Below are 69,795 nucleotides of genomic sequence, written 5' to 3' on the forward strand. Positions count from 1 at the left end.
TACCAAGCACACACTGAGCCCCTCAAAATCTATAATTTCCCCTAAAAATACATGGGTTCCCCAAACACATTGTTGTTGTTGTTGTTGTTATGTGCCGTGGAGTCGGACCTGACTCATAGTGACCCCTCCTTGGGTTTCCGAGGCAATATCACTACGGAAGTAGATTGCCCCAACTTCCTTCCGAGGAGTAGCCAGTGCATTTGAACTTCCAGCCTTCTGGTTAACAGTCAAGTGCCTTTAGGCACTATGCTACTAGAGCTCCTCTCCAAACACATATGAACCCCTAAACACATATGAACCCCTAAAACATACATGATACCCAAAAAACACACAATTCCCCCCAAATACCACCTAAAACAAAAAGCCAAACCCATTGCCACCAAGTCAATTCCAACTCATAGCAACCCTCATTGGGTTTCTGAGGCAGTTAATCTTTATGGAAGTAGATTGTCCCATCTTCCTTCCACAGAGCAGCTGGTGGGTTTGAATTGCCAACCTTCTGGTTAGCAGTCAAATGCCTTAGGCACTGCACAACTAGAGCTCCTCAAAATACACAAAAATCTCCCAAATTCATGTGGACACATACAATCCCACAATACATGCAGTCCCCCAAACACAAAGATCCCCCAAAACACACTCAGATCCCCAGACACACACAAACTTGCAAACACACGCCAACTCCCCAGTTCCATGCAGACCCCATTCCATGCTGTCCCCTCAACATATGTGTCCCCCACTGTGGTATATCCCTCACCCTCTGGCTTCCTTCTTGAGGCAGGTAGCCAGCACCCCCAAGGAAAGGTGTGGGCCTGGGCACTGAGAGTGGGTTGTGCGGGGTGAGTATCGGGGAGGGTCATGTGTGTAGCTGCTGTGGTGGGGGGGGCACTGCTGCTGTGTCGTTGGGAGGAGTGGGGGTGGGGTCTGCAGGTGGGTATTCCTGGGACTTGTGTGGGTCTGCACAAGGAATAAGCCACCCAGATATAGCTCTGAATCCTAGAATCCAGAAAGTTTGACCAGAGAATGCCCCTTGGGGGTCCTTTAGCCTACAGGACACTCTGTACCCACAGGTAAACCAACCAAGTCAGGTCAGAGGATCTGTCTCCATTGACCCCTCCCCAGGCTGAGCTAGCTCGTGGGGTGAAAGGTTCCTGCTATGTAGAGGCAGATGTGACTGGCATGGGTGGCACAATGCCTATCAGGAAGCTATCATAGCCAAGTAGACCTGGGTTCAAATCTTGGCCCCATCTCACACCCCTTGTGTAGCCATGGACAAACGTTTTCCCTCTCCAAGTTTCAGTTTCCCTGTTTATACAGTGGGCCCCTTCAAGGTCTCTCTACCCTCCCCAAAAGCCCTCACCCACAGCTGCCCCTTCCCAGGCACCAGAGACACTCCATCTCCAAAAACCCACTGCCACTGAGTCAAATCTGACTCATAGCAACCCTATAGGACAGAGTAGAACTGTCCCATAAAGTTTCCAAGGCTATAATCTTTACAGAAGTAGATTACTTCATCTTTTTCCCGCAGAACGGATGGTGGGTTCAAACCACCAACCTTTTGGTCACAGTTGAATGCTTTAACCACTGTGCCACTGGAGCTCCTTAACAGACCTCCAACTCTCCCCTCACCAGGCCTCTGCCAGGCTGTGCCTCCCCTGGGACATCCTTCTCAGGCTGCCCTACAATCAGCTGCCTCGTTCTGAGGGGCTAGCTGAGCCCCTCTTTCAGGGGATGCCGACTTTCCCAAGCAAGGCCCCTGCTCTCTGCAGCACCCAGCCAAGATATTTTCGGTGCTTATTTTCTTTAATGATCATCTTGCCCTCATCTTACTTCATTAGAATGTCCATTCTATGCAGGCAGGGGCCCAGCCAGCCATGGCCAACACTGCACCCCCAGCCCCCAGTGTGGACTAGGGACCCAGCAGGTTCAATCACCTTTTCTTGAACGAACGAGTGATCAATAGCTTAACAAATGCTAGACACACTGGCAACCTGTTCTACTTTCTCTTAAACACCCTGTGGCCCGCAAAACAGGTTGACACCCCATCCTGGACCCAGGGCCATGAGTTTGAGACCACTGCTCTACCAACCTCCACAACATAGTATTCAGTAGGAGGGTGCCTGTGCTTCTCTAAAGCCGTGAGACTGACCCTGTGAAGGTCCTGCTACCCACAGCCTGGAAGGAAGCCACGTCCAGGGATCTGCAGGCCCAGCCAACCTCACGATCCTTCACAGGCCCTGCCCGATATGGCGCTCTGGTTATGTCTTGCCTGCTGCAAACAGAGGCCTGGCCACACCATCTCACCTCCCCAAGGGGCTTGGGACCCCGAGACTCTAGACTCTCTGAACGGGCTTCACTGTCCCACGGGGGCTGGGGCAGGGGCAGTGATGTTCCCCCAGGCCGCTGTAGCAGCCATGCTTTCCCGCTCTTTGTTCCAGAGAAAGCTCTCCCTGTGGGGCTCAGAAATTCCTCCCCAGAGGCCAGAGCCTCCCTGCTTGGGAAATTAGCACATCTGTCAGCTCCTGGGCGGAAGGGACTTGACCCACAGCCCCAAGACACAGCTAGCAGGTACCCCAATGCAGGGCTCTGGGGCATCCCCTGTCCCGTCCTCTTTCCCCTACAAGCACTGGGGAGCCTGCAAGGTCCTGGGGCTGCAGGGGGCCGTGGACAGACTCAGTCTGGCCTCCCTTACCTCCCCGTCTGAGGGGAAGGCAGATAAGAGACAAACTTAACAGGGGAGGTGAAGTCAGGGAAGGGATCTGCTTTGCACAGAGGGGCCAGAAGGGACTTCTGTTATGGATTGCATTTTGTCCCCAAAAAACATGTTGTAAATCCTAACCTCTATGACTGTAGAAAGGGTCTGGTGGTACCGTGGTTAAAGCATTCGGCTGCTAACCAAAAGACCAGGGGTTTGAACCCACCAGCTGCTCCACAGGAGAAAGATGAGGCGATCTGTTTTGATAAAGATTTATAGCCTTGGAAACCCTATTGGGCAGTTCTACTCTATTCTATAAGGTTGCTAGGAGTCAATCGACTCGATGGCAGTTTTTTTTTTTTTTTTTTAATACTTGTAATCTCATTTAGGAATAGGGTTTTCTTTGTTAGGTTAATGAGGCCGTGTCAGTGTGGAGTGTACCTTAAAAGTAATGACTTTTGAGATCTAAAAAGAACAGATTAGTGTCAGAGAGAAGTGACCAGGAGAGGGGAAGGCAGCTGCTACGTGGAGATCTCCAGGGAATGCTGGGAAGAGTGCTAGAGAGGCTAAGGCAAGGACCGTCCCCGGAACAGACAGAAAGCCAGCCTCCCCTAGAGCCGGCGCCCTGCATCCAGACAGCTAGCCTCTTGAGTAGCGAGAAAATAAATTTCTGTACATTAAAACCACCCACTTGTGGTATTTCAGTTATAGCAACACTAGAAGACTGAGACCGTCTTCTGAGGAGGGGAGGCCTCAAAGTCGAGAGAAACCCAGCCACCCAGCCACATAGGGCTGTTGGGGAGAGGCTGCCTGGGGGGAAGAAGGCTCACGTGAGCACCAGGTGGGGGAGTACTAGCTGGGCAGGCTCCAGGGGAGGTGGGTGGGCTGGAGCATGGTGAGTAAAGGTAGAGGGACAGGAAGACAGGGAGGCTGAAGTGGCCACAGGAGGAGTGGACTGTGGAGCAATAGGGAGCCATGGAGGGTGTGTGAGCGGGGGCATCTTAGTTCAAGATTTTCAGAAATTCCCATGTAGGCTGGGGAGGACTGTCAGGGAAGGAGACCAGGATAGTGTCCTGGGGACCCCTGGTGGGGTTCCAGCATCCTGACCCTACCACCCTGCTTGGGCCCACAGTGATAGCTTATTCTCCTTCCCAGGGCCCCATCTCAAACTCAGGTGGACCTGGGGGTAACAGGGACAGGGGACAGGGAAGCGCAATGGTCTGAGGCCTGCTGGGTCCCGGGCAGACAGTGGGACGGGAGGGGGCCTTGGAAGGGGCTCCCAGGCACCTCAGCTGGGTCACCTGCCGCTATTGAGTGCCTGCTATTTGCCTGCCCCACACTCCACCCCGGTAACACACTGGACCCCCACCTGCCCCAAAGGCAGCCCAACAAATCGGAGACAAGCCCATTTTTTTTAAAATCACCCCCATTTCATACAAGAGGAAATAGGCTTCTTCCCAGAGCCATAGGGCAAGACCCTCAAATCTACACTCAGGCTGGGCCTCCCTCAGCTCCCAAAACCCACGACCCTGCCTGGACCCCCATGCACCATAGGGTCCAAGACACTCATTCTTGAGCCAGTGGATGATGCAGCTGCACAAACCCTGCAGACATGGGCCCAAACCCAAACCACTGCCATCAAGTTGATTCTGACTCATAGTGACCCTATAGGACAGAGAAACCTATAGGGTTTCCAGAGCTGTATATCTTTACAGAAGCAGACTGCCTCATCTTTCTCTATGGAACGGCTGGTGGGTTCACACCAATGACCTTTTGATTAGCAGCCGAATGTTTTAACTGCTGTACCACCAGAGCTCCTGACACAGGCCCAGATGTCTCTTTTGGGGACTGGGAAACAGTACACAATCTCCATGCCCCGTCCATGGAGTATCAAGGGCCAGGGCTGGGGGAAGCTCCCTGACCCTGAGCATGAGCCTAGGCCTCTCAGAAAAACATTTGCCTTCTGGTGTATACGTGCCTTGTACTTTCTGCAAGGCTAGACCCCTCCAAAGCCTCCTTACCAGCTGCCTCAAGAATGCACCAACAAGGATCTGAACACCCTTTCTACTCTTAATTTGCATTTTCCAGATGTGATTTAGCCAAATAAATCTTAGTTGGAGAAGGAAGGTGAGATTGGCCTTGACTTGCTCAAGTCCCAAGGATCAGAGAGAGACAGGAAGGAGCCTACTCACCCAAGGCCACACAGAGAGTGGGGGAGCAAGCTGGTGATCCTCACCAAGGACCCCTACTTTTGTTCTCCTTGAGCCCTGTCCTTTCTCCAAGGGGCCTGGATGTCACCACCTGACCTCAGTCTTCTCTTCTGCTAAGTGGGGACTTCAGTCCACATATCAACTCCCAGATTTGGCAGGAAGACCCTACAGTCAAACCTCTGGATTCACTCCTCATCTCAGATAAGCAGGTGGACAGCAGGTGTGGGGACGGAAGGAGCAAGGCCACCTTTCCCTGGAAGCCCCTTTATGCCTCTGGCATCTAACCCTGCATGCAGACCGGTCTTTCCAGAACAAAATAATTTTTGAACCCAGTTTCCCTCACCCCAAGAGACTGAAGATTCTCATCCCGGATGCCAAGAGTCAAAGCTGTTAACTTTCCTATGTGAGGGTTCTCAGCCAGGCCCGCCAGAGTGGGTAGGACATAGAGCTAAGCTATTTCTGACTTCTTGTCTTGGGGAGGTCCAGGCCTTGAACTCCTGAGATAGGAAGGGAGATAGCCTTGACTGTGAAAGTAATGTCACCACCAGCTCATCGCATGTTGACATAGGGCTGTGACTCCTGACAGGGACACTGAGGCCCAGGGTGGTAGTAGGGGGGTTGTGTACCATCATGTGGGGGCTCACTGACTACTGGCCTGCCTTCAGCTGCAGGGCACCCCTCAGGGGCCCAGGGTAAAGCCCCAAGTTTGCTGCATGGGGCACAGACCCCACAGGGCAGGTGGAGGTCATGGTGGTCACCTGCACAACTGAGCAGTTACACCACACACAGGACTGGGATTGAGACAAGACACCAGTGGGCATACGCACAATGAAGAAGCTCAGGGTTGTGCAAAGAGGACTCACAGATGTGCAAGGGCCATCCACGGGAAGGTGGAGACATTCAATTCACAGACATCACTGGAGCTTGAGACACACAACTTTCCAACTCAGAACTCTCCATCCAGGACACAGCCTCGGGCTGATACCACACACTGTGGACACAAGCTCTGGAGATGCCACCTCCAGACGGTCAATTTCGGACTCACAACCCCTTGGAGTCACAACTTTGGAGATTTAGCTCCTCGAAAACACACTTCCTTGACACACACTCTCCGACACACATCCCCGCTGACTCATGCATTGGACATACACCCCCGTGGACTCACACATTCGGCTCACAGCCCCGCGGACCCACACATTCGACATACACCCCTGCGGACTCACACCTTCGGATTCACACACCCTCACTCACCTTTCGAACACACAACTGTGGACGCCGAGCAGGACACACGGACCTCCAAACTTACTTCAACACGGCTGCAGTTCTTAGGCCGCCCACACCTGCTCCGCCCGGCCCTGGTGCAGACGATCCGCGTGGACTCGACGGCGCGTCCTCTCTGCTCCTAGCGCGCGGCCGCAGGTGCGCTCAGAGCGGGCGGCGCTCGTTCACGCGGCCCCGCCTCCGGACATTGATTGAGCGAAGGCCCGTCTTTGCATAGAGGGCGTCCCCGCGGGCGGCGATGGGCGGGTGCTCGGGCGTGGCCCACCCAGCGCAGCATGGGGAGGCGGTACCGGCCAGAGACGGAGCTAATTAAGGACCCAGGACCGATGATGGAGGAGAAAAAGAGGGCGTAGAAGGACTGAAGGACGAGGGAGGGGAGAAGGCTGGATCAGACCCGGCCAGGCTTCCCTGGCCCATCATTGGAAGCTCTTCACCCTACCTGTGACCCTGACCATAACTCAGACCACTGGCTCCAATCTTGAGCTTACTCTGTCCTGAATGAAATAGAACTCCATCCACTCCCGGAGCCTTAGAGCTCTAAAGAGACGGAGCCTTTCTCGGCTAACAATCACCCTTGCTGTGGGCCCAACTCTGGGACTCTACACAAGGGACCCCAGGTTGCCTGTTGGTGCCTGCTGGGGCCTGCCCACAACCCCACCCTGACCACCTGCCCACATCTTCCTTCCCATCCATGGGCCCTGTCCTCCTCTGGGCTTTGCACAGCTGTCCCCTCTATTTCAAAAGTCAGCTCTGGAGGCCCTTCCAGACTGGGCCCTGATCACTAAATCCACCCTCTCCTCTGGGTCCCCAGCACCACCCAGGCCAGGGCCAGTACTAGAGGGGGGACCAGAGGGGTTGGTGAGTTAATCCATGTGAAAAGAATCACAGGATGAAGGTGAATGGGTCCTTGAACACTGCCTGCCACCTGCTTCCCCATCTCTCCTGGGCAAAGCTGGAATGGACCTGCCACAGACACCCCCAGTCCTGTGGGGCTAGGACTGGGTCAGAGGGAGGGATGAGTGGCTGAGGGAGCCCAGAACTGGGAACCAGGACTGTGCTGGAGTCATCAGGGAGGGCTTCCCAGAAGAGGGGGCATTTGTATTGGATCTTGAGGCATGCATAAGAGTTTGCCATTGGAAAAAGGGTTTTCCAATAGGAGGGAATTGCACCTGTAAAGGTGCAGAGGAAAGGTACAGCACGTTTTTTAGTGAGGAGAGGTGACACGAGTGGTAGGTGAGCACAATGGGGCTGGGAGCTGGAGAGAAGGGGGCCCATCTGGGGTAGACACAGTAGGGAGAGCAGGCAGGTTGTGATGGTTGTCCGATGTCTGTCTCCTTGGGACCCTTGGAAGAGCAAGTGGAAGTGTCAACATGGGGGGGGCACTGAGGCAGAGAACAAGGGGAGGCCCCTGAGAGGCTCATGATTGAGTCTCATTCTACCTGTCTATGACGTGGGCAGTGTAGACCCCTGGTTTAAAAGCAACCTTCTCTCTGCATGTAAAAATTGAGGCTGATACTATAGAATAAAAGGGTGGGAACTGGGGTCCTGCCTTCCCCACCCCCATCCCTCAGTGCTCTACACACAGGTTGAAACAAGGCTCAGGAGCATGGAGGTGGCTGGGGAGCCCTGGGCCCCCCAAGGGCCGCTCTGTTTACTCACAGCCGCCTGCCTGTCTCTGATGCAACAGGCAGACTCTGGTTACGTGAGGGTGGCCATGGAGCAGCCCTGGGAGCAGCTGAGGTGGCAGAAAGAGCCATGCAGCTGGAGCTACCCTCCTCACCCCCTCCAGGGTGCCCTCTCCCACCCCATAGGCCCCCTTCCTATTATTCCACAACTCAGGTCCCTTTCCTATAATGGGCCTCTCCATTTTACTTTTGTCACTGTTCCTGCCTATTGCCCTCTGTGCAAACCCCCTCCTCCCACCATATGACAGTCCAATTTTGGACTCTCAGTTTTCCTGGAGTAAGAGATTGAAAGATGGAGGAGAGGGGCCATCCTTCCATAAGGATGGATGGGTGGCCTGCCCCAGGGAGGAAGCCTTAAAGATAGGGGCAGCCTCTTCCCTCTAGACCTGGTCCCGGAACAGAATGTCTGCGGTTGTTGTTATTTACCATCGAGTCGGACCCGACTCACAGCGACCCCTCCTTGGGTTTCTGAGGCGGTATCACTACGGAAGTAGATTGCCCAACCTTCCTCCTGAGGAGTGACTGGTAGGTTTGAACCGCCAGCCTTCTGGTTAGCAGTCAAGTGCCTTAGGCACTACGCCACCAGAGCTCCCTCAGAATGTCTGCAGAGCAAGGCTTTAGACCCTCCATGGTGAGAACAGGGTTGCTCAGTGAGTGGGGTCCTGGGTTAGAAGACCCTGGGTCTGAGTCCTAGCCCCAACATCCACTCCCTGTGTGACCTCAGGCCAGTCACTTTACCCCTATAGGCCCCAGTTTACTCATGTTAAAAATACAGACATTACCAGCCCCCTCCTGCCAGGGGATGGGTGAGGGGACTCAGGGTTTGCTTATGCTGCACCTCCACCTGCAGCCCATTTCTCACCACCTCCTTAGGAAGCCCCTTCCTCCAGGAAGGCTTCTCGATTCCCCTCCTGTTTTGGGGCCCTCTGCCCCTCCTTTCCTCCAGCCCAGAGCTAACCCAGGGACCTGGTGGGGGTGTCTGCCTAGCTCTCTCCCCACCCCAGGAGCCCTTGGGGCCAGGTACCAAAGACGCATATTAATCAGTTTCTTGAAGAACTGAACATTTCGCCTACACAGGGGGCAAGATCGGAGCATGGAGGGACATAAGAACCAAGCTGGGGGTACACAGAGGCCTCGTGGGGCCTAGGGAAGGCTAGGAAGGGGTCGCAGGGCCCTGCATGTACAGGACCCTCTCAGCTCAAAACCAAACCAAACCAAAAAATCATTACCATTGAGTCTATTCCAATTCATGGCGACCCGATGTGTTAGAGTAGACCTGCCTCCATAGGGTTTTCTTGGCTGTCGAGTTCTTCTATGGCCCCACCAACCTTTAGTTTAGCAGTGGAGAAGAAGCCACTTGCTCCACCTGGGACCTTGGAGCGCACAAAGCAGGCCTGAAATTAAAGCAGGGATAGGACGAGGCCAGGCCAGGAGGGGTTGCTGCAGGACAGAGCCTGCTGGAGTTTGACGCGTCTTGGCAGATCCAGGCTGGGGGCAGATGGCTAGCCTATGGACCTCGGTTCACCCCATCCAGGGGTTTGAATGAGGCTGGAGGGGTCACCCCCACTTAAATGCCCCAGGGACAGGGAACTCACTGCCTCTCTTCTGGCTGTTCACTCATTTCTGGGGCTTTGCTGGGGCAAGTCTGACTGACCCACGTGGGGACACCCAAGCCCCTCAAATCCTTGAGGGAGGGGAGGATGAACAGGCACCAATCGCCTGGGGCAGACTCTGGCCCTGCTGGGTAACCTGGCTTCGCAGGATCTCACTTAGCTCTCTGAAAAACGGGAGCAGAGTCATATGGTGTGATGAAAGACAGTGGGTCACAAAATGACTGGGACAGCCTGGGAAGGCAGACTTTGAGCCTTCCAGGGTGAGCCCAGGGGCCAGACCTGGCCTCTTGCGCCCCCTCGCGGCCATCAGGGGCAGGGAGGGTGAGACAGACATGCAAATGATATTAACCAACTCCCCCCAAGAGGCCTGGCTGAAGTCACTTGCAGGGACCAGGGTGACAGGAAACCCAGGAAGGTCTGGGTGTCATCTGTTAGGTCTCGGTGCCCAAGCTGCTCCAAGGCAGCCTCTGGAGACACGTGCAATTATCTCACTGTTTTGTCCATCCCACGAGGCTGGGCAGGGCTCACAGTGGGAGGTGTTTGCTGAATAAATGACTGGACTAGGCTGATGGACAGACGCCACCCTCCAGTGACTGAAGAGAGCTGCATGCCATTTAGGGCCAAAAATGGGGCTGGGCTTGGGGCTCTTCTTCCTACCCCCAGTCTGGGACTGGGGAGGGGATAGACAGCAACACTGGCAGGGGGAGTGGTGACCCCCCCATGTCCTTAAGACTCACTGCACTCCCAAGCTAACAAGGACCCTCTCTGCCTCCCCCGGGATGCCCCTAACCCTTGCCACCCTCTTCCTCCAATCACCCAATACCAAGCTGGGGAATCCTCCCAGAGTAATGGGCCTGGGACCTACCCTGCCCACACACTAAATAATGCCATTCTTATCTTTTTGATCCATTTTGTATTAAAGGACTCTGGGGCTAAAATGGCATTGGCAGCTGGCCTTGACAACACATACATTGTGGACATGTGATACCCCAGATTTGAATTCACAGGGATCAGTGAGAGCTCTTCCACAGTCAGCCAAAGAAACCAACTCAAAGCAATTTCAGCAAAAATGGTCATTTATGAGCTCATGAAAGTGAAGAGTAGAGATTGGCCAGCATCAGGTACAGCTTGATCCAGGGCCCCATGCCATATTTTCAGGAAGCTCACCCCTTAATCCTCTGGCAAGCCATCCCCTTCATCTCTCAGCTCAACAACTCCAGTGAGAAAATGGTGCCTGTCCCATGCTTCCAGCAAAAGTCCCAGGGAAGGCCTCTTGTTGGATCCTATCACCGTCTTCAATTAATCACTGTGCCCTAGAAGACGGGAGCTGATTGGCTAGGCCAGGGTCTCATGTCCACCCTGGAGCTTGGGTGGTTCTCCAAATGACCTGAGCCTGGGTGGGTGCTTCTGCTCAAGGCAGAACGGAGGCCAAGCAGGCAGATGCCTGAATGTCCACCACAGCCCATAGAGGTGTTCCCAGTGAAGAAAGAGAGGACCAGAGTTCCAGGGCCAGGTCCAACATCATAGTGTCAACACAGGTTGCTCTTCTTACAGTTGTATGGCCTTAGACAGCTCATGCTGTTTTCCCATTTGTATTTAATCTGACAAGACTTAAGAGGATGAAAGGCCCCAGCACAGTGCTGAGCACACAGGCAGTGTGGACTGGTCACAGGAATTACTGTGGTGGAGCAGCTAAGAGTCCAGAAGCAGCAAAGTTGTCTTGGGAGAAAGTCACAGCTTCAGCTGGGCCTGGAGGCTCCGGGCAGGAGCAGAGAAAAACAGGAACATTTCTGTTCCCGGTCTTCATATCCCAGCCAATGCTGTCTGAGAGCCAGCGCTCTGGATCAGGTTGGGGAGTGAAGGAAGAGGGTCAGGATGAGGACTGGGAAGCCCTTGACCTCGGTGGGGCGGGCAGTTGGCCAGGAATTGCCCTGGGGACCTGGCAGACCAGAGGCTGACACCAGTCACCCACAAGGCTGCACTGGAAGCCAGTGTGAAGACAGCTCATGGGTCAAAGGGTCTGGGTGTAAATCTTGGCCCTTCCAGTCACCGGCAGGGACCCAAGGCCAGTTGCCTCACCTCTCTGAGCCCTGGTTTCCTCTTCTGTAAAACGGGAAGGTGATTAGGAGCCCTGGGAGTAGACAAGCAGGTGAGGGCCGAGGCCCAGGGAGACTGGGACTTAACTCCAGGATCCACCGGTCCCATGAAGGTTGCCGACGACGCTGAGGGGCTCAGCACTGAGTACAGGTTGGGGTGGAAAGCTCTGAGTTGGGGGAGCTAGGTGGCAATTCTGGGGAGCTGTGCCGGGGAGGAGAGGAACACAGTGGACAGGGCTGGCTGTGTGGTACAAGGTCAGGAAGACCCGTGAGCATTCTGTCTGGCAGCAGTGAGAGGGAGAGGGACAGCGGATGGCAAGGGCAGTGTCCTTGAAGCACAAGAGTGACTGGGGCTGGAGCACAGAGGATGTGACCAAGAAGTCGATGGGGTGTGGGCCTAGGGCTGGCAGGCGATGCGGCGCAGGGAAGGTGTGTGTGCGGTGGACCTTGTGATGCCCTCCTACTTCAGGCCCTCCTGGATGCCAGCAGATGATCCCACCGCCTGAAGGATCCCTCACCACCACCGTGCCCAGAGCAGGTGCTCATTAAGTGCTCAGACTGACTGAAGTGTTCAGTAAGCAATCGTGGGTGGAATAAGGTATCAAAAAATTGAGCACTGAGATTGCTAAGTGCTCACAGACCTGACCCATGAGGCTCTGGGGGGCTATGGCTCTGAGGGGCTATGGTGGGGCCTGCCTCAACCTATGCCTTCACCCAATCCTTTCAGAGGACCTCACTGGCACAGAACAGAGGACAATCACAGCACCTGGCAAATGAGCAGGGGCTCTGAGTGGCATAGGCAGGGGCTCAGTAACATTAGGGTACCTCCATTCTGCCTGGATCTTCCCTTCATGGGCACAGAATACAAACAGGTCCTTCTCAGTGATTCACCCGTATGAGATGGATCATACCTCCCAATACTCGGGCAACGGTGCTGAGCTCAGCTGCGTGACTGGCTCTGGCAATCAGTAAATGTGCCACAAACAGAGGCTGGTGAAGCGCTTGTGCACTGGCCCTTCCTCTTGGAAGCCAGCCACCAAGGATAGCACGGGCTAGCCTGTGAGAGAGGCCTTACAAGAGAACCGAACCCTCTACTGCTACCAACAGCCCGGTCAATGCCCAGTATGTGAGTGAGGCCACTGCTGACCCAGCCCCAGGCAGCTCCAACGAGTGCCATGAGTGACCCCAGGTGAGACCAGCAGAACCATCCAGCTGAGCCTGGCCTATATCACCGACTCACGAGCAGGTCAAAGTTATTGGTTCTGTAAGCCTCTAAAATCAGGCACATTTTTTCACCCAGCAATAGCAACAGACACAACCTATATCTGTGTACACCATACCCTCAGCCACCCAATGAGCTGTTCTGACAGTAGAAAAGACATCCAGAGAGGGAGAGGGGCTTCCTCAGGGTCACATAGCAGTGGCACAAGGGCTCCAAATACAGCCAGAACGCTCCTTAGAATCGAGGACAGTGAGACTTCATCTCATGTACTTTGGACATGTGATCAGGAGGGACCTAGAGAACATCATGCTTGACAAAGCAGAGGGCCAGTGAAAAAGAGGAAGACTCTCAAACAAGACGGATTGACAAAGTGGCTGTAACAGTGGGCGCAGGCATGGTAGAGATTGTGAGGACAATGCAGGATCAGGCAGTGTTCTGTTCTACTGTGTGTAGGGTTGCTATGAGAACCGGCTTGATGGCACTGAACACAAGATACCTGAGGATATACTGTTGTTTGGAGATAGGGTTTTCCTTGTCGTGTTAGTAAAGCCACACCAGTGTCGAGCATGCCCTAAACCTAATCACTTCTGAGTTAGGAGATTAGACACAGAAGAGAGCAGAGACAGACACCCTGTGAGCATTGTCTATGAACTAAGGAACCAAACAATGCTGGAGGCTACCAACAGGGAGGAACCAAAGCCGAGATCCTCATTTGGACTTTCAGAACTCAAGAACGGTGAGACAATACGTTTCCATCCTTTAAACCAATCCACTTGCAGTATTTGTTACAGCAGCACTAGGAGACCAAGATCATGAGTAAACGTCATGCTAGGCTCTGCCTGAGGATTCCATGTGCGTTTAGTGCCCCAGACTGCGGCAGGATGGGGGAATGTCCTCTCAGTCCTAGGGGAACCTAGGATCAGGACAGGCCTGTGAACAAGAGTGAGGCAGGGAGAGAGGTTGGAAGGTAGATCAAGAATGTCTCCAAGCACAGAGGGTACAGAGTAGGACGCTGGGTTGATGTCCCCACTGCCTCCCATGACGACAAGGCACCAAGCCCTTCAGAAATCCTAAATGGTTATACAAGTATAGATGCCTGTGGGCGGGTTAGTCCAGGGCAGGGCAGGCCTCTGCCCTGCCTCCCAGCACTGACCTGGTTGGTGAGACCAGGCACCTCCAGTCTCTTCTGGAATCAGGCTGAGGAGGGTGGAGGCAGCTCCTTGAGGCTGGAACAAAACATGGCAGCATCCATAAGGAAACCCAGACTGGGCGTGAGTCACTCTGGCCCCCAGGGCCATGGCCTGGGCATCCAGGTGTCCTTGGTATACATGGGACCAGTGCCCCCTTTGGGCCCACATGGGACTCCCTCATGACTGTATGCTCGATCCCATGGACATCCAGAGAGGGTGTGAGAGGCGCCCATGCTGCTCAGACAAACACACTGCGTGTTTGCAACAGCAAGCACAAGTAGGGCACTGAAGGAACACTGGGACCACGAGTGACAGGAATGCCAGGTTGAGGCCCTGCTGGGGCCTGGCTCGTGCCAGGTGATTTATGCAGTCACCAGCCCCTTCCTGACGAGCCACTTGAAGCCATGCCTCTGGTCCAAATGACCCAAATGGCAGAGGGAATAATGCTGACCCCGTTTACATACTCTGGAGGCTTTTGTGTTCAACAATTCTCCTGTCTCAGTCATCAGAATCAGCAATATACACACTTTTTCTCTAAATGCCTGGTAGGGGCAGGGAACTAGGAGGCCAGGACCCAGGGCTGCCGGGTAGGCACACCTCCAGGTGAGCTCAGGCCTGCAGTGCCTGCCCACAGGTGTGTTCAGATACGCATGTATTAGGATATCATGAAAATCACAAGAGCTACTTGTCTAGAACCTCTGTCCCCAGGGTAGGAGGCCTGCAGGCATCTTTCATTTCCAGATTGCCCAGGTCCAGTGCAGGGTCTCCCCCACCCCAATGTGAAGACAAAGTACCCTCAGTTGTTTTCTGTGGCCTCACTACCTCCTGACCCAGCCCCATCTCCCTAAACTGGCTGCCCCAGCCACACTCAGACCCTTGCTTCTCCAACACATCCAGCTTGTTCATCTCCAGGACCTCTGCCTGGAGCCCCACCCCCATCACCTTCTCATCCCTATTATCCAGGCCTCCGCTCACTCACGTTTTCTCAAGAGGCCCCGACCCCTAACCCATGTTCATCCTTCATGGCATCTGCAGTGCTCTCATGGGTCGTAAGTTTACCTGGTGTCACACGTTCCCCTTCCCCGAGCGTGCTGCCTTAGTCACCTGTACCCCAGTGCCCACCTAGAGCCCAGCACAGGGCAGACCTCAGTTCCAGGTGCCAAAAAACTGGACTTTCCCACGACAGACACCAAAGGATAAGAGGAGATGGGAAAGGGCAGCTCCTGGCCGATGGTCCTCACAGAGCAGCGGCAGTGGTGGTGGGCACCTGGGACTACCTGTGGCCCTGTGCAGCAGAGGCATTCATGTGGTCTCGGATGTTGATGGCTTGTCTGAGCAGTCCCTCGACGCTGCGGAAGTAGACACTGCTGTCCACAAGGTTCTTCACCGCACTGAAACAGGAATGGCTGCGTCGGGTGGAGTGGTGGCCAATGGGGGAGGGAGGGGGGGAGGGACGGAAGGAAGGAGAGAGGCTCCACAGGATGCAGCCATCTTGAGCCCTGTGCAGCAGCACCCCAGTGACTCGGCACCTCCCTGGAAATCACCCCATGTTCACAGACAGCATCTATGCAACAGACTGCGGGGAAAGACACAGCCCTCATGTCCCTGCAGCCAGACATTCACCTTCCGGAGATGTAAGCGCATAAAGAAGGCCACACAGGTATCTCATTTTCCTCCCATAGTATCATGCCTCCAAAGGGAAGCTGTCAACTGGACAGTTAGCAGCTGTGAATGTGAGTCTAGACTGAGCCGGCCACCAGAGTCACTCACCACCAGGTAGGGGTATGCTGCGGACAACACCACACTCGGTATAGGAGCCGCATATAAGCTCCTAAACGAACAATTTCTTTAATAAAGATCAGCACCAAGCTGGTTGCTATGAGGCAGAGGTTAAAGATGTGCCAAATGTCCAACTTTTCCAAACTGCTGTACCACTCCCTCACCTCTCACTTCTTCCCCTCCCCTCAGTACTTGCCCTCTCATTACTGGGTTCGGTAATTCGATGCACTGTCTTACAGAACTCACAAACTGTACTTACAGTTAAGCGGTTTTTTAGGGAAGTCACAGGCTACAACTCAGGGTTGAGATCAACTCAGGACAGCTGCCTCTTGCCCTCTGCCGCTGGGCTCAGGCAAGTGTTACACCTCTCAGCTCCGTGGTCTGCAAGTCCCAGAATACCTGTCTTGCCCTGGGCTCCCCTTCCTGCCATCTTGCTCCACTCTTGTTCTTGCTACCACTGTGCCACTGTCTCTCACGTTACAGCTCCCATCCCCCCCACCGCCATCTCCCTTTAAGTCTAGAGCAATAGCAAAACTGACCAATCCCCTCATTGTTGTTGTTGTTGTTGTTTGCCGTCAGTCGAGTCGGCCCCAACTCATAGCGACCCCTCCTTGGGTTTCCGAGGCAATATCACTACAGAAGTAGGATTGCCCAACCTTCCTTCCGAGGAGTGGCTGGTGGGTTTGAACCGCCAGCCTTCTGGTAAGCAGTCAAGTGCCTTAGGCACTATGCTACCAGAGTTCTATATACCATAATTGCATGGTCCCCACACAAGGGTGAAGCTTATTTGCATTATCAGCAAGCTATCCAATCTCCTTGGTAGGCTACAAGCACCCCATTTGCACAGGCTCATCCAGTCATTTGATGAGAATTACAAAACTATGGCTAGAAGGGCCTCCTTATTAAGTAATCCACAACCCCATGGAGAACATCCTTTCCATGGCACAACAGGGACATCAGCAAAGCTGCTCAGGGTCTGGTTATAACAAAACACCACCTGGTAGGTGACATCTGCAATAAATCTAAAACTATCATTTTAAAGTCTTTCTATTTAAAATAAAAAGCCCCTAGATGACACAAGTTGGCTGTTAAACCCATACAGCAGTTCCATGGAAGAAAGGCCAAGAAATCTGCTTCCATAAAGATGATAGCCAAGAAAACCCTATGGAGCAGCCCTATTCTGTAATATGTGGGGTCACCGTGAGTCAGAATCAGCCCAATGGGAAAGGGTTTGGTTGTGGTTTTTTGCACTCAGAGGTGCCTCAGGAAAAAGGCCTAGAAATCCATTCCTGAGAAAGCAGCCACTGAAAACTCTCCTGAACACAATTCTATTCTGTCACACATGGTGTCACATATGCTGGAGAGCATATGTTATTAAAAAGAAAACAAATACTTACTATTTACTGTGGACCAAGGGCCTGCTGGAAAATGGCCCTCAGACCACAGTGTGCCATGCTCACCGGCTCTTGACAAGTTAATTGGCTGGCCAGGAAAGCTGGAAGAACTGCTTGTTTCTACTGCCACTGGGAGGTGCCTCTAACTTGCTCACCTTAACACTATCAAATGAAATCAGCCTTCCCAGCGTTTGATTCCACACTTTGATTAAAAAAAAAGAAAAAAAAAAAAGCTTGCTAATGTACTAACCATTGATTGTTCAATGTCAGGCATGCAAAATGTTTTAAAAATTAACATAAATGCTCCCTAGTGTCATTGTTACTAGTTGCCATCAAGTCACTGTGACTCGTGGTGACCCCACGCACAATGGAATGAAATGTCCAATCCTGTGTCATCTCCGTGATCAGTTATGGATTAGACCACTGTGATCCATAGTTTTCACTGATTTTTTTTTCTCTTCCAATATTTTAATGTCTTTCATTTTTAGTCCAATATTTCAATGTCTTTCATTTTTAGTTGTTAACCACGCGTAAAGCATAAAGAAAGACAAAGAATCTTTCATGAAACTTTTAAGTCTTTCAGTATTAAGAGAAACATGTCTCACTAAAGAAAATGCTCACAGCCCTGAGAACACTGGCCTCCTGCGTAGTCCAGCACTGTCCGCTGGAACTGTCCACATCGTGGAAGTGCTCTTTATCTGTCCCGCCTACACACATGGCTGATGAGCTCTTGCAATCTTTTTTGATCTGATCTAGTTAAAACTGAAGCTTGGATAGCCACGGGTACATGGGGCTCCCTCACTGGCCTGCAAGGAGCTGGGGGAAGCGGAGGTACGATACTTTGATCCTCTCATGTCCAGCCCTGCTGACAAGCTCAAAGCTCCTGGAGCTATCTGCTGGGGGTTGTACAAGAGAAACGCCTATCTTCTGCCTAACTTTACCTGGAGGTAGAAAGGGTGGCTGCAAGTACTCAGCACTGTGGCTGCTCACTGTGGCTGCTATATCATTCTGGCAGATGCGCTCTGCCCAGCTGCCCCTTGGTCCCACCAGAGAGACCAGGGCTGCGGGTGGCAGAACACCCCATCCTGTACCCAAGGCACCAGATCTTCTCTCCTGGTACCCATCATCAATTGACCCAACCACAAAGGGCAAATGAACCCTAGCTGAATCAGGAGAACTGCCTGGGGAGTGCCCCCACTTCCCTAAATAGCGCCAGACTGTGATGGAAGCACACGGTACCTCCAGACACACTTGTCCAACTCTGGGCAGCCATGACAGGACATTAAATACAGCCGACTGAGGCAGGAGGGGACAAGGCTGCTAGCAGCCAAACGATGCCATGGCAATACCAGTTCCTGCTTATCACTTCAGACACCTGTGGGATAGCGTTCTCTAAAATAGCAAAATAAAATTTGCTGAGTTCTTGATTTCCCAGGAGGAATCAGCAGGGCAGTGGAGTGAATTACTTAATATGGCCCTTCTAGGGGAGCTCTGGTAGCATAGTGGCTAAGACACTTGCCTGCTAACCAGATGGCTGGCGGTTCAAACCCACCAGCCACTCCTTGGAAGGAAGGTTGGGCAATCCTACTTCCATAGTGATACTGCCTTGGAAACCCAAGGAGGGGTCACTATGAGTCGGGTTTGACTCGACGGCACATAACAACAACAACAACAAGTCATAGTCTGTAACTCCCACCAAATGACTGAGTGGGACCATGCAAAGGTGAGGTGCTTGTGGCCCATTAAGGGCACTGGACAACTTGCTAATAATGTAAATATGGTGCATGGCACTCTTGAGGGGGTAGGACCATGCAAATAAGGTGTATGGAACCCTAATGTGGGGATTGGTCAGTTTTGCCCTTCTGCATTCTGCTAGGCTTAACGTGAACTACCATCCAGAAAGAAAAAACAGAACTTGCAAGCAACCATCTAGATGCAACAACGGGTCTCTTCTTATCCAGAGCAAAGAAGAATGAAGAAAAACAAAGATGTGTGCAAACAACTCTGAGTTGGGTCTGACTCGATGGCACATAACAACAACAAGGGACTAGTGGACCATGCGAACCTCAGCCCAATGACCATAAGACCAGAACTAGATGGTGCCCAGCTACCACCATCAACCACTCGGAAAGGGATCAGCATAGGAGATCCTGGATAGAGGGAAAGAACAATGTGGAACAAAACCCACAATCATAAAAAAGACCGGGTTTACTGGTCTGATAAAGCCTAGTGAAATCCCTGAGACTATGGTCCCTAGTTACCTTTCAGGCCTGGAATTGAACTCACTCTTGCAGCTTTCAGCCAAATAACAGACAGGCATATGTGGTGAACATTTCCATCAGACAGATACACTCCTCAGAACTATCAATGATGGGAGAACAGAAGGGCAGTATTTGCACAGGGAGATAGCTCAGGGGGCAGGAATACATAAGAAAGAAGGACACAGAGAAGAGATAACTACAGGTAGAAAGTGGGAAGAGACCTGCTACATTGTGGGGAATTGCAGTCAATGTCATGAAATGTGTATGAACTGCTGTATGGAAAATGAATTCGCTCTGTAAACTTTCACCCAAATCACAATAAAAAGTTTAAAATAAGAGAGGAGCCAGGAGCGGAGAACATCCTTTGGATCTGAGATCCCTGCACTGAACCTCCTCGATCTAGAAACAGAGAGCTGCAATACCAGAGGAGAGAGACGGCGAGCAGCAGTAGCAGATAAACAGTGGCAGCAGATTTAAGAGACCAGCGTTGAGACAGAGCCATGGGTTTCCTGGACCATGGAGTGAGAAAGCTGAGTGCCTTTGGGCAGGCGGCTTGCTCGTGGAGAGGAATGCCTCTGAGCACTTACTGGCAGAGCTGAAACAGCTGCTTTGTAACACTTGCCCAAGCACAGCAAGGGGTTGCAGCGCTAAGAGGCCAAGGGCCAGAGAATGGCACGTCTGCAGGCACTGCTGAGGATGTCCTGATACAAGTGCATCCTGAATCGTTTCTGATTCTGAACTGTAACCTTTTACTACTCTAATAAACCTCATAATCATAAGTATCGTCTATGAGTTCTGTGTGGCCATGCAATGAATTATTGAATGCAGCAGAGAAGTAAAGAGCACTGTGGGAGAGGCAATTGGTGTCAGAGTTGATAAAAAAGGTTGGAGGGTGGAGGGTGGAGGGTGGAGGCATGTCTGACCTCCACCTCATAGGAAATCAGCTGTGGGCCATTGATGCTGATCTTGATCCTCCTCCTCCCTTGTGAGGTTAGAGGAGGTCAGACATCACCCCCCATGCCAGCCCTTGTTACAGGCAGCGTGCACTTACTATGAATGAAAAAGGCGCACACCATCCACCACCTCTTTTCAACCTCAAGACATGTTATTAGGTGCCATCAAGTCACCTCTGACTCACAGCAACCCTGTGAACAACAGAATGAAACACTGCCTGGTCCTGCACCATCTTCACAATCGTTGCTATGTTTGAGCCCACTGTTGCAGCCACCACGTCGATCCATCTCGTTGAGGGTCCTTCTCTCTTTTGCTGATCCTCCACTTTACTAGGCATATCCTTCTCCAGGGACTGGTCCCTTCTGAGACAAAGTCTGGCCATTCTCACTTATAAGGAGCATTCTGGATGCACTTCTGCCAAGACAGATTTGTTCATTCCTCTGGCAGTCCATGGTATTTTCAGTATTCTTCACCATCAGATAATGCTTCATTGCTATTCATAGTTTTCAGTGGCCAAATTCTTCAGAAGCGGATGGCCCCATCCTTCTTCCTAGTCTGTCTTAAGTCTGGAAGCTCCACTGAAACCTGCCCACTTTGCTGGTATTTGAAATACTGGTGGCATAGCTTACAGCATCACAGTAACACACAAGCCACCACCATACAACAAACTGACAGATGAGTTGTGGTCAAGACATGGAGAAACTTAAAAAAAAAACAAAAACCATAAATAACCATCTTCATGCTTTGGTCCCCCTCAGTGACCACGCACTCCATCTGTCTTCCTATCTTGTCTGAGATGTTGCCACGGTGCTAGGTCCCCTTGAAGCTCCAACTCCTTTTACCCAGGGGTCAATCCAGGTCACCCCTGGGGTGGGGTGGGAGGTTTGACATAGGAAGGAGCAGGGGCAGATGAGGGGGGAAGAGAAGTCTGGCCATGGCGCCACCCACAGGCCTCTGCTCAGGTGGGTTTGGCACAGTAGGTATCCCTGGGCCTGCTGAATGCCCAAGGCCAGGGATTGTGGGGCAACCCTAGGGTCACAACAGGGAGACATTGAAGGACAGGGTAACCTCTGGGCACCATTAGGAGGCTGTGGCAGCACAGGGAGGTTGAGCACTCACCTGCAGGCGTACTCCACGGTATAGATGGCCCCCTGGCTCTGCTCCTCCCACCGCTGCATGTCTGCCTGTAGGGATAGGGTGTGATGGGGGGGGGCTGCTACCAGAGGGCACTCACTGTGGCCGCAGAGCCCTCCAGCCTAGACCTTTTCTCCCGCAACTCCCCTCCCTCCCTGTCGAGGCCTTTGGTGCCACAGGGCCTTTGTACAGCTGTTCCCTCTGCCTGTCCCACCTCCTTCTCAACACGCATGGTCTGTCTCCACAGCTCAACCTGGCTAGGCCAACACAGCCTCCTCACCAGAGTCTGACTTGACGTCCACCCTGCTCCACACTATGGGCTGCCCTCCTGCTCCAGCTTAGGAGGCATGGGGAGGTCGACATTAGGGAGGTCCTCGGTGGGCGGGGGCTCACCTTGTGCTGGGCCAGCTCAGGCAGGGAGCGGCGCACGTGCTCCTGCAGCCGGTACAGTGCCACAGACGGCTCATTGGCCAGAACATACACACTCTCAGTGAACTTGTCCGTGACTGCATCCAGGTCCCGAGGACAGCCAGGCAGGGAGCGGGAAAACAAGGGGTCAAAGCATCAGGGTCACACTCCTCAACCCATGCACCAGCCAGAGGGAAGAGGAGTGCGAGGTACATCCCAGCAGCTGGGTCACCACAGCCCCGGAAGTTGGCTGGAAGAGATGGTCACAGCAGGATCCCTCTGGGGGCTCTTTGGGATCATGGCCTCACTCACAATGTTAACATATCCAGTGAACTCATGGTCCTTCCCTTCCCCAACCCACGTGCAGTGGACACACTGGTTCTGCCTGGGGTCCCTCAGACCCATTATGACTGTACCTGAGACTCTTCTCTGTGAGATGCCCACAGGCTACTGGACCTGAAGTGCCTTGGCATTCACAGCCAAATGGACCTCACCCATGGCTGACCACTTGGGGTAGGAAAGCCCAGTTCCTGCACTGGGGTGTGATCCGCCCTCCTGAACGCCCCTTTGAAATGGCACCTAAGGCTGCCCTTGCTCAGCCTTCTCCCTGACGCTGCCCCATTCCCAATCTCCCTTGTGGGTTTCTCCTGGTAAATTAATCACACAGAATCCTCATCCCAGAGTCTGCTTCACCAAACAGCATTTTCATCATCCAGTCATCCCCAGCCCCCTATCCCCACCTCAGTGCTACCTCAACTGTAACCAGACCATGCTTTTTGTGCCACAAAATAAAACCCAGGTCTTACCCATGAGCGCCACTCTACCACCCCAACTGGCCCAGGCACTGTATTACCCCTCCTGGTCTCCCTGCTTCCCTCCTGCCCCAACATGATTTCCATGTAGCAGACAAAGTGAGCTTCTAACAACATATCAGACATGTCCCTCCCTGGTCCCACCAGAGAATAAAACTCACCTTTCTAACCATCACCCATAAGGCTCTGCATGGTCCAATCACTGCTGACCTCCCTGCCCTACTCTCTCTGCACCCTAGTCACAATGGCCTTCTAGCTGTCCCTCAAACACTCCTAGTATCACCCAAAAGAACATTCTGAGATAATGGAAATGTCCTATAATTTGCATCGTACAATATAGTAGCCACTAGCTTATGGGGTAACTATGAGTCAGAATCAACTTGATGAAAGTGGGTTTAGCCACATGTGGCTATCAAGCACTTCAAATGTGGCTAGTGTTGACTGAGGAGCTCAATTTTAATTTTACCTAACTGTAATTCATTTAAACTTAAATATTCTTATGTGGCCAATGGAGACTGTGTTAAATAGCACAACTTCAAACAATTCCCCACCCCAGAGCCATTGTACCTGCTGATCCCTCCTCTGAGACACTTTCCTCCAGGCCCTCCTCCACTGGCTCCTCTTCATCCCTTAGGTCTCAGCTCAAAAGTGACCTCCTGCAAGAGGCCCTCTCTGATCACCAAGCTTAAATCAGACGTCTTCCCTACTATCTTCAACCTCAGAACCTTATTCATTTTTCTTATTCATAATCAGGCTATGTGTTAACAACATTAAACTTGGGTTCATGAGGGTAGGGATGGCTCAGTCTCAAATTCCTCACCTATAAAAACAGTCTATAAAATATACTATAAAAAGTCTCAAAGTCTACTACATGACATAGTCTAAGCTAATGCCCAGGGCAGTGTGACTGGTGAGGAGACAACTCAGGTGTGTCTAAGTCAAAGGCTGCCTGTAGGGTTGTCCAGCTAACTGTTGTGCCCTGCATAGGGCACAGCCCAGCCTTTCAGACCCCCTTTTCCTCCTCTTGAAAATGAGGATCTAAATAGCTTACTTACACTTCACAGGGCTGCTCTGTAGAAGGAAAAATTACATGTACCTGAGTTTTCTAAATAATCAACTAAAAACAAGTATTTAGCAAAATAAAGCCAACGATGTTGTTGTTGTTATGTGCCATCGTGTTGGCTGACTCATAGTGACCTCTCCTTGGGTTGCCGAGGCAGTATCACTACAGAAGTAGATTGCCCAACCTTCCTTCCGAGGAGTGGCTGATGGGTTTGAACCGTCAGCCTTCTGGTTAGCAGTCAAGTGCGTTAGGCACTATGCTACCAGAGCTCCAGCGACAGTAGAACTAATATAGTAACTTAAGGCGCTCTGGTGGCACAATGGTTACAGCATTGAGCTGCTAACCAAAAGGTCGGGGGTTGGAATCCACCAGCTGCTCCTCGCGAGAAAAATGAGGCAGCCGGTTTCAGTGAAGATTTGCCTTGGAAACCCAAAGGGCAGTTGTATTCTGTCCTATACGGTCGCTGTAAGTCAGAATGGACTCGACTGCAGTGGGTTTGGGGCAAAGTAATTTACAACTTATTACTAGATTTTTTGCAAATACTTAGTATGTAAATCTTAAATATGTACAAGTGCGTAAATGTATAGAGATAAGGAAGCGATACACACAGTGATGCCACTCCAGGCGCGCCTCCAATGCTTTGCAAGTATCAAGTTAGTGAACTCTCACAAGAGCCCTATGGGGGACAAGCTATTATTCTTCACATTTTACAGATGACAAAAACATGACACGGAAATTTCCCAAGGTCTGGGATTCGATGGCAGCTCAATCATGGCCCCTCGCCCTCTCCCCGTGCCCATGCTCCCGCAGGCGCCCCTCCGCGAGTTACTCCCACGCGGCCCCCTCTGTCCCGCCAGGGGCCCCGCACCACCTTTCTTCCCCTTGAGTTGCATCTCGGGTTCCTCCATAACGACGGCGGCCAATAGCACTACGGGATCGGAACCGGAAATCTGGAGAAAAGACCGTCTGCCCTAGCCTTCCCCAGTGGAAACTGGACGCCGTGCTGCTCCAGTTCCGGTACCAGTCGGCCTGCTTTCCTGACCCCTCCCTCTCCCCGACTGGAGAGACGTGAGTGAGACAAAAGGAAGAGGCACACAGCGAGTGGTGAGGAGGGGGTGGAGACCCCTCAAGGCTTCAGGAGGAACGCCCAGGCGGGGAGGGACTAGGGTCGCCTCCTTTCCTAAACTCTTTTCTGCGGCAGACGAGTTGAGGGGACACGTCATATCTTATCCACCTCAGGCCGTAAAAATACCCTTTTTGTGCCCCCTGCCGCTAACAAGCTCCTACACAAGTTTCTTCAGCCCCCAGGGCCTGCAGACAGGACTTTGTTATGGGAGAGAACCGTAATGTGTACATTGCCTCTTTACGTTCAGGACGCCCCACCTTCTCCCCCGCCTCAATTTGGGAAAGCTCCGCCCATTCCTCCAAAAGTGTATTCATTTGGCTGCATATAGACCTCTGGGTGGAACTTGGCCCGAGAGCGCAGGCTCAAGAAATTCTCAGCGTCCTCTGAAGCCCCGCCCACCCTTTGCCGATCCAGCGGAGCAAGAATGCGCAGGCGCAGCGGCTTTCGTCGGGTTCCAGCGGAAGCCACGCCCCTTCCCCGAGTTTTAAAGGGCCAGAACCAGCTGCTAAAGAGCAGGATTTTCCGCACTTTTGGGGGGCGGAGGTGCGCAGGCGCAGTGGGGGAGTGCTAGGGTGGGGGTAGCGGTTGCGTATCAAGTTGTTCTGTCCCGACAGAAGAAGCCAGGGTGCTGAGGGTCCAAGCTCCAGACTATTCCCCCTACATCAAGTGAAGGAGAAAAGTTTGTGAATCGAGCCCTCAAGTTTTGGGGAGCCCTGCTTGAGGCGCGGGGGGACAGAGGAGGCTCGTGGGAAGGTGAGTTGACCTGAATCGGGTGTGGAGGGATGTGTAGGGCTGAGGCCAATAATATCTTTGTTGAACCCTCAAGTGATTTTGGAGACCACCCAAAATAACCGCAGAGAGCACTTATTAAGCTCTACCCGTGAATCTAGCCCTCTGATTTCTTTTAGGCCTCATTTGCCCATTTTAGTAAGAGGAAACTGAGGCATAGAGGGATTAAGTTTTGTGCTCAAGTTCTATAACTGGCAGCCTAGGAAATCCAACCCACACAGTCTGACCCCAGAGCTGGGGGCTTTTAACCACTGCATATTGGGGGTACTAGGAAGGGAGAGAACTGAAAAGCAATTGGGTTCTAATTTTAATTCCCAACTCTACTACATTCTGGCAATTAACCTGAACCTCAGTTTACCTACTTTTGGTGTAAGGTTGGGTATGCAATCCATGCCTACTTGAAAAGATTTGTTAATGATAATTACTGTTCTCTTTCCCCTCTGACAAGTCCACCAGCTTCCTGCATGGAGCCCATCCAGCCTGCAGACAACCTTAGCGTGGCCCAGCAGCCTCCTGCCCCAGAGCCCGGGGACCCAGAGGATTCCAGGGATGAGACCTCCGACAGTTCAGACACCGTTGTCCTCAGCCTCTTCCCCTGCACTCCGGAACCTGGGAACCCTGAAGTGGACACCGGAGTCCCATCACCACAAGGTAGGACTCCCCCTCTGTACCCAGCCCTCTGGGACAGATGCTGATGGTGGCAAGTCAGGCATGGCAACAGAAAAGGACCTGTCTTTGCGGTCCTGTTAACTTGGGACATAACATCTTTCTCCAACCCATAGAAAGCTTCTTGCCTTAATTACAATTTCTCTTTAAAATTGTGAGAAGCTACACATTATGTGAAACTTAACATTTTAAAGTGAATGATTCAATGGCATTTAGTACATTCACAATGCTATGCAGCCACACCTCTATCCAATTCCAGAATATTCCCATCACCCCAAAAGGAAACCCTATATACATTACCACTCACTCCCCGTTTTCCCTTCCTCAGCCGCTGGCAACCACTAATTCACTTTCTGTTTCTGGATTTGCCTGTTATGGATGTTTCATGTAAATGGAAGCATACTATATGACTTTTTCCATCTGGCTTCTCTCACTAAGCACAACTTTTCAACATTTGTCCATGGCGTTGCATGTATCAGAACTATATGTTTTATGGCTGAATGACAAATACTCTGTTATTTGGACCATATCTTGCTTATTTATCTATCTGTCAACATACTTTTGAGTTGTTTCCATCTTTTGATTACTACAATATTGCCATGAATATTTGTGTACAAAGATTTGAATACTTGACTTCAGTTCTTTTGGGGTGATAACAAGGAGTAGAATTGCTGAGCCATATGGTAAATCTATGTTTAAGCTTTTTGAGGGACCAAGGATTTATCGAGTAGAGTCCTTGAACATGTTTGATTCAGCCCACCCCAGGGCCTTTGCACTTGCTGTTCCCTGTGCCTTGTATGCTCTTCCCCCACCTCTTCCCGTCACTGGTTTTTCCCCTCACTCAATCCCAGTTGGTCTCACCTCTTCAGAAAGGCCCTTCCTGACCACATGTAAAACATTCCTTCTCTCTCTCTCAGCCTGTCACCTTGTACCTGCTTCTTATTTCTTCTGAACACTATTTTACTTTAAGTTTTGTTCTGTTTCTCTGCCTGACTTACACCCTTGCCCATGGGCTCGCTGGGGCCAGGGCCTCTCTGTCTTTTTTGCCTGGCACATCACTTGGCCCAGAGAAGATAATGCCTGGAAGCTGGGGTAGGTGAAGAGTGGGATCTCAGGCATTGTCTTCAGTAGCTCCCAACTGCCAGGGTCTTCATCACAGGACCAGAGACACACAATGAAGGGACACAGAAGCCCCTCCTGTCTCTCCCAGCAGGTAGTTCCCTGAAGCACTCCACAACCCTCACCAACAGGCAACGTGGGAATGAGGTCTCAGCCCTGCCAGCCACCCTAGACTGTGAGTTGGGCCCAGGGTCCTTGGGGGTCAAGTGGGGGAAGGGGTCAAGAAGATCCCCTTTGGACAGGGGTAAACTAAGGCCCAGAGAGGCCTGGGACAGGTGAGGGAGGACTCCTCGTGTCCCTTCTGAGGGGTTCTCTCCCTCTCTCTGGCCCCCAGCCCTGTCCATCCACCAGCTCGCAGCCCAAGGGGAGCTCAGCCAGCTGAAGGAGCACCTGCGGAAAGGTGTGCGCCCACACGCATGTGCTGGCATGTCTGTGCCTGTTGAAGCCTGTCTGAAAGCATGTGCTTGTGTTCGCAGGTGTGCCATGTGTGTCCATTCATGGGTGCAGGGGTGACCCATGTGTCCATGTGTGCCTGTTTACGTGTGCTAGCCTGTCCTTGAGCATGAAATGGCATTTCTATCTGTGTGCCTCCCCCAGCGGTCTCTGGATCTAACCCCAGCCCCTGCCCTGCCCCCTCCCTCAGGAGACAACTTAGTCAATAAGCCCGATGAGCGTGGGTTCACCCCCCTCATCTGGGCCTCAGCCTTCGGCGAGATTGAGACCGTCCGCTTCCTGCTCGAGTGGGTACGTCTGGGTCCAACTAGGGGATTCCCAGGGACTCACAGGCAGGTGATTGGGGGTCTTGGCTGCATCTGCTGGGGCCTAGTCTGTAAAATGGGGCCACGGGGGGACCCTAGGACTACTGGGTTGGCCCCACCCCTTCCCTCACCACTCCTCTTACTGCCTCTCTGCCCCCATCCCCTCTCTGCTTCTTCCTCATTGCCTTACCTCCTCATCCCTCCCTTCACTGCCCCTCTGCCCCTTCCCCTCCCCTGACCACTCTTCTCTTCTCAGTTCATCACTCACTCTCTGCTCCCAGGGGGCCGACCCGCACATCCTGGCCAAGGAGAGGGAAAGCGCCCTGTCACTGGCCAGCATGGGTGGTTACACGGACATCGTGGGGCTGCTGCTGGAGCGGGATGTGGACATCAATATCTATGACTGGGTGAGGAGCTGCCCTGCCACCTGCCCACCCCACTGCCCGGGTCTCCCGCTTCAGGCACCCCACTGCCTGCCTGCCTGCCTTGTTGCCCCAGGCTCCCACCTCACTGGCCTAAGCACTGACCCCACCACCCTGGGTATCTATCTCCCGTGCTGGGCATCCCACTGCCCAGCATTTACTCCACCACCCCAGCCTCCCACCCCACTATCCCAGGTGCCCACCCTGCCACCCTGGACGTCCACCTCACTGCAGCCTTCTGGCCTATGTTCCTGCTTCCAAACACATATTGAGTACTTCCTGGGGTGAGGCCTGTTTTGGGTACTAGAAACAGCCATGAGCAAGACAGACCTGGCCCCAAGCTCCCGTTCTCGGGAGAGGCAGATGGTTAACAAGCAGCTCAGAAAAAGAGGAAGGACAGCACTGTGATAGGTGGTGCACAGACAGCTGCAGGAGCCCAGAGGTGCCCATCTGGTGAGGGAGTTCAGAGAGGGATTCCTGGAGGTAGAGATGTCTGATTGGAGCCCTATGGGAGGAGACCAAAGGCCAGTGATAGGCAGGGGGAGAAGAGGGCAGAGAGTATGGGAGTCCTGGGAATCAGGAAAGGTGAGTCTCCTCTGCTCTCCCATAGAATGGAGGAACCCCCCTCCTGTATGCTGTGCGCGGAAACCACGTGAAGTGCGTAGAGGCCTTGCTGGGTGAGTGATGCCCAGAGCCCCAGCTGGGTTACCCTGGGAAGTAGAGGGGGGGGGGTTGGCCAGTGCAGCTGAGCGCTGGACTTTGGAGTCTCAGGGACCTTGGAGGTGGGGATCTTGTTGGCCACATTCACTGGAGAAGATTGGGGCTTAGAGAGGCCTATTGTTCAGGCTAATGGTAGCCCCCATTCTAAGCTCCCACCCTCAGCCTAGTCTCCCTTCCAGGTCTCCACACTCTGTCCACTATCCAGTGCTCCTTTATCTAGCTCTTCCATCTAGCATCCCCTCTAGCCCCCCCCCCCGTCTTCCTCCAGCATCCCCTCCAATCTGGTGTCCACTTTCTAGTCTTTCCCCAGCCCCCTAACATGGCCCTTCCATCCAATATCACCTCCACCCCTCCAACCCCCCTCCAGCATTCCTACCCACCGCCTCACCCCCTCAGTGTCCCAACCTCCTCTCCTGTCCAACGCTTACTTAGCCCCCGCTCCTTCCCCTGTCCAGCACCCTCTGGTTCCCTCAGCACTCCTCCAACCCCCTCCATCTGCTTCTAGCCCGAGGAGCCGACCTCACCACAGAGGCTGACTCTGGCTACACTCCAATGGACCTCGCTGTGGCCCTGGGGTACCGCAAAGGTTGGTCTAAGATATGCAAAGCAGTGATGGAATGCTGTAGGTGGGTGACCATAAGGAGAGATGCACAGGACACCCCATGCAGGTGTTAGATGTTGGCTGTGTTAGCAGTGAGCGTTCATGCTAGCAAACATTGGGTACCTGGCTGTGTACTGGCTCCCACAGGCCCCAGTGTGCTGGGGGAAGGAGGTTGACATGCCTCAATGGCTGAAGCTATGATGAGGGACACGCAGACACTGAGAGGCCTAACCCAGTCCAGGTGGAAGGAGCTTTCCCAGGCCAGAGGAGTAACCCAAGGGGAGGGAGGACAATGGTTCCAGCAGGAAGAAGAACCCAGGCAAAGGCTCAGACACAAAGGGCAGTGGGCCAGCTACATCACACAGGTGGGTCCAGGCCCCTTCCAGGGTGATGGGACCCATCACAGGAGGTGGGTGTTAGCAGGGTACATCAGCAGACCTCAGAATCCCCACTTCCCTATCTGTAAAATGGGGCAATTCTAACAGAACCAGCCTCACCTCCCCCCCCCCCAGGTCATGGAGAGAGAGAGAGATCCTTTTGGGGAGTTTTAGTCCATTTCAGACAGAAGCTATTCTTCACAGCCCCCATCATCTTTTCATAAAAGCCCCAACCCACTAATTTGGCTTACTTTTATAGCTCAGAAAATTTCCAAGAATAAATGCATTCTTACAAGCTTTGGAGAAGATTCTCAGGGTTCTCAGCTGTGCACTTGAAGGGGAGTAGATTCACCAGATCTTCCAGGGTCTTAGGGCAGGGAGACCCCGGTCCACTTTCTCAGGTGCAGGCGAGTGGGACCTGTGCCTGGGCAGCTCTCATTCAAGCTCATAGTCCACCTTGTCCACTCTCTCCCTGTCACCAGTGCAACAGGTGATCGAGAACCACATCCTCAAGCTCTTCCAGAGCAACCTCGTGCCCACTAACCCTGAGTGAAGGTTGCCGCCAGGGACTCAAGACACTCAGGGAACAAAACAGTCGACCCAGAGCTGGGGCAACCCAGAACTGGTTTCAGAGGCAGCTCCTGCTTCCCAATTATGGGATGCTTGCTCAGGACAGTGGCGGGAAGTGGGCTGTCCTGAGAAGAACCAATAAACTTTTTGTGCAGAACTCCAAAGACTTGGCTGTGCTTCCCTGAGGGCTTCCTGGAGGATGCACTTTCATACCTTCTCCCCCAAGACCCGCATGTGGTAGATAACCACTCGGCCAAAAAAGTCATTCATGTCCTCGAAGGTCACCTTCAGCCGGTCCACCTCAAAGGCTGGCACAGGGAAGGTGTGAGCACAGGGCAGTCAAGGGAAATATGCAGCTTATTTGCCATCCCAACCCTGTGCCCCTGCCAAAACCCAGGGTCAAGCCCTGGCATAGACACCACCACCATCTGGATAACCTGGGCCTCTCTGAGCCTCAGAGAGAGCAGGCTATCACTGGCCCCATTTCACAGATGCTGTGAAAACCTAAGCCTCATGCCACATTCATGCCCAAGTCCAGGTGAGTCCCAGGTCCTCAAAGACCTGGACCACCCCACATTCAACCAACAACCCTGACAACCCCACAACCCACCACTTCACAGGATATCTGAAGTGAGTTGTTGTCCTCAGGGTAGAAATCCACAATCCTGCAAAGTGCCTGGCTCCCCTTTGAGCCTGCAGCAGAGAAAGAAGCAGATACTGAGGCCTGGGAGGGGCCCCCTCCAGACCTCCCATGTCCCAGGGCCCCACCAGTACCTTCTAGGCAGCCACGGCGACTTGAGAAGCCCCCCTGGAACTGGATCTGTAGCTGGGAGATTCGGACACACTGGGGGAACTCGAGCATCACCCACTGGCAGGGGCCCTGAAAACAGGGAAGCACTCTGGTTGGCATTCCAGGCTGAGAACCTGGAATTCCTGTCTCACCCACGCAGGCCATGAGGAAAGCGTCCAGCACACGGTCCAACGCTACGGTGCCCAGAACGGGCACCGGAAGTTCGGGCACCTTGGCTCTGGACCTGATTCACACTGGGATTAGGGGTCTGGGGAGCCGCCTCACCTGGTCCGAGTTCCAGCAGGTCTCCTCGTCCTGGTCGAACAGATGCTTCTTCCCAAACTGCCGGGTGTTGCGATTCAGCACAGAGCTCACCCTGGAGGGACCAGAGGCAAGGCCAGGAAGGAGCCTCACCCTCAGATCCCGCCCATCCCCCCAGCTCCGCCCACACGGATTCTAGACCCCAGCCCAAGGGCCCCGCCGCAGGCTCTCACCTGCTCACGGTCTCTGGACAAACTAAAGAGTGGGTCATCTTGGCTTCACAAGGCTGCGCAGAATAAAAATCTCGCTCTGGCCCAGGACCAGAGCGCTACTCTGGCCCTCCTCCGGTCCTAAAAGTCGCCTTTATCACCCCTTTGCCGGAAAAACTGGGAGGACTCGGGGAAACTGCCAGTGATCAAGGTCTAGGCCTTTCACAACGATGTAAAAACAGGAAACCGGCTTCCCGCGGGTGTCCGGAGGTGGCCACCCGTCTCCTAGAGCCTTAGTTTCCCTACGCGTAAGCGCTGGGTTCCAAAAGCCGGGAACCGGAACCGCGTGGAAGCAGCACCTCCGCAGTAAACCGCACGGTCCCTCCCAACTGTATCTCCTAGAGGCGGGCCCTGACATGCCCATCCCACCCCCACCCCCGCGACCTGCATGTCCGCCTCTTAAAGGGGCCGCATCCAGTGGTTGGAAAAAGAAGACTGACACCGAAAGCGATTGAGCGCCCCCTAAATGCAAGGCTGTGTTTCTTGCTGCCTAGTACAGAGCACTGGTTTTGGCACTGGGAAGACTTCCTATAATGAGTTCTTTCTAAGTAGGGAAGTCCACCTAATCCATTCCCAAACCGCTAATGTAGCCTGTAACCTGCTACACCTGCTGCCTCTCAGAGGCCAAAGGAAGAGCTGAGGAAGAGGCCAAGATGCTAAGAGTACAAGTAGTTTTCATTAACCCCTCTTGTCCTGCTGGGACAGAGGAGATCCAGCTTCCAAATCTGTCTTCCTCACTAATGTTGCCTGAGACATCAAGAAAGGCTTCTTGGAGAAGGAGACATGAAAAGTAGGTTTTGAAAAATGAACAGGAGTTCACCAAGGTGCTGCTATGTCTGGGCATAGACTAGTAACTTTAAATTTGCCCTAAGGTGCTGAGAGGCTGAAGAAAGAGGCTGGCAGCTCCGTGATGGTAATATGGGAGTTTATTAAGGTGCATTTACAAGGTAAAGCCCTGGGCAGCAGCAAGGCAGACTCCAGTCTCTGTGCCCTACCCCCACCCCCAGTGGGAGGCAGGGGCTTTTCTAGCTTTTGCAAACAAAGGTGGAACGGTGCCATGGCCCAGGACCTCCAAGGCCACCCTAGCAGGTGTTATATAACTGTGACTTAGCAAATGGAAGTAAGCTAACAGCAAGCAAAAGCGTAGCTGTAAGTCTGTCCCCCTAAATCAAATCACACAAGCCCTGGGACACTAGGCTAAAGATTTGGTTCGCTGATTCACTAAACACCTCCTGCCACCCCCTCCTGTTACCTCCTTGTGCCACTCCCTGGTATCATCTCCTTATGTCCCTCTCTGGGATGAATGATGATGGAGACAGAGAGAAGGCTCAGCTCCAGCTCAGTGCCTGATGAGCCCACAATCTGAGGAAGACAGAGCTAGGCACAGACACCACTAGCCTCATGGGGTTAGGGCTGGGCCAGAGGGAGAGAGGAGGCTGGAGAAGCATGGGTTCTACTTAGAAGGAGGACTTCCTAGAGGAGGGGCACTGGAACTGCACCTTCATGGATTGGCAGGAGTTGGCCAGGATAAGAAAATCAAGAAGAGTTTTCCAGGCAAGGAGAACAGTACAAGCAAAGGCTGGCTTGGGTGAAAGAACATGAATTAGAATTAATTATGTGGAGCAAGACCCTGCTGAGCGAGAAGGAGCCATGGAAGGTGCTTGACTTGAAGGGCGGGGCACCTTCCCATCTGCTTGAATGGAGGGCTCTGAGACAGAGCAGCTGCTGGCAGGAGGCTGTAGTTCCTGGCTTTAGCTGAATGACCAATCCAGCCCCTTCCTTCAAGGGCTGTGGGAGCAGTCCTCTGGCTTCCTATTGTCTGCCCAAACCAACCCCAGGAGAGGGGGCTGCCTGGGAAACTGGGTCACCAGCGGAAGGGCCTGCCCTATCCAGCCCTGCCTGCCAGGACTTCCTGCATTCAAACATGGTCTGGTGCCATCCAGATCTGGCTATGCTGCTGGTCTTAGGGCTGGGGCTGGGGTAGAGGTGGGGGGAACAAAAAAAGTCCCCACCCCCCAAGAGAGGCAGTTAGAAGAACAGGGATCCTGGAGGTACTAGATCTAGTTCAAATCCTGGCTTGGCTGCTTGCTGGCTTCGTGACCTTAGACAAGTATCTTGACCTCTCTGGGCCTCAGTTTCCTTATCTGCAAAACGGTGGCAGTTCTCTCTTTACAGGACTGTTGGAGGATGCTGTGTGCAGGCTCCTCAGGGTGACACATAATAACAGTGGTGATATTTGTTGAGAGCCTGCTGTATGTGAGACTCTGAGCTGTTTTGTTTCCACTCATTGGGTCGTGGCCCTGCAGTGGCTGTTCCTGTTGCCAACCCCCAGTTTATAGCGAGGATGCAGGGACTAGGCCAAGGTCCCCAGTGTGGGTGTGCACAGCCCCACAACCCTTCCCACAACACCAGCCTTGGCATGGGCCCGCCTTGCCACTGGGAGGAGGCCAGCTCTGGACCCTCTTCCTGCCTCTTCGCCCCCCTGGCTCCTGGGCATGAAAGAGCCTCCTGTTTCTCCAGGGAATTAGTGGCTCCGGACGCCCAGCAGGGCAGCCAGAAGTGGCCCATTCATTTGCCTGGATGGAGGAGAAGCCAAGACACCCTCCCTCTCCCAAGGGATGGGGCATGGGTAGCTCTAGAAAGGCCAGTAGGGGATCCTCTGGTTCACAAGGGGAAACTGAGACACAGAGAAACAAAGTCACTTGGCCAAGGTCACCTGGGGGAGGACTGGGATTCAAACTCCAGTGTGATTGAAGAGTTCCCTCCACTGAGCTGAGCTCTGCACTTTTCTGGGAAGGAAATGGAGGCTCAGAGAGGATCAGCCACTTACTGAAGGTCAGACAGCAAGTTGGGGGCAGTGAAGACTCTCCAATAGCTGCTACCGGGATTTTGTGGTTCTGGAACCAATTTTCCAGGAGCAGGCAGGCAAAAGCCTTCTGAGAACTTTGAGCCTCAGTTTCCCCTGCCCTCCTCTGAGGATGGGGATGGTAGTTGCCTCAAGGTCTCAATCTACAGTCTGCACCAGGCAGTAGTGGCAGGATGTGTGACACGGGTCCCCTAGAATCCTTCTAGCTCAGAGTAGACAATCTGAGAGTGTTGGTGGTGAGCCTGGTGTCTCTGTGAATGTGGAGGTGATATGGGGGTATGAGGTGTGACTGTGGTCGCAAGTGTGGCTGGGTATGGAATGGTGTGACTGCGTGATTGGGAGTGGCTGCACTACATTCGCTGATGACATTAGATTTCCATTGAACAGGGTCATTTGCCAATTATCTGCAGGTATGCCCATGCTGGAAATGTGGTATATGTGAACAGCACAGTGGCCGTGACATGACTGGTATGGATTACGGTGGTTGTAAGTGTGGAGGGGCCAGGAGGTGTGACTTGAGGTCACAGCTGCAGGTTTGCTTGTGTGCAATATGATTCTTATATGTTTGGATGTAGGTGTACGTGAAGCCTACATGTTGTTGCTGTATGGCTGAGAGTGTGAGTGGAGGTCAGTGGTTGTAGATAACATTGCATGTGACAGATGTGGACATGGCTGAGTGTGATGTGTCCACGCAGCCACCTGTCACCTTGGGTGTGTCACACACTCAGGGCCACATTGTCCACCCTGAGACCCACTTATCCTAGAGGTCTAGCCACCAGCTCCTTCCCCCATCTCCTTCCCCCAAAGCGCCCCTGGCTAGGGCCCCAGTTGGGGGGAACACAGAAGGGATCAAGAGCTTGAAGGGGGCTGGGTAAATCCCAGCACAGGCCTATAAATAGCTCTTTGAACCCAGCAGATTCCCAGGCTGGTCTCCTCTATTCAAGCCCCCGGCAACAGCCTGCCCTGGGCCCCAGGCCAGCCCCTCAGAGCTCAGCCCTGGCTGAGCTCAGCCCTGGCGCCAGCCTGGGCGGAAGGGGGGCAGCTCCATTCTGTGGCCACAGACCTGGGCTCCCATCATCCCTAGGTGTGTTGAGCAACCTCACGAATGATCCTCCCCCAGAGTCTCAATCTCCCCAGTTGGGGACTTCTCATTCTCCCAGCAGCCCCTCTGAGATGGGGACTGTTAATTATCCACACTTTAAAGGGAAACTGAGGTACAGAGAGATCAAATGGTTCATCCAGAGGCACACTGCTGAGAGGCAGAAGGGTTTGGACCCTGGGCTTGTAGAGGCCAAGATGTTTGGTTCCCATGCACAGCCACACAACCACACACACTCACACAACCTCACAGTCACACAACCCCACACATCACACACACAGCCACACAACTATATACATAATGTGATCACACACTCACCCAACCACACACATACACCCCCCACACACACCCACATCACAGTCACACAATCACTCTTGTCACACAAGCACATAATCACACAACCACACACATCACACACACACATCATACAACCTCACATACCACACAACTCACACACAGCTACACACATCATACAACCTCACATACCACACAACTCACACACAGCTACACACATCATACAACCTCACATACCACACAACTCACACACAGCTACACACATCATACAACCTCATACACTTATACAACTCACACTCACACCTCACACACACCATACACATCACACAACTTCACACAAGCACACAAACTCACAGGCACACAACCATACACATCAACATCACATAACCACATACATCACAGACCACATTCAGTCACATGACCACACACAGTCACACCACCTCACAAAACCACACAACCACATTCAGCTTTTCACCTCACCCTTCCCACCTGCCGCTGAGTCAGTTGGCCAACTGCAGGTGGGTATTGGTGGCCTGGCGTGACCTCAGTTCAGCAGTCACCCTCAGACACTGACACCAGCTGTGACCCTGACCTCAGCAATGCCACAGCCCTGAGACTCTCCTTTGTGGGTGCAGCTCCAGGTGTGGTCCATTGGCCAAGGGACCCAGAGGGTTCATCCTCACATAAGAAGGCAATGCTCCCAATAGCCATGGCCCCTCATCCTTCTTCCATCCCCTCCCAGCCTCACTCATCTTGTGGAAACTCCCTGTCCTCATTTGTCCCGCAGGCCTACTGGGACCCACAGACACAGGATGCACACTGGCAGGAGCTCATGGAGCCTCCAGCCAGGGTGGCTCACTCTCTGGGCAGAAACTGAGGCCAGGGCAAAAGGTGGAGGGGGTTCCCATGGCCTGAACCCTCTAGGCTTTTATTCTTGTTTCTATGTTTTTTTTTATATCCTGATAATGTTCACATAACATTTAAATTCACTATTTTAACCACTGTAAACTGCATGTTTCAGTGGCATTTAGTACATTCACAATGTTTTACAACCATCACCTCTATTTAGTTCTAGAACATTCTCATCACCCCAAAAGGAACTCTGTGCTCATTAACAGTCACTCTCCGTTGCCCCTCCCCCAGGCCTCTGGATTTGCCTGTTCTAGATGTTTCATATGAGTCGGGGCCGACTCGACTCCACGGCAAACAACAACAACAACAGATGTTTCATATCAATGGAATCGTGTAGCATGTGGTCTTTTTTTTTTTTTTAAACATATGGATTTTTATTTCTTATTTTATTTTGATTTGGGTGAAGATTTACAGAGCAAATTCACTTTTCATACAGCAGTTCACATATACTTTGTCTCATGTCATTGACCACAATTTACCACAATGCAACAGCTCCCCTCCCACTTCCTCCCTGTAGTTACCTCTTCCCAGTGTCCATCCCTCCATACTCTCCTGCCCCCTGAGCTGTCTCCCTGTGCATAAGCAGCCCTTACTTCTCCCATGATTGTTCTTTCCAGGGCATGTGTCTACTTGAGGTAAATGTTTAACTCAGATGCCTGTACTTTGTTTGGCTGGTAACCACAGGTGTGGGTTCAATTCCAGACCTGAAGGGTATCTAGGGGCCATAGTTTCAGGGTTCCACCCGGCTCTATTGGACCAGCAAACCTGGTCCCCACCTTCAGCATGTGGTCTTTGTGTCTGGCTTCTCTCACAGAACATCATGTTTTCTTCGAGGTTCATCCACATTGTAGCATCCGCCAGTGCTTCCATCCCCTTTTTTGTAAAAATACAGGTAACACCACATTTGCCAATTCAAAACTTTTCACACATGCAATTCAGTGAGATCAATTACATCAATTATGTCATGCTACCATTCCCAATGTCCTTTGCCAAATTTTCCATCCCCATAAGTGAAAGCACACATTGCTTGCTAAACAGTAATTCCCTCCATCTCCCCTCCTTCCTGCCCCTGATAAGCTTCATTCCTTTTTAGTGCTGACTAAGGTTGGGCAAGGAGCTCTGGTATCATAGTGGCTAAGGCACTTGACTGCTAACCAGAAGGCTGGCGGTTCAAACCCACCAGCCACTCCTCGGAAGGAAGGTTGGGCATTCCTACTTCCGTAGTGATACTGCCTTGGAAACCCAAGGAGGGGTCGCTATGAGTCGGGGCCGACTCAATGGCAAACAACAACAACAACAACACAAGGTTGGGCAGGAGCTCTGATAACGTAGTGCCTAAGGCATTTGACTGCTAACCAGAAGGCTAGCGGTTCAAACCCACCAGCCACTCCTCAGAAGGAAGATGGGGCAATCTACTTCCGCCTCGGAAACCTAAGGAGTGGTCGCTATGAGTTGGGTCTGACTCAATGGCACATAACAACAACACAAGGCTGAGCAATCTACTGCCTCAGGAAACCCAAGGAGGGGTCCCTATGAGTCAGATCAGACTAGATGCCAGTGTGTTTGTTTGTTTGATGCTGTGGTGGCATAGTGCCTAAAGCATTTGACTGCTAACCAAAAGGCTGGCAGTTCAAACCTACCACCCACTCCCTGGGAAGGAAGACTGGGCAATCTACTTCTGTAGAGATACCACCAGGCAAACCCAAAGAGAGTTTGCTATAAGTTGAATTCGACTCGACCACAGTGAGTTTGGTTTTTTTGGTAATATTCCATTGTGTGGATCTCCACTTTTCCAGATGGGGGGGTCTCCCCCTTCAGGGTACACACAGGCCCCCTACACAAAATAAGAAAGTTCCTGAGCCAGCAACAGTCCTGATATCCAGCAGGTGTTTAGCAATTCTAACCTGATGAAAGAATGAATGAATGAATGATATGTTCTGGCTAGAACTGGTGGAAACAGCTCAGAGGTGTGGCAGACACATCAGGGCCCAACCCCTATGTGTCTCTTACCAGCTGAGACTAGGAGTGTCTCTACCCTCTCTGAACCTCTGGTGGGTGGATAAGGCACTTGACTGCTAACTGGAAGGTCAGCAGTTCAAAACCCCCAGCTACTCCCCAGCTACTCCGTGGAAGGAATGGAAGGAAGACTGGGTGATCTACTTCCATAAAGATTTATAGCCTGGGAAACCCAATGGGGGTCACTATGAGTCAGAAACGACTGGATGGCACTGAGTTTTTTTGTTTTGTTTTGTTTTATACCAGTAAACCAGTGTCATACTGTGATCCACAAGGTTTTCAACGGCTGGTTTTCCGGAAGTAATCGCCAAGTCTTGTTTCTGAGGCGCCTGTGAGTAGACTTGATTCTCCAAACTTTTCAGTTAGCAGACTAGGGACTCCTCCTGGACTATAAATAGAGTAGAAAAGTAATTTATAGCCAAAACTCTCTAGAGTGAGGCCTGGAGCTCCAAGGTTCTAATCCCAGCTCTGCCCTTTTCCTCCGCGTGACCTTGGGAAGCCACTCCCCCTCTCCGGGGCTCAGTTTCCCAACCTGTAAAATGGAGCTGGCTCACCAGGGAGCCTGCTGGGGACATTGAACCTAGTTCTTGGCGCAAAATGGATGGAGGAAAACAGGCGGGACTTCCCCCTGCGTGGGGTGAGTGGTCGAAGGGGAGGGGGTGGATTTTAGGCAGGGGAACCCCTTTCCTTGCGCCGCTGGCGGCTGGCTGGGGGCGCATGCGCAGCGCAGCCCCTTTATAAAGCAGCTGAGGCGGCGCTGGGGAGAGCGGAGCGCAGGGCGCGGAGCTGGACCCATCGCTGAGCTGGGCAAGCCGGAGCGTCCTTTGTGCGGGACGGCAGCCCCGGGGATGCGTCCGAGCTAGGAGCCAGGTGGGGAGTCCGGCTCGGGGAGGGGACCTCGAGATTGGAGACTGTAGTCGGGATTGGGGAGGGGGCCTGGGATCGAGGAGCAGCTCCGGAGATGGGGAGGGGGCTAGTGGGGGAGGGGAACCCCGGCTGGGGAGGGAGCGCCAACTGGGAGCAGGTTTGGGAATATGGTGGGGAGGGGACACGGATTTTGGGGGGGCGTTGTTTGGGGAATGCAGAGATGAACCCAGGGGTGGGGAGGGGGACAGGCTGGGGTTGGGTCTCTGGTTCGGGGAGGAGGCAGTGGGGGGAGGAGCACCTCGAGTTTGGAGAGGAGCTGGGCTCAACTAGATGTTGGGTGGGGGACTCTGGAATGGTGGCACCCCGTGGTTGAACTGAGTCACCCCAAGATTTTAAGTAGGGATTCCCAATCTGAATGGAGGATCCCAGGCAGGACTGCAGTAGGGAGGGGGCTCCCAAGATCATACCGAGAGGAATGGCAGGGATCTAAGCTGAGAAAGAATGAGACCCCATCTGTGGGAAGGGGCACTGCTCGGCCTCCCTGTCCTTTTGGGCTAGCCTGTCACCACATCCTGACTCAGGGAGGAGGCTCTAGGGGACCCCATTCCCAGGGGGTCCCTGTTGTTCCCTCAGACCTGAAGTTGGGGTGGTGTCCCTTGCTCTAGGGAATACAGTAGGTCTTCCCAGGTGCATATCAGTTGAGGGCCCAGCTCTGGATGCTCAGAAGCCATGAGGGGCGCCCAACCCCAAGAGGAGGGCCACCCCAGCACCTCCTCATGTGCCAGTGTGCTTGCAGCACGACACAGCCCCTTGCCTCTCCTGTTCATTTCATCTGTCCATGTAGACAGGTACAGAAACCCTGCCTTGGCTGGTTTGGGGACACAGGCTCTGGTAAATGGGGACTGGGACTGCAGGGCCAGCCTGGGCAGGAGCGACCCCCAGCCCTGAGCACGGGGCTTTGTTCCTCTCAGCAGTATCAATGGGAGACTAAGGCCAGAAGAGGGTTGGCACCAGCCCCAGCAGGGGAGCACAGGGGGCGGGGTGGATGGGACGCTGGGGGAGGTCTGTGGGTCGTGGGACCCTGGAGTCCCAGCACCCTCCCTGGCTTGTGGTCATCCCCAAATGAAACACACACCCCCCAGGGGGTGGAGGCTTTGTGTGTGTGTGTCTGCCTGGTAAGGTGGCAAATGCCCTGGGGGTCTGGGGTCCTCCATTAGTTGATGGGACTGCGGTTGTGTCTTTGTCAGGAAACTTGTGCTGGGCCCATGTAGTCAGGTGGCTAAATGATGTGTGTTTGCTGGTTGCCAAGGCCACATTTCTTCAGCCGGGCTTTGCCAGGGGCTGGCACCCCCATGTGTGTGGATGTGCATGTGCACGCATGTGTAAGGAGCTGTGTTGGATTGTGCAAGGCTCATCAGGGATTTTCTAAGGGGGCGTGAGCCTGTGGGTATGTGTCTTTGTGCAGAAGATATGCCTGTGAGTCCCTGTATTGTCTCTTTGTTAATGTTCGTGTGAATCTGTGTGTGTGTGTGTGTGTGTCTCCTGGGTCTGTATCTGCTATGTGGCTGCATATGTCCCTGTGTATACAGTGAGGCTCCTTTTCATGGGCTGGCACTGTGGCCCTTGGATGTAGGGGTATGGGATGTGGCCTGTGTGCAGAGTTAGGGGGTTAGTGGGGAGGCCCCCCAAGGGGCACTCTGGTAGGATTTGCTGACCTAGCTTTCTTTCTCCTCCAAGTTATTCCACCTTCACACCCAGGTACACAGTGCACACAGACTCATTCACTGGCCAGAACACACACGTGTGCACCCAGCCTCTGCCGAGAGACGTTTAGACCTACACATGCTGAGAGAGAGCATAGTGCTCTCCTGTGCCCCACCATTGCAAGGAGCTGCCCCCTCACTCCATCCTCTGTCATTGCTGCACACAGGTCCCCAGATCCTGGGGTGCAACCTTACCCACACCCCAGGAGCACACCCAGCCACAGAGACACAAAAACGGCCACTGCCAAACCCACAGAGACAGGAATGGATGTGAACAAGATACACATACCATCTCGGACCATCCCTCCCCCAGTGCCCCGCAGCCACTACTTGCATATGCATGAGGCTCATACATTATTCATGAGAGGATGAACCCTAGACAGCTGTGTAAACGCTCACCTCTGGAGGCCCTAGGAGGAGGTGTTTTGAGAGAAGGATGCGGGTTTGTGAGGGTAAGCACTGGAGGGGGGACTGAGTAAGTACCTAGATGTGGAAAAGAGGTGTGCTCCTAAAATTCTGTGTCTGTCACTGTGTTGGGCGCTTGGTGTGTTTGGGTATGTGCACAAAGCTGTTGTTCAATTTAACATTTCTAGGACCTTAAAGTCTGAACTAATTTCTTCTGCTAGATAACCCCTATTAGGTGGATACTGAAGTATCCCCATTTTACATATGGCATATAGGAAAACTGAGGCACAGAGTGATGAAACAGCTTGTCCAAGGTTGCCAAGCCTATAAGGAGGAGAGGCATGAGCGTGTATGTGTATGTGAACATGTAAGGGTGTATATTGTGTCTGAGTGTCTGAGTGTGTAGATGAGACTTGTATGCATGTGTGTGTGTGTGAGTGATAGTGAATGTGTACACATGTGTGCGTTATATGTGTGTATGAATATGGATGTGTCAGTGTGAGAGTTGCAGATGAATGTGTGTGCAAGTGTGAGTGTGTGTGAATCCCCTGAAAGTTGCAAATGAGTGTGTATTACAGGGTGAATGTGAGTGTGAATTCCTTGGCCCAGAGTTCTGCTGCATTCTCATTGCCTAATGCTTAGCCAGGGCTGACCAGCCATCAGCGAACCCCACTTGCTTGGGGTCTCCAGGGAAGAACTGAGGACAGCCTGGATAGAAGGTGCTAAGGTTTACCAGTTGGTAGTTGGAGGGCACTAATCCGGGGCCTGATCGCTGCTGCTGCTCTGTTGAGTCACCTGAGGCAAACCACAAGCCCTCTCTGTGCTCCAAGGTGTGGTTAAGCCGGGTGGGCCGCGACCAGGTGGGCTGTGCTGCTCAAAAATCCCAATATGCCGTCGAAGAGTTCAGCACCACGGACAGGTCCCTGCTGGCCTCCCAGCCCTGGCCTCTAGGAACTGGAGTTGGGACAGCTGTCCTGTACAACCCCCATTCTGGAGCTCTATCCCCAGCCCTTCTCAGGGCTAATCTTTTAACTGGTGTGTGTGTGTGTGTGTGTGTGTGTGTGCAAGCACTGGGCTTGAACATGATGTTCTCATTTCCCATCTGCCCCACCTCCTGAGCCTAGCTCTGTGAGGGATGGGGGGCTTTGGGGAGGGGTCACCTGCCCAGGGTTCTAGTCTCTGTCAGAATACGAAGTCTTGGAGGGCATTGCTGTATCCCTGTGCCTGGAATGGGGGTTGCACACAGGATACAGTCCAAACCAAACCAAACTCACTGTGATCGAGTTGGATCCGACTCACAGCGACCCCTCCTTGGGTTTCTGAGGTGGTATCACTACGGAAGTAGATTGCCCAATCTTCCTTCCGAGGAGCAGCTGGTGGGTTTGAACCTCCAGGCTTCTGGTTAGTGATCAAATGCCTTAGGCACTATGCCACCAGAGCTCCTCAGTACACACTAGGCACTCAATAATTGCCCAGTGTATGCCCATGGATCACAGACCCTGTGGAAGGCTGGTCCCACCACTGAGGTTTCTCTGTAGGCTGCAGAGGCACCCTCTCCAGGCAGTGAGAAGCCAGGGAGGGTGGGGTGGGCTGGGTGAGGCCCCCTCTTCCGGCTGAGAGTTGGCAGCTCCTCAAAAATCCCAGAAACCAAGAATAGAATCCTGGCAACAACCAAATCCTGGAATTGAAGCTGAGAATCGTGTCACTCAGCAGACCCAGCTTAAAGGCTGGGAACCCAGAGAGAACTGGGGCTGGCTGTTTCCCTCCAGGAGCCCCTAGTCTAACGAGGGAGGCTAACTTGAAAAATGGGATCCCTTTCTGGGCTGTGTGGAGGTCAATAATAATAACAGCAGTTGAAATTTACTCCTTCGTGTCAGGCAGACTAAGGCATTTTAAATGCATTGACTCATCTCTTCCTTCCAACCATCTGATATCACCCCATTTGACCCATGAAGAACCCGAGACACAGAGAGGTTAAGCTGCTTCCCCAAGGTCACAAAGCAAGGAAGAGACAGAGAGACAATCCCAAGTCTGACTCACTCCATGCTTCTGATCATGAGCATCATTCCTTAGATTCTGAAGTCAGCTGGTCCTGGGTTCAAATCCTAGCTCAGCTCTTACTTGTTTGCTTATGACCTTGAGTGACTGATTGGCCTCTCTGAGCCCTGGCTTCCCATTCCAAGAGGCTGGGAAGTTCCTGCTGTGACTTACCCTGTTCCCCCTCTCATTCCAGGTCCAGGATGGAGGTCATGTCTGTCTGGGCCACAGGCTTCCTGATGATCCAGATGCTGCTGCTTGTGGCTGGGGAACAAGGTGAGATGGCTTGTAGGGAGGGAGAGACTGGGGTCTGAGGGGTTGACAAGCTGGGGCTGCTTTTTAACTCCAGAGCCTTCTCTTGCTGGCTCCCTGGCTTGGTCTAGAGAACAGAACAAGAATAGATGAAAAAGGTCTTTGAACAGTCAAAAGCGAACCAGACACCTGAGACATATTTTTAGTCATTGCCAGCAGAGGCTGGAGGTTCCCGCCTCTCACTGTTTTGCTGAGATGAGCTAGAGGGAGAGGGAAAGAGACAGAGGAGAGAGAGGAGAGATGAGATGAGATTAGTGAGGAGACTGATTAGTGATATCTACCACAGGTGGGGCAATAGAAAGGGAGGTCTATATGCCTGTTTCTCTCTGGCATCTCTGGAGCAGTGGTCAAAAGCCTAGGCTTTGAAAATGCCTCCCTGATGTGCTCTGTGACCTTAGGCAAGTAGAGTCACCTCTCTGAGCTTCAGATTTCCCTAGTCCTCTGAAAAGAGAATGATACATAATTACCTCCGCAGATATTTAAGAAGATTAAATGAATTGATTGCTATTAAAGTGCCTGGCACATAGAAAGCACGCCATGAACACCATTTCCCATCCAGTGGCTGCTCCTTCCTTAACTTGTGGGAAACCAAGGCTCAAAGAGGGAAAGTGACACTGGGACTGAAGCATGTCTCCTTATCCCTGTTCCTATACAAAGAGGCCTCCTAGATCTGGATTTTAAGCAGAGGCAGGACCATGAATGGGTTTGACCCTATTGCTCCCTCTCCATTTGGATGAAACTCACAAACTTGTCACTGTTTTGTGACATCATGTAGGCAGCCTGACCTCCTTGGCCTTGGTTTCCTTATCTGTGAAACGAAGCCAGTAGCAGCCTCTGGTCTTTGCCTCGAGCCAGGCCCTTTCTCTGCCTCCTCCCTTCCAGGCACACAGGACACTGAGAAGGGGCTCCACATGCAGAAGGTGGGGTCAGGGTCGGTGCGGGCCGCCCTGGCTGAGCTAGTAGCCTTGCCCTGCTTTTTCACCCTGTGGCCCCGGCTGGGCATGACCCGAGATGCCCCTCGGATCAAGTGGACCAAGGTGCGGACAGCGTCGGGCCAACGGCAGGACGTGCCCATACTGGTGGCCAAGGACAACGTGGTGCGGGTGGCCAAAGACTGGCAGGGACGTGTGTCACTGCCCACATACCCCTGGCACCGCGCCAATGCCACGATGCTGCTGGGGCCACTGAGGGCCAGTGACTCAGGGCTGTACCGCTGCCAGGTGGTTCGGGGCATTGAGGATGAGCAGGATCTGGTGCCCCTGGAAGTGACAGGTCAGTCAGGAGGGGAAGGAGCTAAGGCCAGGAGGGGGAGAAGGGGCTAAGGCTGGGAGGGGGAAGGAGCTAAGTCAGAGACCCACCCACCAGGTAATATCTTAGAAAGCATGCCCTGAACAGTGATCCCCTTTGGTTCCTCTGATGGAGTCACAAAGAAGGCCATTGACGTGCCTTTAACATCCTCCCTTTTAGCCAAGAGAACTGCCTCCAGCTCAATCTCCCACGGGCCATAGTATCTAGGAAGGATTTCACCCCCCTGTTTTAAGTCCATTTTATGATTAAAAAACAAAAAAAAACCTCACTGCCATTGAGTCAATTCCGATTCACAGCGACCTCCCATTGGATTTCCGAGGCGGTAAATCTTTACGGAAGTAGATTGCCCAGTCTTACTTTTGCAGAGTGGCTGGTGGGTTTGAACTGCCAACCTTCTGGGTAGCAATCAAATGCCTTAGGCACTATGCCATCAAAGCTCCTTATTTTATGATTACCTAACTTTATATACCATTAGTGGTTCAGTTGAAGAATCTTGCCTTCCATGCAGGAGACCAGGGACCCATTCCCAGCCAGTACCTCTCATGTGCAGCCCCTACCCATCTGTCATTGGAGGCATCCATGTTGCTGTGATGTTGAATGGGTTTCAGTGAAGCTTCCAGATTAAGATGGATTAGGAAGAAAGGCCTGATGATCCACTCCTGCAAACCAGCCCATGAAAACCCAATGGATCACAACCATGTGATCCGTAACCAGTCATGGAAATGGCACAGGACTGACTGGGCAGCATTTTGTTCTGTTGCATGACTCAGGGGCTGACTTGATAGCAGCTACCAATAGTTTTATGTAAGGCGAAGGGTATTACATAAGGCAAAGAATATTGGCTTTCTATTTAAAATAAGAATATAAAGTATCCCTTAAAATAAATTTATTTAACTTTTTAAAAAGCGAAGCTATTTTTAAAAAAGCAAGCCGATTAAAAATATATATTATGTAAATAACAGTCCTGTAATACCTGTTTAACTAATTCCTTATATTAAATTCTCTGTTGAAATATCCAGAATAGTTTCTGTTTTCTTAACCGATCAGGGTAGATAAGGCAAAAATAAAAAAATAACTAAATGATTAAAACAAAAGCCATAGAACAGAACCTGGTTCACAGTAGGTGCTCAATAAATAAATCTTTGATGAACAACGCAGCAAATGGATCATTGGGTGAAAAGCATTCTGTGAACTCCTGCTAGGAAGCCAACCTCCCTTAACCTGTCCTGTGACCTTGAGTTAGTCTCTGCACCTACCTGCCAGGGCTCAATGTCCCCCCACCTGTGAACCTGGGGTAGTTCAAACCAAATAATGTCTCATGGCCTACTTTATGGAGTTGTTCACCTTTCAAGGCCTTACTTCTCAAAAGTGATAGACCTCAAAGAAAACTGATTGCTGTCAAAGACAGCAAATTCCGTGTCTGAGTCTGTTTCATTCATCCATTCAACAAAACATTTCTTTTTTCTTCCTTTTCTTGTTCTTTTAATTTTATTTTTATTGTGATTTGGGTGAAAGTTTACAGAACAAATTTATTTTCCATATAACAGTTCATACACATTTTGTTTCATGACATTGACTGCAATCCCCCCAATGTAACAGCTCTCTTCCCACTTCTTCCCTGTAGTTATCTCTTCCCTGTGTCCTTCTTTCCTATGCATTCCTGCCCCCTGAGCTATCTCCTTGTGCAAACACTGCACTTCTGTTCTCCCACAATTGATCGTTCTACTTGATGGAAATGTTCACCCTATGTGCCTGCTTGTCATTTGGCTGAAAGCCATGGGAGTGAGTTGAAATCCAGACCTGAAGGGTAACTAGGGGCCATAGTCTTGGGGGTCTCATGAGGCTGTACCAGACCAGTAAACCAGGTCTTTTTCAACAAAACATTTCTTAAACACCTACCACTTGCCTGGGACATGCCATGGAATGTACGAGCCACTGACCTCTGGCATCACTCAGTCTGATAACACAAAGCAAAATGTTTAATTCACTTTTTTTTTTTTTTTTTTTGCTCAACCATTTCTTTTATCTCTTTTGAGTTACAATGAGCCATTATGGATGCTTTCTGGCCTGACATACATGCCACCTCCTTCAGGAAGCTTTCCATGACCTCATCCTCAGTCTTGGCAAGAACTGGCCTCCCATTGTTGCTTGTGTTTTTCTCTTCAGGGCCTTTAATTCCTAAAAGGTAGAGTCCCTTCTCCATGCCTCCTGTCATCTCCAGGGCCTAACTCTGGGCATGAAGGTGCCATCTTTGGAGTCACATCATTCTAGATTTGAATCCTGGCTCTGCCTCATGCTTGGTCTGTGACATTGGATGTGTCCCTTAATCTCTGTGAGCCTTAATTTCTTCCTATGGAAAATGGAGATAGTCATAGGGTTGTGGTAAGCATTCGAGAATATAATGCTTATAAATGCTTTGCACATAGTAAATATTTAACAAATCTTAACTCTTTATGGTCATTATTAAGGTCCTGGGTGGCAAAAACAGTTTTCACTCAACTACTAACCTAACAGTTGGCAGTTTAAACCCACTCGGCGATACTGCTGAAGAAAGGTCTGGCAATCTGCTGCTGTAAAGATTACAGCCAAGAAAACTCTATGGGGTAGTTCTGCTCTGCACACAAGAAGTCACCATGGCAATGGCAATGGGTTTGATTTTTTTTATTTTTATGATCATTAGTATCAGTTTCCTAATCTATAAAATGGGGGCATGTTAGTGTTCCGGCACTATCACCCTAGCAATGTGCCTGGCACTGAGTGAATGAATGTGGTTCAGGGCACACAGTAGGGCAACAGGTCTACTATTATAACACTGGGGAATCACTCAGCAAAAGAGGAGGTCTGTTGTTGCAGATGCCAACATGAGCAGCCCTCCTTATCCTGTTTGTTCCCTAAAGGTGTTGTGTTCCATTACCGGGCGGCCCGGGACCGCTATGCACTGACCTTTGCTGAGGCCCAGGAAGCCTGCCGTCTCAGTTCAGCCACTATCGCAGCCCCACGGCACCTGCAGGCTGCCTTCGAGGATGGCTTTGACAATTGTGATGCTGGCTGGCTCTCTGATCGTACTGTTCGGTGAGAAGGGACTCGAGATGGGAAGATGGGAGGCTTACCTCTGGGAAAAGAGGGCCCTTGGAGGTCCCAGTAGCACACTTTTGAGAGGGGCTCCCCCCTTGTCTTGTCAGGTATCCTATCACCCAGTCTCGTCCTGGTTGCTATGGCGACCGGAGCAGCCTTCCAGGAGTGCGGAGCTATGGGCGGAGAGACCCACAGGAACTCTATGATGTCTACTGCTTTGCCCGTGAGCTGGGGGGTAAGTCTGGAACTGGAAAAACCACCCACAGCACCTCTGAACTCCTGTCACCCTCCCTATCCCTATCTCTCCCTGAGTGCACACCTCTCCTGAGTTTCATGCTTTCTGAATCTACAGCTAAGACCTGAGCTCTACTCCCCTGTTTGAGCTCCATCTCCATGTCTGAGCCCCTATCTCCCTCACTGAGCCTCTCCCTCTCTTTGGAGCCCAACTTGTTCAGGGACCTGAGTTAACTTATTTGTAAAAAGAGACTAAGCCCTCTCTTAGGACAAGGTGCTCAGGTAACCTGGCCACACAGCAGAGGTGGTTGTGATCTGGTCAAACACCCACCCAAATTCTGATAGATTGGGACTATTTGGACTGGACTGAGACCCTCTTCTCAGGCTGCAGGAGAATCCCCAGCCCAGCCTGACCCCCTCTGACTCCCCCACAGGCGAGGTCTTCTATGTGGGTCCAGCCCGCCGCCTGACCCTAGCTGGAGCACGTGCTCAGTGCCGCCGCCAGGGTGCCATGCTAGCCTCAGTGGGGCAGCTGCACCTGGCCTGGCATGAAGGCCTGGATCAATGTGACCCAGGCTGGCTAGCAGATGGCAGTGTGCGCTACCCGATCCAGACGCCGCGTAGACGCTGTGGGGGCCTGGCACCGGGCGTGCGTACTGTCTACCGCTTTGCCAACCGCACTGGCTTCCCTGCGCCTGCTGCGCGCTTCGACGCCTACTGCTTCCGAGGTGAGTGCAGCCCAGCTCCGCTTGTGACAGCCCAGCCTCAAAAGGACAGGACGTATTAAAATAAAATCCATGGGCCAGACCCCTCTGGAAGGATCATACCCTATCTTAGTCATGGTCCTCGGTGATGGCCACGCACCTGTGATGACCAATCCACTCCCCTCCTTGCTCTGGCCATGCTGCAAAAAAACCCAAAACCAGAACTGTTACTGTTAAGTCAATTCCAACTCATAGTTGACTATATAGGACAAAGTAGAACTGCCTTATAGGGTTTCCAAGGCTGGTCACAGCCACGAAAGAACCCAAAACTAAACCTGTTGCCAGTAAGTCAAGAATGTTGTTGTTACATGCCATTGAGTGGGACCCGACTCATAGCGACCCCTCTTTGGGTTTCTGAGGCAATATCACTACGGAAGTAGATTGCCTCATCTTCCTTCCAAGGAGTGGCTGGTGGGTTTGAACCGCCAGGCTTCTGGTTAGCAGTCAAATGCCTTAGGCACTACGCTGCCTGAGCTCCCAAGTCAAGAATAGAACTGCCTAATAGGGTTTCCAAGGAGCTCTGGTAGTGTAGTGCCTAAGGCACCTGACTGCTAACCAGAAGGCTGGCGGTTCAAACCCACCAGCCACTCCTCGGAAGGAAGGTTGGGCAATCTACTTCCGTAGTGATATTGCCTCGGAAACCCAAGAAGGGGTCTCTGTGAGTCAGGTCTGACTCAAGGGCACATAACAACAACAACAACAACAGGGTTTCCAAGCCACTTATCTCTGACCCTGACAAGGGGCTTAGGTGGGCCCCATCTTGAACAATGGGGTGATAACTTTTTGCTCTCTCTGAGGCTGGGTGTTCCCAGAGACCACTGAGAGAGACACAGGGACACAGAGAAACAGAGAGACTCAGAGGGATGCACAGGATGCCTGAGTAGATTCAGGCAGAACTTTCTAACGAATCCTGGGCCTGACAATCTCTTCTGCTTTTTCCCACAGCCCACCACCCCACACCACAACATGGAGATGCAGAGACCCCGTCGTCTGGGGACGAGGGGGAGATTCTGTCAGCAGAGGGGCCCACGGCCGGAGAACTGGAGCCCAGCCTGGGAAAAGAGAAGCCAGTCACCCCTGACTTCCAGGAGTCTCTGGTGTCCAGTGGGGAGGAAGAGCCCCTTATCTTATCCAAGAAGCAGGAGTCCCCAAAGACCCCCAGCCCTTCCCCTAGGGCCCCCACTCTGGCCTGGGCCTCCATAGCCTCCCTAGAGGCTGAGGAGGTGTGGCTGAGCACCGTGGGGCCCAGCCCCAGCAGCAAGGAGGGCACTGCAGAGGGATCTCACACTGAGCCCTCCCTGGCCAGCCCCACGCCTAGGAGGAGGGGGCGCTTCAAAGGGCTGAATGGGCGCCACTTCCAGCAGCAGGAGCTGGAGCAAGGGCTGGATGGAGAGCTGGAGGCTAGCATCCTACCCCCGACACTGGAAGCCACAGAGAACCACGTGGAGCCTCCCATGGCCACGGGAGTCACCGAGGCCTCAGCCGACCCAAGCCCCTGGGACATCCTGACCAATGAGGTGGACAGACCTGGAGCTTGTGAGTCCGGGTCCAAGAGACCTGCCTGGGGGTCTGAGGGTGGGAAGATGTAGCCACTGTTAGGATGAGGAGTAGCTGCTGAGTCCCCCATCCTTGGTGATGCTCAACTGGAAAAGCCCTAGAGCTGCCCTGAGATAATTATTACTGTTGTTAATGTTGTTTCAGATTCCCCTGGTGGCAGGAGTTCCCCAGAGCCCTGGCTGTGGCTCCCGACTGTATTCCCACCCAGTACCCCAGGCTCTAGCAGGGCCCCTGGCCTGGAGCTCCAGGAAGATGAAGGCCTCAGCATGAGGCCAGTTACCTCTACCCAGCCCTGGCCCCCCTCAGAGGCCCCTATCCTGGCTCTCGGCCCCAGTACCAGCCCCCAGGATGCCTCCTCCATGGCTACCTCCCTGGACCTCCCTGTCATGGCCATGCTGCGTGCTGGTAATCCATGGCCCCAAGCATCCCCTACACCTATCTCCTCTGAGGGCCATGGGGCTGAAGGGCATAGCAAGGCCACAGCTGCTTCCCCACCTTCCCCTGACTCAGAAACTGAGGCCAGCCCCCAGGGCTTCAGCAACCCAGAGGTGTCTCATCTGCTCCCCTCCTTAAGCCCCCCAAGACAGAGTGGAGAGGCCACATCCCTGATTCTCAGCAGCCACAGAACAAACAGTTCCCCAGCTCCCTCACAGGAAACTATGGACCAAGAAGCCAGAGTCATCCCTAACTCCACCAGCACCGATGCTAGAGAAGTTGGAGGAACCAGCCCTGCTCAGCTGAGCAAACTCGAACACCCCAGCCCCAGCCCATGGACTTCCATAAGCAAGGATGTAGAAGCTGTATTCACTCCCTCTGAGACTCCCTCTGAGACCCCCACTGGGCCCACGAGAACTGGAGATGTCTTAGGGTCTGAGTCTGGCATCTTTGATCTGTCAGCCACTGCAGACGAGATGGACAGCAGCGGGCTGCACCTCCACCCCTTGGATGTGCCCTCAGGGACCCCTGGAGTCTCCTTGGTGCCTGGAGTACCCTCGTTTGACAGAGCAGGAAACCTGAGTTTGAAGTCTCAGGATGCTGTGGATGGGGGAACCACAGAGGGCCCCACAGATGCCAGTGGAATTTGGGGACCTGGATCCCGTGTGGCTGAGGGAATTGAAAGCTCTGCCTTGAGCCCACTGGTGACTGTGGATACAAGAGTGGTGACTTCACTCATGTCCCTGGAACCAGAGGAAAAGCTTGAGGTCCTTGCCATATCCACATTGGCCTCCCCAAGCTTCCAACCCTACGCAGAGCCAGAGGGCCAGGCAGGGACACTGGGGACCTCAGCCCCTCCGAGGGAAGACAGCCCCTTGTGGACGCCAACTGCAGCCAGCATGGACAAGGCAGCCTCCATTGCCTCAGGGGAGCCAACCACCCTATGGGAGTACCCTGGAACCCTGCTGCCTGCATCCCTGGGCCCTGAGGAGTTGGATCTGGAGGTCGTGGCAGAGGGCCTAGGTGTGGAGGGCCCCTGGGAGGAGGCAGCGAGTGGAGAGGAGCCAGCCCTGCTGGGGACCTTCACCAAGGGGAGCTTGGAGGAGGGTGAGTCTGAAGCTCCATGGCCAAGTTCAACCTTCAGTGGTCAGGGCTTGGGGACCAGGGGAGCCAGAGTGGGAGAGAGGGCTCTCCAAGGGACCAGGGACTTTGGAGGTGGGAGCTCACTGGGGAACAGACATTCCTGGCAGAGGGGCCAATGTGGGCAAAGACCAGGAAGTAAGGTCGCTCTAAGTCCATTTGAGCTTAGAAGTGTGCCTTATGGTCAGCGTTTGGGAGTGATAAGGTATTGGGTATCGTTTTGGTTAAGTAGTGCCACTCTGACAGAAATATACCACAAATGGAATGGCTTCAACAAACAGGAGTTTATTCCTACAATTTTGGAGGCTTTAAGTCCAAGTTCAAAGTACCAGGCTCTAGGGGCTGGGTGAAAATCCCTCAACCTTGGGCTTCAGCTCTGCCTCCTGCTCCCGGCCCATTGAAACTAGTGGCTTTTCTTTACTTAGACAGCTACTGGCTGCTGAGGCTGACAAGCCCAAGGCATAGTCCCAATGTTACCAAACAACATGGCAGGCCACTAATTCAAGTCCAGATGACATCCCAAGATTGGCAGGGCATGGCAGGCTCTTGAACAATGACTCGGCTACATGCATGGTTCAAGCATGCCAAAAGGCTAGAGACCATTCCCAAAGCGGTTTCTTACAAATGGGAAGCAGACCACATTCCTAAAGCAACTACTCAGCTGCTCCAATAGATTCCAACATGGAGTTGATTACCGGTCTCACCATGGGGAATAATTGCAACCAGCCACTCAACCAGGCCCAGCCAAGTTGACACAATAACTGAACCACCACATTTATACAATTTGAGTTTTAGCATGGGCTTAGTTGAGTAACCATGCCACATTTACTCTGGACCCCACAGTAGTAGGGGCTAGCCTTAGGAGAACCCCAGCCTGGGAGAGACAGAGCGAGACACAGACATTCCCAGGGGAGAGCCAGAGAGAAGAATGTGGGGCAGGGAGGGTTTCAGGACAAGGGGCCCTGGAGCTGGAATTCCATTGAGGGGGGTCATAGGAGCCTGGAGCCACAGGGAAAGGAGTGTGGGTCCTGCGAGGGGGCAGGAGTTGTGAGAATCACCCCCATTTTACAGATAAGCAAACTGAGTCTTAGGGTAAGTACATTGCTTCCAGGGCTTGTTAGTGGCTAGAGCCCACATCCGGTGAGTCTTAGATGCCAGGGGAGTCCAGAGAACACCCCAGACCAGGTCTGGACTTGGTCTGCACAGTTCTGGCCCTTCTTTTACATCCTGCCATATTAAGCTTTTTTTTTTTTTTGGTCAAGTGAGCTTTAAGAAAAATGAAGCTAATTCAAAAGCACTTTTTCTAAGCTGTAAAACATTCTTATTAACACAGCTGGCTTTTAACTTACCCCTTTATTGAAGGCAAAGTACAGCAGTGATGGAAGTAGTGGGCATGAGTTTCATTGTCCACTCTGGCACCTCTGGGCTGTGTCCAGGTGCAATCCTCTTTACTAGGTGACCTAGAGACAGGTGGACCCCAGGCTGGGGTGCAACTATTGATAAAAGCTGCATTTGTTGGTTTCTGTGTGTTGTGTGCCTGGCCTGTGCTCAGTCCTTTACCTTATTTTTTCAATTCATTTTTTAATGCATTTTATTGAAATATAATTTATGTACAGTGAAATACACAAAACAAGTGACATGGGTCAATGCTTTTTTTTTTTTTTTTTGCAGTGTTCCTGCCCCACACCTCCCATCCCTGGCAACCAACAAAGAAAGTTTCCCTCCATATATAAACCTTTCCTTGACCCTCCGCAACAACTAACTAATACTGTATTTGTCCTTCTGTGATTGACTTATTTCACTCAGCATAATGTCCTCCAAGTTCATCCAAATTATGCGGTGTTTTCCAGACTGTACATTATTCTTTAGTGCTGCATAGCATTCCATTATGTGTATGTACCATAGTTTGGTCATCCACTCTTCCGCTATGAATCTTAGAGATAAGTCCCTTGCCAGATATGTAATTATCAGCAGATATGAATTTGTTGCTGTCATTTTTGTTACGTACTTTTTCGTGGTGTCGATTTCTTTGTTCGATTTCTTTGTTCCATATAATTTTCTATGCTGAGCTCGTTTTGTTTATGAATCGTGTTATCACTTCCTTCATTGCTATTGTTTTAGTAGTTGCTGAATATTTATGCTGGTCCTCTTTTTTGATGTGAAGGTTTATCATTTTTCTTTGAGGTTACCCTGTGATTTATAGTTTTCTTCCCAAGTTTAGAACAGTCCATTCTATCTTGTAGTTGTCTTGACTTTCTTGCCATCTAGAAGTTCTGTAACAACACAGTTTTTTCCCTCTTTTTGGTTTGTAGTTGTCCTCATATGTGCCCTTTACCTTATTATGTAATGCATCATCCTTGTGGTTATTCTCCCAGGCTTTGCAATGAGGCAGTGGTGGTTCTGTGATAGAACGCCTGCCTTCCAAGTGGGGACCTGGCTTTTATTCCTGGCCAGTGCACCTTATGTCCAGCCACCACCCATCTGGCAGTGGAAGCTTGCATGTGGCTGTGATGCTGAACAGTTTTCAGTGGATCCAGACTAAGACTGGGAAGCAAGGCCTGGCAACCAGCTTCCAAAAGTCGGCCCACAAAAAGCCTATGGATCACAACAGTCCCATCTTCAGCCAACCATGGGGATAGTTCAGGACTGGGCAGCGTTTTCTCTCGTTATGCATAGAGTCACCACACGTCAGGGGCTGACTTAGTGTCAGCTAACAACATGATACCTATAAGGTCCTTGTGGAACAAGTCCAAGTGTCAGCTCCACTTTACAGATGGGAAAATTGAGGCACAGAGAGGTTAAGTGACATGTGCAATGTCATCCAGCTGAGAAATGTCCAGGCTGGCTTTAAATCCAGGCCATCGGACTGCAGGAACTCAGTCTCAGCCACTAGGCCACATCAAGCTTATTTCCTTGATGTGCAAAAATGAATGGAGCCTTGGGGAGGGGGTGACCTGGCTCAGGGAGAGGCCGAGAAGAGCTAGAGATGGTTAGAAGAGTGGATCCAGGCAGATTGGAGCTGAGGAAACAATCTTGTGCAGAGGGCTGGGTCTGTCCTGGACTTTTCTGGATTCTGGTTCATACTGAAGTCAGTGGCAGCCAGGGTGGAGGGAGGCGGGTGGTGTTGGGGGACACCCAGTCACTACCCACCCGCCACTTGCAGCAGAAATGCTAATGAAGCCAAAAATAAACGCAGCACCCGCGAGCGACTGAGTCACCGCCAGTCCGTGGGCAGGTGTCAGCAGCATGGGGCACCTGGTGGGGCTCACGTGGCCCCACCATCCTGAAGCCCCATGCGTGTGCACACACGTGCTAGGGCCAACACAGACACACAGCCCTTCCAGCCGCACCCCAGAGACAGGCCTCAACCAACACAGAGGGGACACCTATGACATCATTCAGTTAGCAAGCAATTAATTGAGTGCATGCTGTGTTCCAGGCCCTGGGCTGAGACCAAAACTGTCTTCTGGAAACTGACATTCTAGGACTTTGATAAGACAGTGATGGAAAGGCTGTCCATTTGTCCTGTCCAAAAATGTAGCCACAGCCATGTGTGACTACTGAGCAATTGGAATGTGACTAGTGTGCTGAGGAACTGTGTTTTCACTTTAAAAAAAAAAAAAAATTAAAGTTAAATAGCCACGTATGACAAGAAACAATCCTAATAAATGAATGGATTATGTTGGATTTAGAATGGTGATAGGAGCACTAGAGATAGATAAAGCACAGGTTGGGGAGGGAGTGCTGGGGGCGGTGTACAGTTCGGATTGGGAGTGGGAGTAGGTCATCCTAAGGCTCTCTAAGAAGATGAAATTGGAGCAAAGGAGGTGTAGAAGAGATCTGGGGGAAGACCAATCCAGGCAAAGAACGACGTGTGCAAAGGCCCTGAGGCAGAGCCCTGATAGGGGTGTTGGAACAGTGTGGTGGTGGTGGTGGGGTCCATCTGTCAGCAGTTATACCCCTTGTTCCATGTCCCTTTCTGAATCCAGCTTGAACTTCTGGCAGTTCTTTGTTAATGTATTGCTGTAACTATTTTTTAATTGTTTTCAGCAAAATTTTACTTGCATGTGATATAATGATATTTTAAAAAATAATTTCCTCATTCTTTTGGATCATTTTTCTTTGGAATGGGCACAAATACGATTCTCTTCAGTTGGTCAGCCAGGTAGCTGTCTTCCGCATTTCTTGCACGAAAGAGTGAATGCTTCCAGCATTGTATCAGTTGTTGAAACCTCTCAATGGGTATTCCATCAATTCCTGGAGCCCTGTTTTTCACCAATGCCTTCAGGACTGCTTGAACTTCCTTCCATACCGTCGGTTCTTGATTATATGCTACCTCCTGAAATGGTCAAACATCAATCAGTACTTTTTGGTATAGTGACTCTGTGTATTCCTTCTATCTTTCTGTATCATTCGGTATTTTGCCCATAGAATTTTTCAATATTGCAACTCGAGGCTTAAATTTTTCTTCAGTTCTTTCAGCTTGAGAAATGCTGAATGTGTTCTTCCCTTTTGATTTTCTAAATCCAGGTCTTTGCACATTTCATTGTAATATTTTACTTTGTCTTCTTGAGCTGCCCTTTGAAATAAATGACCTTGTGCTTTCTTCACATATGATAGTCTTGATGTCATCCCACAATTCGCCTGGTTTTTGGTCATTGGTATTCAATGTGTCAAACCTGTTCTTCAAATGGTTTCTAAATTCAAGTGGAATATACTCAGGGTCCTATTTTGGCTCTTGTGGACTTGTTTCAGTTTACTTCAGCTTCAATTTAAGCTTGCATGTGAACAATTGATGGTCTGTACCACAGTTGGACCCTGCCCTTGTTCTGATGATACTGAGTTTCTCCACCATCTCTTTACAGAGATGTTGTCAATTTGGTTCCTGTGTATTCTATCTGGTATATAGTAGCCATGTATGTTATTGAAAAAAGGTATTTGCAATGAGTAACTCATGGGTCTTGCAAAATTCTATCATGTGATCTCTAGCATCATTTCTGTGACCAAGGCCCTATTTTCCAACTACCAGTGTTTCCTACTTTTGCATTCCAGTCACCAGTGATTATCAATACATCTCAGTTGCATGTTTGGTCAATTTCAGACTGCAGAAGTTGGCAAAAATCTTCCAATTTCTTCATCTTTGGCTTTAGTGATTGGTACTTAAATTTGAATAATAATAGTATTAACTGGTTTTCCTTGTAGGTGTATGGATGTTATCCTATCACTGACAGGATTTACCTCAGGATAGATCTTGAAATGTTCTTTTTGATGATGAATGTGATGCCATTCCTTCTCAATTTTTCATTCCTGGCATAATGGACTATATATGATTGTCTGATTCAAAATAGCCAATACCAGTACATTTCAGTTCACTAATGCCTATGATATCGATATTTACTCATTCCATTTCATTTTTGACAACTTCCAATTTTCCTAGATTCATACTTTGTACATTACACATTCTATTTATTAATGGATGTTTGCAGCTGTTTTTTCTCATGTTGAGTCGTGCCACATCAGCAACTAAAGATCCAAAAAGCATTACTTCATCCACAGCATTAAAGTCACCTCTACTTTGAGGAGGCAGCTTTTCCCTAGTTGTGTTTTGAGTGCCTTCCAACCTGAGGGGCTTATCTTCTGGCACTGTATCAGACAGTGTTTCCCTGCTATCCATAGTTTTCAGTGGCTGACTTTTTCAGAAGTGGCACTCCTTCCTTCTTCATAGTCTGTCTTAGTCTGGAAGCTCTCCTAAGACCTGTTCACCTTGGGTGACCCTGCTGGTATTTGAAATATCAAGTGGCATAGCTTCCAGCATCACAGCAATATGCAAGCCACCACAGTGTGACAAACTGACAGACAAGTGCTGGAGAAAGGTATAGGGTTATATAAGATCTTGTGGACTGTAGTGAGGAACTTGTCTTTTATTCAGTGGGCTATGGGGAGCCATAGAGAGCTCTAGGCAGAGGAGGGACATGACCTGAACGGAGTTCACAAGCTCCCCCTGGCTGCTGTAGGGAGAACAGACTGTGGGGGGTGAATGTGGGATCCGGGAGACCAGAGAGGAGGTGACTGTTATTACTCAATTTCTTATGAGACCCAGGGCAAAGCAGACACAAATTCTAGGTTACAGGGGGTGGAGAGATAGCCTTAAACAAGATTACTGGAGACCTGGGGCCAGTTTTGGTCCTTGCCCTGTTCTATGTATGCCTTTGAGCCAGGCTCTGCCTCTGGGCCTTAGTTTTAGTGTCTGTGCAGTGGAAGGGCTGGGCAACAGTGGGGGCTCTTGCCAACTCTCCCAGGTTCTAGGGGAGGGACTTCTTTAGGGGTGGACACCATCCACCTGGGCATCTGGGCCCCTGAGGTGAGGAAGAAGACCCACCTGACTCCAGGTAAACCCAGCTAGGGGTGATGAGGGATAGGGACCCGCATTCTTTGATGCCTTCTGGGTGCCCAGTCCCATGCTTAGTGACAATGAGGCCCCCAAGAGGCCATAGGCTGATAGGGACAGATCTGGACACAGCAGAGCAGAGCAAGGGATGAACTATTTAATTCCTGTTTTTCACATAAGGCAACTGAAATTTAGAGAAGTTGAGTTACTTGTCGTGAGTGGCATGAGTGGCAGAGCTAGGACTTGAACCAGGCCTCTCTGACTCCGCAGCCCATGCTTTTAACCACTATAATCTTCCATCTCTGATACTATAACCACTAAGGTTGCACTATAGGTTGAACCACTATAATGAAGGAGGTGATGGTTCCCAATCTCCCTGGTGTTGTTCATACATCACCTAGAACCTTGTGTTTGTTTCTGTGCACCATACCACACCACACCACAAGAAGTTTAGTGACCAGCTAGGCATGTCTAGAAGGACACAAGTCAGGGAAGGACATAAACTCATGTTTCAGGAGAAGACTTCCTAAGAGAAGCTTCAGGAAGCCCTGATCAGTTCAGTCCAAGGCAGGGAAGCCTACAGATACTTTGGGGCAGTTCCTGGAAGGAATGAACTCCCCGTCACAGGAGGCATACAAGGAAAGTTGGTGACTACCTTACTAGAAATGTTGTAGAGAGGACCCCCACAGAAAAGAGTTTGATGAGCAGGGCTTTGGGGGCCTGGATTCTGAGAAGGCAAATGAGGTGGTCTGACCCCTTCCCACTGCCCATCTATTCCACAGACCCCTCTGACCCCTGCGAGAACAACCCATGCCTGCACGGAGGAACCTGTATGGCCAACGGCACCATGTATGGCTGTAGCTGTGATCAAGGCTTCGCTGGGGAGAACTGCGAGATTGGTGAGTGCCTCGGGCCTAGGACTTGATCCTGGATTTGTTCGACTCCAGAGCCCTGGGCTGTAATTCTCAACAACCACTGCCCTCCAGGACTTGGGATCACAAAACTCTGGCTTCGGATTCCCTTCTCCCTTCTCCTACTTCTTGGATCCAGCTAAATCAGTCCCATTTAGTACCGGAACCAAACCATCTGCCACAGCTGAGCTCTCTCATCCTGGGGGCAGTGACTCTGGTATGGTGCCTCCTGTTGCTACCAGTCAGGGGCAAGGAGGGGAAGAGAAAGGGGATGATGTGATCCAAGCCCCTCCCAGCTAAGAGCCCTAGGGTACCCTACCCTAGGGTGGGGAGGGGGGTATAGGTACTATCACCCAGAACTCTTCAATGCTAACCTCAAAGCCCATCACAGGAAATACCACTAATAATAGAATTATAACAATAAATATAAATGGCATAATATCTTAAGCTCTATGCATCATCTCATTGGCTCTCCCTTCACAACCATGCTACTAATTAAAGAATTCCAATAATAAATATAATCAATATAATTTATTGAGCTCTATGCATTGACTTACTACTTACAATGAACCTTGAAGGGGTTACTATTATTATCACCACTTTGCAAAGAAAGAAATTGAATGTCAGGGAAGGGCTGCAACTTGCCTAGTGTCTTAAGTGCCTCAAGCACCATCTATACAGGAATCAGTAGAAAAGAAGTTCAACTGATTAGCTATACCTAAAAACAGCTTTGTGACACTGTGCAAGTCCCTGCAAATGCTCTGGAACCCAGTATCCTGGGTACAAAACATTCTAAAAGGCCCTCCAGCTTTGGCATTCTATGGGTCTGTGTACAAGAGTATAACCTTCATTCTTTTGGAGTCATGTGGAACATTCTGCAGTGCTAACATTCTGGCCCTCATCTAGCCCAGTGGCATCTGCTCTCATTAATGCTAATTCATGTTAATTTTGTGAGGCTCTGCCTCCTTGGTGCGCAGAGCCATTGGGCCATCTGGGCAGACCAGTGCCTGATGCCCAGGATGGACGGCAAGGTCATGACCCTGTCTTCCACTTGGTTCCCTGTGGGGCTTGGAGCCAGGGGGATACTGACCCCTGACCCGGTCCTTCCTGCCTCCAGACATTGATGACTGCATCTGCAGCCCCTGTGAGAATGGAGGCACGTGCATTGATGAGGTCAACGGCTTTGTCTGCCTTTGTCTCCCCAGCTACGGGGGCAGCCTGTGTGAGAAAGGTGAGTCTCTAGCATGACATTGGAATGGCATAGGAGTGGGGTGGGGGCCCAGCACAGTCTTCCTTCACAAGTTCCTGGTTTCAGCCTTGGGCTGTGGATCTGACAGGAAGGAATTATTTTTAGGAAAAATTCATATAACGTACAATTAACCATTTTAAAGTGCACGCTTCATCAGCATTTAGCATATTCACAGTGTTGTGTACCCACCACTTCCATCTAGTTCCAGACATTTTCTAGAGACCTTCTACCCGTTAGTACTCATTCCGTATTCCTCCTCCCCAGCCTCTGGCAACCATAACTTGCTTCTCTATGGATTTCCCTATTTGGGACCTTTCAATGAAACAGAGTCAGATAATAGGTGGCCTTTGTGTCTGGGATCTTGGAGTCAGTGTAATGTTTTCAAGGTTCATGTTATAGCAGGTATCAGTGCTTTGTTCCTTTTCATGGTTGAATAATATTCCATTGTGTGGATGGACCACATTACATGTATCCATTCATCCACTGATGAATGTTTGGTTTCTTTCTGTTCATCAGCTATTGTGAATCATGCTGCAATGAACATTCATGTGAAAATATCTGTTTGAGTCCCTGTTTTTGATACTTCTGGGTATATACCCAGGAATGGAATTGCTGGGTCATGTGGTAACTATATTTAATGGTTTGAGGAACCGCCAAACTTTTTCACAGTGGCTGCCCTATTTTACATCCCCACCAGCAATGGATGAAAGTTCCTGTTTCTCCAAGAAGAGAAACAACACTTGTTATTTTCCTTTATTATTTTTGTTATATATCTTATTGTGGAAAACCCTCAATGAGATGGATTAACACAACAGCCACAACAATGGACTCACACATTCCAGTGACATGAAGGTGGCTCAGGACTAGCCAATGTTTGGTTCCGTTATACGTAAGGTCACTATGAGTCAGAGCTGACTCCGTGGCAACTAACAACAGTATTATTATTATTGCCATCCTGGTGGGTATGAAGTGATACCTCATCATGGTTTTGACTTGCATTTACCTGATGACTGATGGAGCTCTGGTGGTGCAGTGGTTAAGTCATTCGTTGCTCACCAAAAGGTCAAAACCACCAGCCACTCCATAGCAGAAAGATCAAGCAGTCTGCTTCCATGAAGATTTGCAGCCTTGGAAACCCCCTCGGGCAGTTCTGCTCTGTCCTCTAGGGTCGCTATGAATCAGTGTTGACTTGATGGCAGGGTTCTTTGTTTTGTTTTGGATGAGTGATGATGCTGAGCATCTTTCATGAACCTGTTGACCTGTGTATCTTCTTTAGAGAAATGTCTCTTGAAGCCCTTTGCCAGGAGTGAATTTTAAGGCCTTCCTGAGACCATTTCCTGTGGCCTCAGGCAAAGTGCATCTACCAGGTCTACAGAGGGGGTGGCCATTGTGGCCCCAGAGATCAGGGAAGGAGCTGTTAGCATTGGGACTAGAGATGATGGGTGTAATGATAAATCTCTTCCAGCAACAAAGAAAAGATGTTAATATGGGCGGGGGTGGTGAAAGACTGCAGGGGGCTCAGAGATGGGCAGTGGGGCAGAGGAGAGGGGCCACCTAGCCCCAAAGAGGTCTGGTGGGAATGCTGTGCTCTATAGCCAGCCCCTCTCATGTTTTTGTACCACCCCCAGACACAGAGGGCTGTGACCGTGGCTGGCACAAGTTTCAGGGCCACTGCTACCGCTATTTTGCCCATCGGCGGGCATGGGAGGATGCCGAGAGGGACTGCCGCCGCCGAGCCGGCCACCTGACCAGCATCCACTCGCCTGAGGAACACGCCTTCATTAACAGTAGGGACTTTGGCGGGGAGGGTCAACAGCCCATAGGGTAGGCAAGGGTAGAACCCACAGGCCCTCTGCCAGGGTCCCCCCACAGAGGCCTGAGGACATTACCTTTCTAAGCTGTGTGCTGTAGTGCAAGTCCCATCCACTTATTAATTCACCTTCTATTTTCTTATTAATTCACATATTTACTTGTTTCCTTCACTCACCACATAATTACTGAATGCCTGCTATGTGCCAGTCACTGTTCCAGGCACTGGAGACATCCACTCTGTCCTCAAGAAGTGACTTCTGGTAGGGGATAAAGACAAATGAGTAACTATTTAGTTACGTAAATCTGTAGTATAGTTTCAACCCATCCTAGGTGCCCTGCTAACAAATCAAACAGGGCCAGGGGATAGAGAGGGAGATGGAGGAGCACCTGTGGCGAGTGCGATGGGATGCAGAACACACTCTGCAGAGACCTAGGGGGAGGGCAGAGCCTGGCAGTAATGAAATCCAGCATTTATTGATTTATTCGTGAACCCTTCAGCTGGGGCTTGTCCCTGGTTTCATTCGTGTTCCCCGATCCCGTCCTTGTTAATCCTCTCATGGGTTCACTCCCCAGTTTACTCATTTCCTTTTCCTCAGTAGAATCAGATGTACTGCTCACTCACTCACCTCCACCCCTGCTCCTGACCCGGAGCTGACCCGGGGGTCTCTGGTCCCCTTACCACTCATATCTTCAAAGAGAGGACATGCCTTGAGTATTCCGTCCTTGGCCCGTTTATTGAAGCTATAAATCGTGGCAAGGCTGGGGCCTAATTCCAACCCTTTCTGTGATACCCCCAACCCCCAGGTAAGAGGGCAGGCAGATTCCTCGCCTGACTGGGGTTGGGGGATGGATGTGAGGATGTAGCATCCAGCCCACCCCCAAGGCTGGGGGAGGGTCTCAGGGTTCTCATACACCTCTCCTCTTCCAGCCTACCTTGAATGTTAGGGGAAGGGCTCAAGGTCCCCAATCCTCATTTTCCCCACCTCACTTCCAGCCCTTGTTTAAGACTGGAGGAGGAGCTCAAGATGCCCCCCACTACCACCTGCAGACCACCTCAAAAGTTGGGGGAATATCTTGGGATCCGAAATCCTCATGGCCCCTCATCGGGCCTCCAGCACACACCTGAGACTAGGGGATGGACCTGCCACCTTCCTCCTTGCCGCTCCCCCCACCTCCAGCCCAAACTGGAGGCTGGGCGGGGCTAGAGTCTCCAGTCCTCACGCCCTCCCATCCACAGGCTTCGGACATGAAAACACATGGATTGGCCTGAATGATAGGATCGTAGAGAGAGACTTCCAGTGGACAGACAACTCGGGGCTGGTGAGTAGCTGGAGAGTGGCTGGAGCTAGAGCAGGGTCCCTACCCTCAGGCAGCTGACAAGGACCCCATCTGGAATGGAGGAATCTGGCCTGAGCTGCCTGGGCTCTGCCATCAGGGCTTAGTTTACCCTCCTGTGCAAAGCAACCACAGGTAGATGTCACAGGTCCTGGTGGTTCTGAGATTGTGGAGCTGCTAAAAGGGCTCAGTGATGCCCAAATCATGCTTTAGCCCTGAGTTTCTCAGCCAGTTACTGAGGCTACAAACGTAGGACTTACTTCTTAGCTGTGTTCTCTCACGCATACCCATTCCTCTACACCTCACTGCCTGCGTGGCCACCATGACTGCTCACTTGGACCCTAGCAGTGGCTACTCACTGGCCTCTTGCCTCCTGCATGCCAGCAAGATCCTCCCCTGCCTCAAGTCCTCCCTGGTTCCCCATTTCCTCACATAAAAATGCACCTCCTTTCCTTGGCCACATGACCAAGAGTCTGCTCACTCTCTGGCCACACCCTGACTTGAGTTGAGCTCCACAGCCTCCACTCAGTTCCTTAAACAGGTCCCATAAGCCTCCACTTGGTTCCTCAGAAAGGCTCAGTCCTGCCTCTGAGCCTTTGCACATGCTGTTCCCTCTGCTTGGAACTCTGTTCCCTGCCTTGATCCTTCCTGTCCTTGAATCCTCAGCTCACCTGTCACCTTCCTCAGGGAAACCTTCCTCGACTTCCAGGGCTAGGCCACATTTTGTTCACAGGGCCAGGCACATAAAAGGTGCTTAACTCTTTGACAGTAACCTATGTAGAAAACAGGCTGTCATGATTTGGGGGGAAAATGAGGAAGCAAGAGAACCAGGGAGGAGGACACTGCAGTCTCTCAGCCAGAGGAGGGGGCTCCTCACCACAGTGCTGGGACCATGGTGGCTCAGACAATAGTGTCTTGGCCTGTGGTGGCAGTCAAAACAGTGCCTGTTTTAGAGATGGGAATACTGAGTCCCTGAGAGTTTCAGTGGTCTTGCCAGGTGACTCCCACAGCAACAGGGCCAGAACCAGAACCCCTGAGCACCCTTTCCCCTATAACCCCATTCCTGCAGCAATATGAGAACTGGAGAGAGAACCAGCCAGACAATTTCTTCGCGGGTGGGGAGGACTGTGTGGTGATGGTGGCACACGAGAGCGGACGCTGGAATGATGTTCCCTGCAACTATAACCTCCCTTACGTCTGTAAGAAGGGCACAGGTACATCCACTGTCCCTGTCCGCTCACGCCCTTTTGTTCTGCATTCAAGCTCACTGCTTCAGCCTTTTATGTAAGTTTATAAATGTAACAGTCAGCCCAGTGGAGTTGGTAAGATCTCCAATTCTCACTCTCCAGCAGGTGTGCCATTCCCTCCTGCCCTCACTAACTTTGTGAATTCTCAAACTTTTAAATCTTTGCTCATCTAATTGGCAAGAAATAGTATCTCATTGTTATTTTAATTTGCATATCTTTAATGATGAGTGAGACTTTGGCACTGATCATATGTTGATATGTCATTGGTGCTTATTTATTTTCCTATAACCTGCAAGGTTATCTCCTTTGCCTAATTTTCTATCGTGTTGTTGGTGTTATTGATTTGTAAGAATTCTTTACATATTAAGGCAATCATTTGAGCACATTCTCATGTTCATCTCTCTCTTATACTTTTGTTTGGTCTTGCTTCCATTTCTTTGCAATTTTCATTCCTTTTCTTTCTTTTGGTGAATGGGCTCAGTTGGTAACCAAAAGGCTGAAGGTTCGAGTCCACCCAGAGGTGCCCAGGAGGAAAGGCCTGGTGATCTAATTCTAAATAAAACTAGCCACTGAAAACCCTGTGGAATACACACATGGGGTCTCACTAAGTTCTTGTCTCTAAGGAACTCCTGGTTTGGGTGGAGACAGAGCCAGATACAGTCACTTCTAGCCCTCTGAGGTCAGGGTGGGGCAGAAGGGGCATCTGCTGAGTGTGTCATTACCACTGGGACAAGAAACCATCTTAGTCCCATACATGGCCACAGCCCTAACTGGACACCCCTCTGTCCCCAGTGCTGTGTGGGCCCCCTCCAGCAGTAGAGAATGCCTCACTCATTGGTGCCCACAAGGCCAAGTACAACGTTCATGCTACTGTCCGCTACCAATGCGATGAAGGTTTTGCCCAGCACCATGTGGCCACCATCCGGTGCCGGAGCAACGGCAAGTGGGATAGGCCCCAGATCATCTGTACCAAACGTAAGTGGCTCCCCACACTCCCATCACAAGTTTGTGGTGCTGTTGTTAGGTGCCGTTGAGTCGGCTCTGACTCATAGTGACCCTATATATACAACAGAACGAAACACTGCCCCTGAGCCATCATTGCAGCCACTGTGTTTTAGCTAGTTGTTATCAGCCACCATTGAGAGGCCCTGACTCAAGGTGACCCCATGCACAATGGAACGAAATGCTACCTGCTAGTGCACTGTCCCCATGATCGGCTGTGGATCTGAGCGTCGTGACCCGTAGAGCTTCACGGGCTGATTTTCAGAAGTTGATTTCCAGACTTTTCTGCCTGGTCCATCTTAGTCTACTATAATTCCTTCTTCATCGTAACCACCCACAAGCCCCCACTAACAGATAGGTGGGGCTACACATGAGGTACATTGGCTGGGAGCTGATCCCAAGTCTCCTGTCTGGAAGGTAAGAATTCTACCACTGAAACCCCAGTTGTCTGCAGTCTCTGATTAAAACATCTTATTAGTACACATCGATCTGGTAATATAGCCTTGCAGATAAGTGAGAATTTACCAGCCTTTCTGGAGTTTCTGCCACTTCCTCTTCCCAGAGGGGGCCCTCTGCATCAGGCCACCCCTTCCTACCACATTTTGTCTTGTCCCTGTCCTCCCTCACTTCCCTACAGCCAGACGGTACCATCGGATGCGGAGACACCACCACCACCACCAACACCACCACCAACATCACCACCACAAACAGCGCAAGGAGCGCAGAAAACACAAGAAACACCCCGTGGAGGACTGGGAGAAGGAGGAAGGGAATTTCTGCTGAGAAAGCAGGCAAAAGAAAGCACAACCACCCTCCCACGCCTCCTCTGGAGTCATCACCTGGGGAGAGAGAGCCCAGAGAGAAACAAGAGGGTCCTGAAGTCCCTGAGCCCCAAACCATATCCTCCCACCCCCACATAATCCTTTGTACAAAGTTCTTCTCTCCTCCTTATGTACACAAGGTCCTCTTGGCAGGTGTAGCTTTGTGTCTGAAAGTCAGTTCTCATCAGTCTGAACTCTGGGAAAGTTTCCCATCAGAGGGAAGCACAATCAGCAAATGACATTCTTTGTTCCAGTTTAGTCTTTTGTTTGCAAGGCCGATTGCCCATTATTGAAATAGGCTTTGATGAGGGTGCAGGAGAGTATGTTTGAAACCATATGAAGGAATCGCTTTTCACACCAGGGATTCAGGCTCAGTAAACTACTGGATGTCCTCAATCCCAGGCTGCAGCCTTTATTTAAGGTCACTGGCTTTGGGAATAGAAGACTAAACAGAAGCACACTGCTCGAACTTGCCAACTCCTCTTCCTTCACCCTGGACTTCGGCTGAAGTTCAGGTTTTTGTCTTGGTGGATAAACATAGTGTGGCAGTCCCATGTACGGAATTTTAGGAATGTTTTTAGGACAACCTCCTTCCGTGCCCTCAGAATTAGGGGTCAGAAAATCAGAGCAATATATAGGCAATGGAGGGAAAGTATATTGCTCACCCTCCCAGGTCTAGTCCAGTGCCGAGATGTGGTGGTTCTGCATATGTGTGAATCAAACACACAGATGAGAGGATGTTTGGGGCTTGAGGTGCCCTGATTTCTTCCCCCTCGATCTCTCAGGGAGACAAAGAACCTCTTTCCTGGACCAAGGAGGTGCCAAGCCTTCTAGCCCAGTCCCCATACTCATCTCTCAAGCAGACAGCAGTGGCGCCCTGTCCTGGGCCCAGCACCCACCTCCATCTCATCCTTATCACCAGCCCTTAACTGGCTGACTAGAAACACTTAAAACTTGAAGTAGAAACACCTGTCTGTGGTCATATTGTAGAGAGATGTGCAGTGTTCAACTGAAACATGTTTTTCTCTCAAAATTTTTATTTTTTAAGTAGGAAAGAACTTCTCTTGCCTTCCTTCCCAAATCTGCAACTAGTCAAAGGCCTCCCCCAGCCTTAGGCCAGGATCCAGCTCCCTAATGTGTTTTAGGCTTTTCCTTCATGCCCTTTATCTACTTTCAGTCCAGGTAAAATCTACATTAGTGTTGGAAACCACAGTGGAGAATGGCCTTTTGCAGGAAAGAAAAATAAGCCAATGCATGATCCACTAAGGGCTCAGTAAAGAAGTAACTGTGTTGACTAAGCCTGTATCCTTCCTGAGAAATAATAATCCTAGTTAACAATTATGAGTTGGTGCCTGCTAAAGACTTAACACATTATCTCCTTCAGTCATCTTAACAGACAAGTGACTTAGGGACCATCATTTTTCCATTTTACACATGAGGAATCTGAGACCTCTGTCAGACTCCAAACACCACTCTCTACATCAGGGAAGGGATTGGAACATTATCTCACACCCACTGGCAGACTGAGGAAATGATTGAGAAGCGCAGCCTGAACCCCCATATTGACCAAGGTGTTCAGTCTTCCCTGCTATAGATGTTATCCACCATATGGTTATTGTTGAGAAATGCCAGGGATTTAGGTTTTGTTGTCTTACTTTGATAATGCTTCTTGGTTTTTTAAAAA

The 69,795-nt window shown here is 51.4% G+C and overlaps 4 protein-coding genes across 4 annotated transcripts; 2 read left to right on the plus strand and 2 right to left on the minus strand.

The window, feature by feature from the left end:
- Positions 1-13,991: 13,991 nt before the first annotated feature.
- BORCS8 (BLOC-1 related complex subunit 8) lies at positions 13,992-24,702 on the minus strand. Its single transcript, XM_007945378.1, has 5 exons — positions 24,666-24,702; positions 21,905-22,017; positions 21,497-21,561; positions 15,267-15,380; positions 13,992-14,025 (listed from the first exon to the last, which is right to left on the minus strand). Exons 1-5 carry the CDS (start codon positions 24,700-24,702, stop codon positions 13,992-13,994), a joined length of 363 nt encoding a protein of 120 aa, XP_007943569.1.
- A 1,471-nt stretch (positions 24,703-26,173) lies between these two features.
- RFXANK (regulatory factor X associated ankyrin containing protein) lies at positions 26,174-30,925 on the plus strand. Its single transcript, XM_042781582.1, has 8 exons — positions 26,174-26,360; positions 27,589-27,669; positions 27,829-27,894; positions 28,138-28,238; positions 28,534-28,659; positions 29,285-29,351; positions 29,900-29,980; positions 30,855-30,925. The coding sequence occupies exons 1-8, from the start codon at positions 26,174-26,176 to the stop codon at positions 30,923-30,925; spliced, it is 780 nt and encodes a 259-aa protein (XP_042637516.1).
- Positions 30,926-31,149: 224 nt separating this feature from the next.
- LOC103200808 (nuclear receptor 2C2 associated protein) lies at positions 31,150-32,264 on the minus strand. Its single transcript, XM_007945381.1, has 5 exons — positions 32,227-32,264; positions 32,018-32,108; positions 31,717-31,822; positions 31,568-31,635; positions 31,150-31,266 (listed from the first exon to the last, which is right to left on the minus strand). Exons 1-5 carry the CDS (start codon positions 32,262-32,264, stop codon positions 31,150-31,152), a joined length of 420 nt encoding a protein of 139 aa, XP_007943572.1.
- Positions 32,265-40,046: 7,782 nt separating this feature from the next.
- NCAN (neurocan) lies at positions 40,047-68,073 on the plus strand. The gene is made up of 17 exons (XM_007945488.1): positions 40,047-40,086; positions 40,268-40,319; positions 44,718-44,797; positions 45,716-46,105; positions 49,039-49,213; positions 49,324-49,451; positions 49,885-50,178; positions 51,160-51,750; positions 51,916-52,389; positions 52,450-53,313; positions 60,517-60,633; positions 61,763-61,876; positions 63,523-63,681; positions 64,944-65,026; positions 66,111-66,255; positions 67,081-67,263; positions 67,928-68,073. Exons 1-17 carry the CDS (start codon positions 40,047-40,049, stop codon positions 68,071-68,073), a joined length of 4,035 nt encoding a protein of 1,344 aa, XP_007943679.1.
- Positions 68,074-69,795: the final 1,722 nt, after the last annotated feature.

This window comes from Orycteropus afer, unplaced genomic scaffold (assembly GCF_000298275.1).
Source record: "Orycteropus afer afer isolate SDZICR_OR568_19922 unplaced genomic scaffold, OryAfe1.0 scaffold00136, whole genome shotgun sequence".
Classification (NCBI taxonomy): domain Eukaryota; kingdom Metazoa; phylum Chordata; class Mammalia; order Tubulidentata; family Orycteropodidae; genus Orycteropus; species Orycteropus afer.

Coding starts and splice junctions, on each gene's coding strand:
- BORCS8 (XM_007945378.1), bottom strand. CDS start 24,702: ATGGAGGAACCCGAGATGCAACTCAAGGGGAAGAAAG. Junction 22,018..24,665: donor GCAACTCAAGGGGAAGAAAG/GTGGTGCGGGGC, acceptor ACCTGGATGCAG/TCACGGACAAGTTCACTGAG. Junction 14,026..15,266: donor TCTGCTGCACAGGGCCACAG/GTAGTCCCAGGT, acceptor GTTTTGTTCCAG/CCTCAAGGAGCTGCCTCCAC.
- RFXANK (XM_042781582.1), top strand. CDS start 26,174: ATGGAGCCCATCCAGCCTGCAGACAACCTTAGCGTGGCCCAGCAGCCT. Junction 27,895..28,137: donor GAAGGAGCACCTGCGGAAAG/GTGTGCGCCCAC, acceptor CCCCTCCCTCAG/GAGACAACTTAGTCAATAAG. Junction 28,660..29,284: donor ACATCAATATCTATGACTGG/GTGAGGAGCTGC, acceptor GCTCTCCCATAG/AATGGAGGAACCCCCCTCCT.
- LOC103200808 (XM_007945381.1), bottom strand. CDS start 32,264: ATGACCCACTCTTTAGTTTGTCCAGAGACCGTGAGCAG. Junction 31,823..32,017: donor CCTGCTGGAACTCGGACCAG/GTGAGGCGGCTC, acceptor CCCTGTTTTCAG/GGCCCCTGCCAGTGGGTGAT. Junction 31,267..31,567: donor AGGACAACAACTCACTTCAG/ATATCCTGTGAA, acceptor CCCTGTGCTCAC/ACCTTCCCTGTGCCAGCCTT.
- NCAN (XM_007945488.1), top strand. CDS start 40,047: ATGGATGGAGGAAAACAGGCGGGACTTCCCCCTGCGTGGG. Junction 60,634..61,762: donor TGGGGAGAACTGCGAGATTG/GTGAGTGCCTCG, acceptor TCCTGCCTCCAG/ACATTGATGACTGCATCTGC. Junction 63,682..64,943: donor GGAACACGCCTTCATTAACA/GTAGGGACTTTG, acceptor TCCCATCCACAG/GCTTCGGACATGAAAACACA.